At 33.3% G+C, this 72089-nt stretch overlaps 3 protein-coding genes across 5 annotated transcripts; 2 read left to right on the forward strand and 1 right to left on the reverse strand.

Annotated features, from left to right (window-relative positions):
• Positions 1-19881: 19881 nt before the first annotated feature.
• On the reverse strand, positions 19882-44167 carry LOC134267987 (alsin-like). Its single transcript, XM_062750196.1, has 33 exons — positions 44097-44167; positions 40332-40576; positions 34268-35623; positions 33959-34073; positions 33768-33864; positions 33498-33572; positions 33300-33412; positions 33056-33119; positions 32152-32323; positions 31962-32044; positions 31442-31614; positions 31166-31331; positions 30836-30970; positions 30420-30548; positions 29258-29325; positions 29054-29120; positions 28491-28684; positions 28289-28354; positions 28062-28157; positions 26856-27022; positions 26272-26381; positions 25753-25830; positions 25412-25554; positions 25080-25253; positions 24738-24858; positions 24310-24467; positions 24045-24149; positions 23610-23786; positions 22728-22770; positions 22400-22461; positions 21935-21998; positions 21132-21314; positions 19882-20173 (listed from the first exon to the last, which is right to left on the reverse strand). The coding sequence occupies exons 1-33, from the start codon at positions 44123-44125 to the stop codon at positions 20126-20128; spliced, it is 5076 nt and encodes a 1691-aa protein (XP_062606180.1). The 5' UTR covers positions 44126-44167; the 3' UTR covers positions 19882-20125.
• LOC134267986 (uncharacterized) lies at positions 41639-48915 on the forward strand. 3 transcript variants are annotated; one of them, XM_062750194.1, is made up of 3 exons: positions 41639-41838; positions 46554-46850; positions 47199-48915. In XM_062750194.1, the coding sequence occupies exons 2-3, from the start codon at positions 46571-46573 to the stop codon at positions 48845-48847; spliced, it is 1929 nt and encodes a 642-aa protein (XP_062606178.1). In that variant the 5' UTR covers positions 41639-41838; positions 46554-46570; the 3' UTR covers positions 48848-48915. The 3 variants fall into 3 exon arrangements, with proteins under 3 accessions (XP_062606178.1, XP_062606179.1, XP_062606177.1); XM_062750195.1 differs by lacking the exon at positions 41639-41838 and adding an exon at positions 44164-44192; XM_062750193.1 differs by lacking the exon at positions 41639-41838 and adding an exon at positions 45640-45940.
• Positions 48916-71192: 22277 nt separating this feature from the next.
• On the forward strand, positions 71193-72021 carry LOC134267988 (uncharacterized). Its single transcript, XM_062750197.1, has one exon. It carries the CDS (start codon positions 71312-71314, stop codon positions 71636-71638), a length of 327 nt encoding a protein of 108 aa, XP_062606181.1. The 5' UTR covers positions 71193-71311; the 3' UTR covers positions 71639-72021.
• Positions 72022-72089: the final 68 nt, after the last annotated feature.

The raw sequence follows: 72089 nt of genomic DNA on the forward strand, positions 1-72089 counted from the left end.
GAAACCTATGGCATTAATTCATTTTTTTTAAAGTACTGTCAATATCATTTCAATTCCCTTTTCTTTTAAATTGGGGAGTTTCTTTTACTCCATCGGTTTAATTCAAAATGAAAAAGAATATTTTTACTTCCGACGCTTTAAACATCAAGTACATGTTTCCTTTGAAAATATAAGCACACTTCCTAAGTCAATAAATTTAGAGATTGCTAAGGAGTTAGTTTAAAATATTTAGTTGACAGCTTAGTATTCTTACGAGTAATATCTTAAATTTTACCTGCATGTTATTTTGACATTGAGACTATGGTTAAGCTACGATATTTTTTTTTCAAGTCAGGTTTTGTAAACAGTAAAAAAAAAAGAAAGTTTGGATTATATATAAGAGGATATTTTCATTCTGATTAATTGCTCGCTGAAAAGATTACTCTTTCAAACCTCATTTGTGCATGGTAGCTATGCTATGAACTATGGAATTCTCCATTTCTACCAAATTTGTCATAAACCGTTTTCATGTGAAGATGACATGATTTCTTTTCCATTGATAGGTTACAATCTTTTACAAAGATAAAGGATAGAACTTATGTTTTTAAATCAGTAATAAACATGGAAAGAGAAAAAAATATTTACCTAGAAGGCGACACATAAAATCAATTTGAAAGTCGTGTATATGGCGTGTAAAACGTTCCTTTATTCGATAATCTTGTGATATATATTCAATATCTTGTGATGTATATGTATATTCCAAATCTTATGATGTAAATTTATCTTGTGATGTAAATTCAAAATCTTATGATGAACCTGTATGTTCTATAATCTTGTGATGTATATTCAAAATTTTGTGATGTATGTTCTGTAACTTTGCGATGTATATTTCTTATGTAATAGATGGTAAAAAATCCTTTAGTTCTCTTATACTCGCTTGCGAAAAATTGCGAATTTTCGAACTGGTTTAGAAAATTTACAGAGAACTCAGACATTCAAATTAATTCAGAAAAAAATATTCATATTTTCAATTGATTGAGGTAAACATGCTTTTGGAAAAGTTATTAATTGTGAATATTCTGTCATGTTGTCAAAACCAAGGCAGACGTACAATCCTATCAGTTTGATTGAACAAACATAAGATTTTGAATACACGTCACATGATTTTGAACATACATCACAAGATTTTTAATAATACATTACAAGATTATCGAATAAGGCAACGTTTTACACGTCATACTCTAGCATGATACAAAATTAAAATGAAAAAAGAAACTAATGCTGAAAAAATATATTTTATAAAATAGCCCAATTATACTGTGTCAAATCGAAATCTCTATGAAAGGAAAGATATGTATTCATAAGATAGCAATAAATAAAACAACGAGCTATTCCTTTGATGTAAAATAGGTCGATGTAGGGAAGATTGATTACAGTTTTAACGGAGTACAACATGGAACCAGTGCATTATTATTCCTTTGATACCGTGCTACTTTAATTACTCAATGTTTTATTCATCAAACTGATTGGGTTGTATATTTGCCTTGGTTTTAAGAACATGACAAACTATTTACAATTATTTACTATTTCTAAATTCGTGTATTACTAAATCAATTGAAAATATGAATATTTATTTCTGAATTAAAAGAACACCCGAGATCTCTGTAAATTTTCCAAATCAGTTGGAAAAGCAACGCAATTTTTCGGAAGCAAAGATAGCTATTAAGAGAACTTGATGATTATTGACCATCTACTACATATGAAACAAATATTATTAAGATGAATTTGCCGAGACTGTCCAAGATTCAAATAGTTTTGCTGTTTTTCTTTGTGATAGCAAACACTTTTGTCTTTGATCAAGAGAGATGGACAGTGGTAGATACTATGAACGACATATATACAGATGTCTCTCTTGTCTCATACCTATCAAACGCCGTCTGCTCTGAATGCGCACTTAAGACGATGAATGCGGGTGGAGTATCTTTCTCTTATCATTTTGTCAATCAAAGATGTTCGATTTACAATACCTGTCATTCTAAAAAATCTCCGTTATCAAAACCAAGTCAGGGATGGAGACATTTCTGTTCAAGTAAGCAAGTATAACATTTTCTGTCTTATATGAAAAATAATTTCAAAGGGAATTTATTTCAAATAAATATGCCTATATACGAACGCCACTTTTTTTAATTATGTCATATGGAAATTTTAAACTGACTATGTGTTTTTTATTTCAAGAATTTAATTCTTTTGATTTTCTTTTTTTTCAGAAATAAATATTATTTCTAATCAAGGTGAACCTTGGCTTGACTTGGGCACTCTTCTAATTAGGAGAAATTCGATCCGATTTGACGTGAAAGCACGCAATGATGCGTATTTTGGACTCTCCTCTCAAAACACATCAACTGGGCCTGGATATTGGGTTCTTTTAGGAGGTTGGAACAATGATCTGTCTTGTCTTAGAGACGGGTTTGTTCCTGGAATACCTGCTTCTCGGCGTATAAAGCACCTACTATCAGTGCCACACAATACACCCAGTCAGGCTACTGACATATAAGATGATGTTACAAGAATTTCAACAATCTCGTTTAAAATCATCATTTAGTTCACCTTTTCCAGTTAATAATTTTTGAATTTACTATATCTAATTATTGGGCTAGACATGATTCATATATAGTTATATGTAGTTACATGTTGCTTTCTTTGTAATTCTGATCTATTACATTTGACCTTGAATTAAATTTTTAATGTTGTAGCCCTTGTTATCAACAAGGAATTTCTTTTTTTCAAAGAAGAACTAGAAATGCCCCCCCCCCTCTTGTTCAGATACTTACTTATTCCTTATTTTCACAAAAGAAAGAGGTTTGGGGGAGGGGTTCGTATGGCTTTTCATTTTGCTAGAAAGGTTTTCCCCCTTTGGTGGAGAAGGAGCCTTTTCCCTCGTATATTCCCCTGAATGTCTTTCATGTTACATAAGAGGTTGATAGTGAAAGTTTTGCTTTTACTACTAAATTCACTTGAATTAAAAAAGTAATCGATGTGATGTATCACTGATATGGCTTGTGTTTAACGTATATTTAAGGCCACATGCCGTGAAATTCAATGTTCAACTCAATCAAAAAAAGACCTTACTATTTTTAGCTCACCTGAGCCGAAGGCTCAAGTGAGCTTTTCTGATCACATTTTGTCCGGCGTCCGCCTGTCTGTCTGTCCGTCTGTCCTTCTGTCTGTAAACTGTTCACATTTTCGACTTCTTTTCAAGAACCAAGGCCAAGAGGCCAATTTCAACCAAACTTGCCACAAAGTATCCTTGGGTAAAGGGAATTCACGTTTGTTCAAATGAAGGGCCACGCCCTCATTCAAGGGGAGATAATTGAGAATTAATGAAAATTTGGTAGCATGTTTTAAAAATCTTCTTCTCAAGAATCACTGTGCCAGGAAAGATGAAACTTATGGGGAAACATCCTCAGGTAGTGTAGATTCAAATTTGTTCAAATCATGACCCCCAGCGGTAGGGCGGGGCCAAAATGGCCGACCAAAGTTTTACATAGAAATATATAGGAAATTTCTTTCAAAATCTTCTCCTCAAGAACAACAAAGCCATAATTGATCATATTTATATGGAAGCATCCTCAGGTAGTGTAGATTCAAATTTGTTCAAATCATGACCCCCAGGGGTAGGGCGGGGCCAAAATGGCCGACCAAAGTTTTACATAAAAATAGATAGGAAATTTCTTTAAAAATCTTCTCCTCAAGAACAACGAAGCCATAATTGATCATATTTATATGGAAGCATCCTCAGGTAGTGTAGATTCAAGTTCCTTCAAATCATGACCCCCAGGGGTAGGGCGGGGCCAAAATGGCCGACCAAAGTTTTCCATAGAAATATATAGGAAATTTCTTTAAAAATCTTCTTCTCAAGAATAGAAAAGCCATAATTGATCATATTTATATGGAAGCATCCTCAGGTGGTGTAGATTCAAGTTTGTTCAAATCATGACCCCCAGGGGTAGGGCGGGGCCAAAATGGCCGACCAAAGTTTTACATAAAAATAGATAGGAAATTTCTTTAAAAATCTTCTCCTCAAGAATTTTGTAAAGCCATAATTGATCATATTTATATTAAGCATATTGGTAGTGTAGATTCAATTCCTGAAAATTGATAATCAATGCTGAAAGAAACACGTGGCCAAAATGGCCGACAAAAGTTTTCGATAGAAATATAAAAATTTTGGAGGAATTAAAAATCTTCTTCTCAAGAATAGAAAAGCCATAATTGATCATATATATGGAAGCATCCTAAGGTACCGTTAGTTTAGTTTGCAACCAAGTATTTCAGATCAAAACTTTTAACCAAAGATTTACAATAAATACAGGATATTTCATTTAAAAATCGGAACAAGAAGAACAAGCCAAAGCTTTCATATTGATATACGAACATTTTTAGGTAGTGTATCAGCTGTTCGTGGCGTCATTGCAATGCTTTGATATTTTCCAAAACAGATTGACAAATTTATCGAAATATATAAAAATTTCTTGAAAAATTTCTAGTTTATCGTGAAGATTTAGAAAAGCCCCAAAATAATCATAAATTTATATGGTACATCCTGAAAAAAGTGTACATTCAATATTTGTTCAAAGTTACTTCCCAGGGGCCATACTGGAGGCCAAATGCTCAAATTTTCATTGTTAAAAATTTAAAATTTTTAAAAATTTGCTATTTTGAACAAGAAATTCATTATTTATCTGGAAGTATATAAATTTTTGTAGATTCCTTTATTTAAAAAGGGGTATTTGATAAAGATTTTCCACCAAATATTTCAATGAAATATATAGGAAATTTCTTTAAAAACTTTTCTAAGAATAGAAAAGCCATTTTGATGCCATATTTATATTTCGGCATCCTCGGGAGTGTAACTTTCGTTAAATTCAGGCCTAGAAAACTATCTAACTTGGTTAACAAAAGTTTTACATAGCAATATATTATTATTCTTTAAAATATTTTGTTCATTTTTAGAATGAAAAGCAATTAGGCAAGTCATTTTGGATTTTAGCTTTTTATTTTTTAAAACCAATTCTGCTTTTTCCTAGCCAGATTTTGATAAACATTTAACATGTGGCCAGGAAAACTGGCATGTAAAACCTCATTATTGTTTAAAAAAATATATTGAAAAAAACAGATTTTTCCAAAATTATTCTAAGGAAGTATTCACAGAATCAATTGAATAATATAATTAATTATCAATAATGGTATTATGTCCTTTGAATAAAAATTCATAAGAATTGACATATTTGTTCAATCATGTTTATATACTTAGAGAGAACCACTTGTATATAATATCTTTTGAATTTAAGCAGAAAGAGCTTTAAAATTTGATTTGCATAAATGTTAATTTTTAGGACACTGTATTTAATATAACTTGTAGTCACTTATAATGTTTAATTCTGATTAAAGATTGATATTTCTTTATATTTATGGATTTTTTTTCAAGTTTTTTAAATTAAGACATTAATGTTTATATCTAATTCATTATTCATTAAGGTTTTGCCAAAGGTCAAGATGTCCAAAAATTTATTTTTATGATAGCTTCAAAACTTTGACAGGTCTAAAGTTAAAACTTTTACAGTTTATAAATATATCATTGATAAACAGATAAAAGTTTTGTACTAATGCAAGGGAGATAATGAATCCCCAACTCCTCTTTTGGTGTCACGTGCTTGTATATCTTTCAATTCCTATGCATGCGTAACTATGGTTATGATTTCTGTGCATTTGTTTAATTCACAGATGTATTACAATTTAATTATTTAATATTCCTGACTGGTAATTAGAACTGGGAAAATATCTACCTTTTATTTAATATAACGTATGCACGATCAGTTAACAAAAGGGGTACATACATCAAATGTAACGAATTCATATGAAACTAGGCTAGATTTATTGGCAATATAAATTACTGATGAATACAAATGCATTTTCAACATGGAACGAAAATCATAAATTAAATCAACTTAAGATATTATTGTTTTCATTGAACATGATTTATGTATAAAAAAAAAAAGAGAGAGAGAGAGCTAGAAACGTACTTAAGAAATACCGGTAGACGGTAAAGAGATGACTCATGCGTGATGACATCGTACTTAAGATCAAACAGTGATCGATTTAAAATAATAATAATAATAATAAATCTGTAAAGGACATAAACCACACACCCCAGAAAGTTCAGAGGTGGGATCAGGTAGCTAGGAGGAGTAAGCATCCCCGGCCGGTTAACCGGTCTCATCCGCCTTGAGCCATACGTATTTATCAGATAGACGAAGCATTCCGTTGTCTAATTTTACAAAATAAAATAAGGCGAAAGAATAAGTATGAAAATGTCAGCCAAAGTACGATCCAGTGATATGTAATATTTTTACCAAGGTTTTTAAATCAACCATAGAATTATTAAGGAAATGATGACTTTCATCGAAGTCACTGAAAACCCTGAACATTAACTTATTTGACAAAGCTTTTTTTGGTTTATACACAGAGCATGCTCTTGACTATCGAATAAGTTTGGAGACGTTAAACGCCACATGCAGATGATGACGAAGTACATGTATTACTACTTAAATAAGGAAAGTTGACGAGAGAAAAGCTGACGCCATCCCATTTGTCATACAATTTAGGTGTTTCTTGGTCCGTGTTGTCTATAGAAAGTAAAACTTCCAAAAATTAATATGAAATTTCATTAGAATATATTGAGTCGACGTGTGTATCTAAATATCTATGATAAATTGATAAAAACGTTGTTGATAAATCCGAATGTCGAGTTGAAGGCCTCAGCAATGTTTCCCTCTTCTCCAGTAAAAGGTTTTTTTTATAAAATTTTCCCTCATAAAAGTATAAGAACGAATCGGAGCTCTCAATTTCTAATCCATGGAATTCCAACAGTTTGTCTTTTGAGAAGCTGGAAAACTAGGGCTATTCGAGACACTGCGTTAAAAATGAATGGTAAACAATCAGTAAACTAGAGTGAAATTAAACGCGTCTTTAAAGCTGCTGTAAAACTCTTTAAGAATCCCAAAGAAATATTCCCTGAAATATGTGAAATTTACAGGAACCAATGTCTGTTTTATAGACACATGAGCAGGTGGAGATTTCGATGAACAAAATTTATATAATGGGCATCAAAAATAGGTACCGTCTCCTTGGCGACAATGTCTTACAGCAGCCAATATACTGTTTGCCAAAATTCATCAAATTATCACTGATGATGTTTGATTGACTTTAAGACCTCTAACAAAATTGATAGGCATCGTTTTAAGGGTAGTTTACACTGTTTAAAGAAACATTTGACAGTAAGAAAAGATTTGTAATCAATGAATGGTCATCCTATGTTTTGAAAATGAGTGAAAACGACAGCCTGTAAAAATATTTAAGCAATTATTTCAAAAAATCAAACATTGTAGTTATTCATGTTTGTCTAAAATTCAAACAGATAATGAAACTTGAATCCATTGCTTTAAACTCTCAAAATAAATTCACAATAAGATGCACTTGACAAAAACAGCCAAGGTCTGAGAAGAGCAAAGAATTGTAAAAACATAAAAATAGATCTATATGCAATTTTCTTAAATATTACTGGTCTTGTTGTTCAAATTTTCATTCGGGGAGGCAGTTCAATTTCTGCAGAAGTCTAGAAAGAAATCTTTTGCAAAAAATGAAAGGTTTATGAGAGGATGGAACCAGAATCAGGAATCCATTACATTAAATTTCTTCATGACTGCGTCCAAACCAACACGCCAGGAAGAGTAGAGTTTGAGGGATAAATAGATATGGGTAAGTCCAGGAAAGTCCAGGAAATCATAGAATCTGTCATATTCCAGTATACGAAGGGACATGCTCAACGTCGTATTCTAAAAACAATCAGAAACTGGATAAAAATATAACAGACATGTGTTTTGATTAAAAGAGAGCTGTTTTTGTTTCTTTCCGAGCACCGGGGACATTATGCACCCCTCGTATATCAAGTCGATGTAAAGTAATTTAACACATCTAAGTTCAAAGCGTCAAGTAAAAACAAAGTTCGTATAAAATTTGACCATACCTTTAGGGGTGTTTAAAAAGTGTTTTAAAATATATCAAAACATAAACACTTTTTTTAGAAATCCTGTCAAACTGTTAAGATGGAGATCGTCCTTCGGAGAAGACTGTATCTGTATAAACCAATATCCCGTATTGCAGTAGGTGTTGGTACGAAAAAGATCCCTCACTGCTCAGTGGACTTGAGTGCGAGTATAGGACAAAATTTGCAGCAATCCACCGGCAAGTGGTAGCGTCTTCATATGAGTGAGAAATTTTCGAAAGGGATGTTAAACAACAAACAAACAATTTTTAATTGGGTTATAAAATACTTTCCAGTTATGTCCGTAGAGAAGTTCTTCGGAAGATAAATGCAGTTTCTTTACAATTAGAATTCGTTTGTGGACAAATAGTTATTGGTACAGTTTGCTTAATTAATTTTTTGACACATCTCTTGTAATTTCAAGATTAAGTAAATGTATTAATATACTAACTTAGAATAGAATATACGTTTAATTACTACGAATCAATATCAATGACAAAAGTTTTGGATATTATTAAGTTTACTTATTGCAATGAAGTAATCTTCCAAGAAGGCATTACAAAAAATCAATTTTTAAGTCCTATTGATTTGTTAATAGGATAACAGCATAAGATTTAGGAAATGTCATTGTAGAAAATTTATTTTATAATGCAACTGATTTATACTTTGTCAAGCTGAAATTTGAACAGAAGGAAAGATTCGTATAAGATTCATTGTATAAGGTAAGAAATAAAACTGTACGTATTAATGTTTTCCCCTTTGGTTTGGTTTGAACACTGATATTTTATTGTGAAGATGTTAAAACAAAAAGATCGGACACAAGTTCTTAAACTTAGAACGTCTTTTATAACAGTTTATTACTCAAAATAACGTTTTAAAAAAATTAACTACATTGGAACCAAAGGACAATGCTAACATAGAGTATGCAAGTTTCCTCTTTACTTAATAATTGAATCAGGTAACATTAATCCTCTATGAGAATAATTCTAATGCACTACTGTTGTAATGTCAGGTCTATTTTCAACCTTACTGAATTTGTAGCCAGTCTGAATTTTGCAAACTACAAAAACACTTTAAATATCATTAAATATTTCTATACGCATGCGCAATAAAGTAATTTGAAATATATGATTATTTATTTCTGAATTTCAAAATATGAGTTAACGATTTTTAATACCATTGGAAACTCCTCCTTATAAAAACCACACATTTTAAAAGAAGAAATACAACGTTGATAAGGACTAAAAGAGGTATAGCACATTTTGAAAATGAATCTCTTCGACCTACTGAAGATTCAAGCGGGTTTGTTATTTTTGTATGAGAGCGTATTAAATGTTCATGCCTTTGAACAAGAGAAATGGACAGTGATAGATGCAATGGACGACATATATACAGAAGTCTCTCTTCTCTCGTACCAACCAAACGTGGTCTGCACTGAGTGCGCCCTAAAAACGTTGATGGCTGACGGAGCATCTTTCTCTTGTCATCGTGTTAATCGCACGTGTTTGATTTACAATACCTGTCATTTTAGAAATCCTCCGTTATCAAAACCATGCGAGGGTTGGAGACATTTCTGTTCAAGTAAGCCGAAAAAAAATTTCAAAGACAATGATTTCAAAGATTTTGATATCCATTTTTTTTTGTATGATTATAACAATAATATTTACATTACAGTACAGCAGAAAATTTACTCGCGGAATATATTTGCTATATATTCGCGGAAAAAGAAATTCCGCGAATTCAACATTCAGTGAATGATTCTATATAAAATTTAAAGGATGAATTGACACATAAGTGTTATTTGCTATTAGATTCGTTCATTCTCTTTGTGTTTCCGCGCAAACATAAAAACAGCAATATAGTGGAGTTATCGACTGTCTAGTTAATAGTAAGCAATTAAATTTTACTTAAACTCGACATTTCGTACAATACAAAATTATTAGTCTTCCAAATTATGATCGAGGGATCAATCACTAACACGTAGTTTTTTGGTGTTGTTAAGCTTAGTTGTTAAATGAATTTCTATAAATAATGTTTAATTTTGCCATCAAATAGATGCGCGATGTAATTACCTAGTTGTTGTTACTTTCACCCGTGCGTATCAACCAGTAAATATATTCGATCGAGTTACTTACGTATTAGACAGGGTAAAGACAATACGGTTTACATGCATTGATTCAATTAAATGGTTCAACATTTAAACTGCGGTACTGACAAATTTTACTGATTTGAAATAATTAAAAAAAAAAAAAAACGAAATAACGGAAAAAAAACTTTATCTGAATATATACATACAATGAAGCGCATTGAAGTGGTAAAAATTTTCGTTTGGATGAAACGTTCTGAGTCATGTTTTGAATGTCAATTATAACAAAATGACACGCCCATATTTTCAGAAACGAGAAAGAAATATTCGCCGTTTTATTTTAGGACACTGCACTCTTCGCGACAAGCAACATGAGTTGCAATGAAATAGAACTTTAAAAAATTAGAAGAGAGAGCTACAATAGAGACTCTCCGCTTCTGTAAAACACAAATTGCAATGAATATGTACATATTTTTGAATTTATCATGTCTATTGAAGTTACCACAACACATGTTTCGGTCGAACACGTGTTTACTCGGTGTTTATTTAGACCGTCAATTTGATTGGCTATTGTATTTATGGAAAACCTGTTTGACAGGTATTCTGATAAACAAATCGACAGTTTTATCCATTTCTAAGAAATGGGCGTGTCATCATACGACAATCAATGTTCTAAAGATGGCTTAAGGTTTCGTCAAAGTTCAACATGTCCAAAAATTTATTTTTGGCGTGGCCCCAAAACTATGTGAGGTATAAAGTTAAATCTTTTACAGTTTATAAATTCTTCATTGATTAACAGATAGAAAGTATCACTTGATATAAAAAAAAATACTTGGAAAAATATTAATTGAGAAAAATTCTTCTGAAAAATGCATATGTTTTCAAAAAAATACACCTAATTAATTCCGTGCTCTTAGTGAAAACCATCATAACAGAAACTAGTGCTAATTGTAACGGGGACCGTTACAGATGTTCCCCAAACGCTCCCCAACTCCCTTTTGGTGCCATATTCCCTGTAAGCTTCATTAAATAAGACAAACTCGATGCATTTGAGACTTTAACAACGTTTACCCAGAAGTGTACAAAGTTCATTCAAATTTTAGCATTGCACGCGTGTGCATGTGAATGCATGTGCGTAATGACTATATCATCTTGTCTACACAATCTATATATTTAAATATACTAAATATTAAAGTATTTAATCCAAAAGTATTAAAAAGATACGCTCATTCAAGTGTTTTTTTGATTTTGCTCATTTCACATGCACGCACGTGCATACATGAGCATGGTAAACATATCTTCTTGTAGATGTCCGTTACATCTATCTATGTTCTAAATCTCACCCCGTTTGGTTGAAAACGAAGGGAGTTATAGCTGTTAAAGTTTCAGCCAATCAGATTGCAGCGCACGAACATGCACGTGTGTGCATGTGCATGGTGACCATATTTTCTTGTAGTAGTTCAGTATATCTATCTATGTTCCAAATCCCATCCTGTTTGGTTGAAAATCAAGGGAGTTATAGCTATTTAAAGTTTAAGCCAATCAGATTGCAGCGCACGTGCATGCACGTGTTTTCATGATAATTGCTATATATCATATTGTAGGATATACTAATGCATGGCTATTTTCAAAATTTCAAAGGATTTCGTCAAAAAACAAGAAAGATATTGATACTTTAGTTTCAGCCAATCAGAACGAAGCGCACGTGCATGCGCGTGAGATCTTGCTATTTTGACCATGTCATATTGTCTATGCTTCTAATATATCCTTATATTATAAGTTTCAAAGCATTTCATCAAAAATTTTAAAAGTTACGCCTATATCAATTAAATCGGTCATTTCACATGTTGCACGTGCACGCTCTTGCAAGCACGTGCGCGCAAAATGACCTTCGTTCCGCAAATCTACATAACATGTCTACTGACCCTAAAAACATTTCACCTTAGTCGGATGTATAGTTTACGAGATCATTCCCGGACAAAAAAGTACCCAGGAAGAAGAAGAAAAATAATAATAATAATAATAATAATAATAATAAGAAACAGAGTAAAAACAATATGTTCCCCAACTTCGTTTGGGGAACATAACAAAATATGTTTATCAATGAAGGGCAAGTTGGACTTGGATAGCCTCTGGAAAGTTGTTTTCCCTGTTTAATTTGTCCAAATGTTAAGACTTGAAAGTGAAAGTACATTGCAAATGGCGAATTCTAAAGGGGCCTTGTCTTTATACATGTCATGCTTTCAATAACAGCATTTCAGAGACCATTCACGTCCAACTTGCCCTTCAATGATAAACATATATCATTTCTGCAATGATGGTTTTCACAAAAAGGACATAATTAAGCAGGTACATTTTTCTCTAAATATGCACATTTTCTGATACATTTTTTCTCAAAAAATATCTTTTTTTAAAATATTTGTTATCAACTGATACTTTCTATCTATTGATCAATGATATATTTATAAACTGTAAACGTTTTGACTTTATACCACACATAGTTTTGGAGCTATTGTAAAAATAATTTTTTAGACAGATTGATCTTTGACGAAACCTTAAAACGTTCCATTCGAACGGAAAATTTTACCACTTCAATGCGTTTCATTGTATCATTGTTTTGGTTTCTAATCGGGATGAGTCCGGTATTTTGTTATTACTTCATCGGGCTCAGAATCGACACAATACTCATAGAAAATGCTTTGCAGTATTCAAAGTATTACAAAATGTATTTCCTTTCCGCGAATTCAAATGACCGCGATTTCCTGCAAACTGAACGAATCGCGGTCTTTTCCGATCGCGATTTTTACTTGTTATACAGTACTTTTTGGAAAAATATTGATAGAAAGTGAATTTTTTTTTTTTGTAATTTTAAAAAAGTCCATATCTGGTTAATTTTTTTTTAGACATAAATGTAACTACTAAAGATGGTGATGCTTGGCTTGATTTGGGAACTCTTGTGAAGAGAAGAAGCTCACTTCATTTTGATGTGAAATCCAGCCAGGATGCGTATATGGGGCTATCCTCTAAAAATACATCGGCTGGGTCGGGCTATTGGGTTATTTTAGGAGGATGGAGGAACGTAAAGTCTTGTGTTAGAGACGGATTTGTTTATGGAAGTAATTGCTCCATAACTGCCTATGCAGCTCATCTGAATCCTGGTCAACATGTTAGCTTTTGGATCACGTGGTTCTCAGGTCGTGTTCGAGTAGGATTTGGTAAAACACCCGGCCAGGGAATAATAATGGATTATACTTTTCAAAATGTTTATGAAATTAATAACCTGTTACTCAAAAATTCTTATAGTGTAAAGGCAGAATGGATAATTCATTTGTGAGAAAAACTATGTTCTTACTTCCGTTTGAACTTTTTAACATGTTGAAATATTTCTCATATTTTCCAACTGTTTTTTGAAAATACAAGTAATGGAGGGATTTCATATCTACGTTTTTTTTTAAATTCAGAAATACAGTTTTTGTGACTATTCAATTGATCTGACTTTAAAAACGATATTTTATATTAAATAATTCCAGTAAATTAACGAAAATTATATAGAAATATTCCAGAGAAGGCTATATGAGTAGAACTTTTTAAATACATGTACACAATGTCATTGTCCTCTACTTGCCGACTGCTACATGTAGAAGTTAACAAAACAGGAAACGACTGTGATTTCGACCTATAAACGCCATGGAACCCTGAAGCCTTTTTGTTGGGCTTTTCGAAAGGACTTAAAATTAAATTGGTAAATGTTGGTGCCAATTCTTTTTTCCTAATGTCAAAGATCAAGATTTCATAATTACGCACAACAGAAAATTACGAAATATTTCTAGTATACCTTTCAGAAGCAATATTTTGACTTCTGCAATATCATGAATATGACGTTGAGTCAAGAGATGTACATGTATCTTAAATCATTGAAAACAATTAATTTAAAATTAGATCCAGGGAAGCGTTTCAAAGCTTTGGCGTGGGCATAATTCTTATAATTAAAGACTCAATAGACAGGGGCCTGAGTAAGTATAAGGAGATCGATATATAGGTTTATAATACAACCGGAGGTCTCTGTCTACTGGTTTGTACTTATGATCAAGAAAGAGAAAAGTAGCAGTTGGGACATAAAACTATACAAAAGCAATAAATAGAATAATGATCCTTTATTAAGTCTCTTTTGTGGCAAGATTGCAATAAGACTACAACTGTAGGAGTAGCTTTTAATAAAATTTTACAGAATTTTCAATTTTAGCTACCATGGTAACATCGTTCATCAAAAACACAAAACTGAAAATTATGTATCTCAGTGTAGTCTACTTGCATGCAAAATTATAATTATTATAATCAGATCAAAACTGGAGGAGGAGTAGCATTTTGAAAGTATAATCACAGAAATTTTTATTTTTAGTAACAACAACAACGCCGTTCGTCGAAATTAAAAAAAACGATAAACAGAATAATGTATCTGAGTGTAGTTTACTTGTGTGCCAAGTTATATTGAAATCAGACCAAAACTGTAGGGGGTATAGCATTTTAAAGATATTTCAAAGAAAGGATCACTTCATTATAAATAGGAATTTGACCTATAGGACCGTGCTTGGTTTTTTCTCTACAAAAACCTTGTCGATTTCCGTTCTGATTAATGGCATTAGGCTGAATACATATAACAATTTGTTTTTCCTAAATCTTTATTTCAGCGCGTAGAGGTAAGAGGGAACCCTTTCATTGATTTCCTGAGTTTGTTATCTCAAAATGTAATAATTGATATTTGTCTTAACTTCTCAATGTGCATAATGGTAATGTTTACTCCTTTGAAATTCTATTCTTTATGTCTAGGCTATTTAATCCGTGAATATAAGAAAACATGCCATTGATGTGTGCAAATTATATAGGCCTAAATCAAATCCGAGGGAGTACGGTTACTGATATATGTAGCCAAAGTCAATGTTATTAAATTCCAAGGAATATATACAGTTGACATTCATCGCAGCTCAATGCTGCCAAGAATACCTGTATTGAGTAACACAGAGTGAGTTATTCTTGTCCTCGGAGAAAGTGTGCTTATACTAAGGTTTGTTCCGCCTGACTGACAACTGTACATTGGATTTTTACGATTTGATACCTCTTTAGTGTTTCTTATATCAAGAACGGGCATGCATAAAGGATATATAATTGAAGGAAAATACACAAGTCTATAAAAAAATATTAAAATAGTCTTTGAAAAGGCGAAAATTTAAAACTTTAAAAGTGTGGTACAAGGTGGATTCGAACCCTCGACTTAAAAATGTTAGCTTGCACGGTATAAAAAGTCAGCTCATATATCAACTGAGCTAGTCTGGCTGATAAATTTATGGATATAAATTTTAAGCAGATTATCAAAATCAGGTTTCCTTATTTTTTGTAGTTTTTTTTTTAAATTTCGACCCTAGGGCAGGGGTGCTCCTAAAAAATCCTATCGTAAATTATTCCTTACACCCAAACCTATCAAAATATCACAATTTTATTTAGGGGCAGGCCTGCCCTGAAGGACTTCTAGGCCAAAATTCATTCAAAAATCAACGCTTTAACAGACAAAATGGTGTTTCGGCCAACTTTGGAGGTTTATTGTAAAGTTGTGAATAATAAATTTTAGGTAAAAACACACATTTGAAGAATTTAGACATATGTGCGGTAGAAAACAACAAATAAAGATCAATTTTTAAATGTCACTTTTTCCGGGAAATTGTTTTCTCCTATAGGTCAATTCTTTTGTCAAAGTGAATACATCCTTTCTATTTTTAGTAACCACGGCAACATCGCTCATCGAAATCAAAAACCGATACACAGAATTACGTATCTTGGTGTAGTCTCCTAGTGTGCCAAGTTATATTGTAATCAGATCAAAACTGTAGGAAGAGTAGTATGTTTAAAAAATTATTTACAGACAGACGGACGACGGACGCATTACTATCGCATAAGCTCTTCTTAAAAACTCAACAATATCTTAAAGAATGCATATATTTTATTGTACCCCCTAAATTTCATATAATTCAGAGAATTGTAAGTGCATTTTTTCATACCTTGTAGTTGCGCGAACAATAATTGATGTAACGTCGTACACGGGAATTTCGCCGTAAATGACCAATACTGAGTAACGCCTCATCATAGTTAAAATATTTTTAAACTATTTAAAAGAAAATTTTAAGAATTATTTATTTCTTTGGATAACATTAAATAATTTCATTTTTAATTTAAAGTTAGAATGACATCGCGAAACCGCTTTCTTTGCGACATAAAGAGTTAGATATTATAGTACCAACACATTGTGAACTGAATTAAAAAAATTTAAAGCCTTTCTTTTCTGTTTAATACCGGTGTCATTTAGTAAATATCGAGAGATTTCAAAATGACATTTCTGAAATTATTTATTGAATATTTGGAACTCCTTTTTGGTGACAATTTTAAGCTCTACTGGTCAGAAGTGTAGCCATTTTGTTATGCACGCACGAGTCACTGTATTGTTACTTAACATGTCTCAGTAACATATCAGAAATATATAAATTAATGTAAGATATATAGAAATCATTTATATAGCTTGAAAGAACATTTAATGCTCCATTAACTAATTACACAATCTTTACAGTAATGGTCTAATTGAAATAAATGCAAGCATCAATAAAAGTGTAGCCATTTTGTCACAGGTTCGAAAAACGTCATTTTATGCACTGCGACATATGACTTCGGGAGCGTCAAATTATAATCGCCCTAGCTTTTTTCATGCAGGTCCTTAGTACCAGCTCACATGTACTTCTGGACATGCAGGAACCACCCCCACCCCCGATATTCAACCCCGGAGCTTGTTGGATATTTTTTCACAAAATATATTTTATTACACTTAATCATCATGTGTACATGTACCATAGGAAAAAAATTATGAAAACCCCAAAATGATATCGTTCCACGGAAAAATACCCTACTAAACGAAGTATGCATTATAAGACCCCCCCCCCTACTTTCACCAAAATTCGTGATAAACCAGATTTTCAATAATGGTGAAACGTCTCCATCCCTCCTTTTTTCATCCCCTCAATATACTAAATTGATACTTAGCTTGAAGATGGTTTTTTTTCATGTACCATAGTATTCAAGACTAGTCTAAACAGCAGCCTACTACATGTACTTTTAAGCCGACAAAATCAAGAAAATTTCAATTTAATATGACAGCTAAGATTAGATAGCGATTACCTATCATAAAAGAACCGATTCACAAAATCGTATTCAAAAAATCTAGTCATGTACTCAGCATATAATTTTTTATTCAAAATAACACCGGTTCCATTGAAACGTAGGAAGTATATATTTTTTAAACTCTCATTTTTTTTCTCTATACACCCAAGGCGCATGCGGACGCTATATAGAAATAGAAGACTTGTAATGACCTAATTGAAAAAAGAATTGAAGGAGTTTGGAAGGGAATACTACATATATATTTTCTCTTTATAAAACACTAAAACAGACAAGTGAGAAAAATAGAAAAAAGGAATACAGGATATTCACTGAGTGCCTTTGACATTTCAGTAATTAGAATTTTACAATTTATTAATTAATAAGATTTATTAATAAACATCTAAATATTTAAAAAAAAAAAAAAAAAAAAAAAAAAAGAAGGTTCAAACATTGAACATTATGTGCCCTTTTATTTTATGTTTATACTTTTGAAAATTAAAATTTATTTAAAGATCTAAAATATGCATGTATAAGGTAGAAAACGTTATAACAACGTTATGACTTTTTAACGTTATTTTGACGTAACGTCAATGTGTACCAACACCGTGCACAACGTATTCCTATTTTTCTTGAATATGAGCTTTTTTTTTCTTCCGTTTGGAGGGGGTCTCTCTCATTTCTAATGCTTTGAAATGACTATGATATTATTAAGGTACACTGATATTGAATTTTTTTATTTTATCAACAATTCTATTTAAAAAAAAATCATCAACAACGTGAGATGATTTACTAATATACTCGTATATCGATTGTGCATAAAGTCTGTTGTCGTGAAAAATTAATATTGAACTCAATAAAAATAAATCCAGATTAACTTTATCCGGAATATTAAAAATAGTATATGCTCAAATTATTCCAATGAAGCATTCACGCATTGAACAATAATGAAATTTAAAATTCAGATGTGCTTCTAGGAAATAAACATTACTATAGATATTATTTTTCTAATAAAATATTTCTATTAACTGATATAAAAAATATGCTTAATTAACTTTTCATTTCCTTTTTTATAATGCTTCAACGAGAAAATTATATGTGCGCACTGGAACCTCTAAAGGCTAACACGATCATATGCTGTATCTAATAATTTCAAGTGTCACAACACTGCGTGATTTGGAGACACCGGCACAAGTTATCTGTGCAACTTTGTAGTAGTCTGTAGTTCATTTTTGGAAGAATGTTTTGAATTATTTTAGACATTTGCTTCTTTTTTTTTCAATTTGCCCGGTCCACATTGATAGAAACCGTAAAGCCAAAGTTTAACTTGTATACCCAGAACGGAAAAAACTTGAAAACCATTTTTGAACAAGGCATCTTCTTTGGAACAGCAAGATCATATTTGCCTATATTAATAAAATTGAAGCATCCCCATGTTGACATCTTCATCCTTTGAGAAAAGTAATCATTTTTTAAGTGAATATATACAGACAATAAAATCTGCACAACGTGGCCATTGTCTCCAGGTGAGAGTTGTGGTTTTAGGTTTTTTTTTTAAATCCCTTTATATAACCAGAAGTCTCTGTCGAGACTGAAGCTCTACTTGTTTGTACTTATAACAAAGGAAAAGTTGCAGTTGGAACTTGAAACTTTACAACACTGAATTGAACAGCAACAAATAGAATAATGATCATTGATTAAGATTTTTGGTGGCAAGATTGCAATAAGACTACAACAGTAAGAGTAGATTTTAATCATTTTATGTTGTATTTTATCAGTTATATTGTAATCAGACTGAAACTGTAGCAGGAGTAGCATTTTGAAAGTATTTTACAGAAATTTCTATTTTTAGTAACAAAGGCAACACCGTTCACAAAATTCAACAACAGATATATAGAATTATGTATTTTAGTGTGGTCTACTTGTGTATTAAGTTATACTGAAATCAGACAAAAACTGTAGTAGGAGTAGCATTTTGAAAGTATTTCAAAGAAATTTCTATTTTTAGTATCCACGGCAACACCGTTCATCGAAATCAAAAACCGATATATAGAATTATGTATCTGAGTGTAGTCTACTTCTGTGCCAAATTATATTGAAATCGGACCAAAACTGTAGGAGTAGCATTTTGAAAAATTGTTTAAAGACAGACAGACAGACGGACGGACGCCGGATGCATTACTATCGCATAAGCTCTTCTGGTCTCTGACCAGTAGAGCTAAAAATGAACAGCTTCCTAATATAAGTAAAGACTTCAGTTGGCTTTTTTTTCAGATATTACTTGATTGCAGATATCAATTTATTTCCTTATCAAAATCTTCATGTTTTTTCTCCGACAATATGAACTAATATGACTTTAAAAAGTGAACAGATTAAAGGAATAACTGTCTTAATTATTTCTCGATTTCATGATGTGATCAATTGATTGGCTTGCGTGATAATTTTAAGGCGTTTATGCATAAAATTTATGCTAATAAAGTACATTAACTATTTGTAATTTTATCTCGAACAAAGACAATGGAAATGTAAATATTTTTTAATCAAAAACATTTGTATTCATACACTACAAAACTGAAACAAAAAAAAACTAGTGCATAAATATTAACAAATTTTGATATGTTAAACATAATGAAAACTGCAAGAGGACATAATCACATGGCACAAAGTATTTCAAAGGCTTTGGTCCCTGGGTAACCACAATGTTTTACAAGTTTTATATATATATATATACTTGGTTTCCTAGGATATATTAATTAGTGGAATCAACCTTGACCTGGTATCTTCTCATTCTGGATTTGAAAATAACAAGCCTGAAAAAGAAATTTTTTTTAGATCAATATGAATTCAGTTTGCACGTTTACAGTATTTGAGCAGTATTTGAATATAGCTCACAATATTTCAATGACTTTTCCACTGTTTTTTCAAGTACATTGTACTATGTTTGCTCAATATGCAAGTTTCGAGATTATCTCCCTTGGTGCGCTTTTTCGTTGAGGAGGGGGGTTTCGTTACCACGTAAACAGACAGGTGGGACAGTTATTTATAAATTGGATACATTGCATCATCGATATACTGAATTAGCATAACTAAATGATTGTGATATTGTCCTCTACAACTCGAGAATAACCCAATTATGTAAAGGCATCATTATTTAAAGCAAAAAATCGTAACAAAAAAAAATTTTCAGTGGATGTTGTCGACATTTCAGACGAGGAAAGAGATATGGACTTCTAATAAATACAGTACACATGCATCTGATCATTGCATGTTGGCAATCGAAATCACACATTGATTCTTTTCCTTATTATAACTTAAAAAAAAAACCACTAACTTTTTTACAAAATGTTTGTACAATTAAGAAAATCAGTTACTTTTGATAATGACTACGATGTTTCTTTCGTTTTCAAGTACCCTATAATTGAAAGTAGATTTGTAAATATGCATAATTGAGCTTGATAAAATCATAAAATGCATCACTGCTTAACATTATTATATTTCTATAACATTTAATAAATTTTAAAAGCCATAATAAATATCGTTCATTTATTCATGCACATATGTATACAGAAACAACCTGTCCCACCTCCATGCTGAAATGGATACTTTTTGCGCCTCTTTCGTAGGAGAGTTACAATCTCGAAACTCGCGTATTAAAGTATTAATCTTTTAAATTCCAATACTGAGAAATAACAATGACTGTCAATTTTTTTTTATAATTTCAGACAAAAAAATTCTATATTTTTATCTGGATCCACTCCCTAAACTTACATGGAGCATTGTAAACATGATGCCAAGTTCTCCGTTCTCTAGGTGGCGCTCCATTAAATCCTGAATAAGGTGGATTTCTGCCCCTAGGTGGCGTATCTGTGCTCTGATGACAATGTAGTGGAATATTGGGAATAAGTCATCCATACACCACATCTGGACATCTCCCATGCTCTCCTGTACAGTCTTTCAATAGAAAATATATACTGTAAAATCACATATTTTCATGGGGTCAAATTTTCAAGGTTTGAGGAAAAACTCATGGTTCATGGGGATTTGAATTTGTGGTTGAAGAATTTAAAGTAGTTAAGTAAGTAACATTTTACATTTCGTGGTGGACATGAATTCATGGGTCTCTTCATACCTTTAAAACAACGAATATTAACCACCAACCCCCCCCAACCCCAAACGCAAATATTTGTGATTTCACAGTATTTATAAAACACTTATTTTTTTATTTATAGTTTTTCTTTTAAATTCAAAATAGCAAATTATATTTGTGACCCCTCCCCCTTCCATATGGAGGTGATGTGTCATTCATGAAGTCAATTTAATTTCATAACAGAAATTGTTATCTTTAGATCAAACATACTGAACAGTAAGACTCAAGACAAGATACTGTATGGAAAATAAAATAATGTATCCTTCATTCAAGACAAGGAGATTAAGAGCAGAACAAACAAAATAAAACACACTCTAAAATAACAAATATTCTTCATTCAGCCATTCTCTCAAATAAAAATTCCTACATTCAATCCTCTAAAAATCACTGACAGTGTAATGTCTCCCAAATCTTGGATGTTTACCTTGGTGATTTCTGAGAATGTTTTCTGTATAACCTCCAGTTTCTCTTTGGGACTAAAAGCTGTGCTGTAAATCCAAAAATACAGAAATCAGAAAAGAACACACATGCAGCTACATGTATAGAGATACAAATGTAAATATCTGATTATTTAAGCAATTTTAAATGCAGCATTGAAATGAAGCAATGCATTGGCTTGTGGCACAAAATAGTCTCAAGTCAAAATTGACATTTTTAAGTTATATCTCTGAGAACTTTTTAAGTAAAGTCTCTTTGAACTTTCTGAGTATCTTTTTTGGTAGTGTCTTGTTTTCTATATGATTGTAATATTTTTATAAGAATGACTCAAATATTCTGGGGTGATTTTATTGTGGTAGTTTTTGCTGTAGGAATATTTTTGATTTCATTAACCTTTAAGGTGTAACAATCCCATTTTGTGTATTTGGTGTTATTTCCCCTTTTTACTGACCTAATGTGTTGTAAAGTTTCTATACAGGAGAGATAACAGTGATTCCTCAAGGCAGACAGACTCTACAAGTTGTAATAACAAGGGCCAATAAAGATTCAATTAAAAAAATGATATAAATACAATAACATGTACATAAATGGAAATACAAGTAAAAGACAGATTTTAAAAAGGGACTGACAAAACATGATTAAAGTGTTACGTTTACAAGGATAACTTGCTTGAAGATAGTTTAATTTTTTTTTTTTTTGAAAATAATAAAAATCATATGGTAAAGCGGGTTGTGTTATGTATTCTAATCATTTTTTTCAAATATAACAAAATAACCTACTTTTGATTTATCCTGCAGCAATGCATCAAGGAGCCAGAATTTCCTACAAAATATTTGATAAACATGTACATGTAAATTCATAAATTCAAAACTCTTTCTTAATGTTCCACATCATGAGTTTTGAAATTAAAATAACTCTAAAATAATCTGAGATGCAAACATCACACTCCCAATTTGTATTTTTAAAAGGAGCAATAATGGTTTTCAGTATTCATGTGTACTCATGAATTGTTAGTAATATCATCAATCCAGCAACCCCATGCTAATCTTACTGTACTAGACATTATACTGACTGTTCAGTCTCTAAAATTGCAATCAATCCAACATCCTAAATTCTCTAAATGTACCCATTATTCACACTTGGTGATCAATTCCCAAGAATGCCAATACCACATCTTTTTGCTTGTCTAACTTTACCAAGTGTTCATTCTAACTGATCAATCCCTTGCCATCAACTCCACAATCCTGTTTTTCTCACAATATTCAAAATAAGGATGCTGATAAATCTCTCTACTTGTCTAAGTGTACCACAGTTCACTGTTACATGTATTTACCAATTCCAAGAACAGTCAATTTTAAAATCCTGCCTGTCTCTTTGTATTGAGTGTTCCCACTTGTTGACCAATCCCAAGAATATCATCAATCCCACATACCAGATTGTTAAATGTGCCCATCATTCCAAAATACTGATCAATCCTTAGGAATGCCATCAATCCCAGATTCTCTAGCTATGCCTATTATTCATACTTACTGGTCAATCCCTAGGAATATCATCAATCCCACATCCCTGATTGTCTGTGTCCATTATTCCCACTTATTGGTCAATCCCTAGGAATGCCATCAATCCCAGATTGTCTAACTGTGCCTATTATTCCCACTTACTGATCAATCCCTAGGAATGCCATCAATCCCACATCGCCCTGCTTGTTTAACTTCCGTACTCTCTCCCAATACTTCTCATTCTCCTTATCATTGTACAGTGCATACAGATCAAACAGTGGAGGATAAATCTTGGGCAGGAGGATTGGATGAATAAGAGTGCCACAGCTCACAACCATTCTACAATCACAAGGTCTTAATCAGTTATCTGTAAAACTGGTTTGGAAAAAAAAGTTTACTTTTTTAAACCAACATGTATTTATTGTCTTCTGCATTGTTACTTGAATCCAGATACATGTATATATTGACACAACTTTCTTTGCTTAAAGAAAAAAAAATAAATCCATAAGGTTGATTTTTTTCACTCTGTTTAAATACATGTATATGCAAAGTTACAAAGAACATGTATCAGTATCAGTTTCAAGGAATTAAACTTACGACTTGTCTTCCTCAGGAGTCATCTCCCTTTCTGTCCTTTCCTCTGATGTCTCAGGCTCGATAAGAATAGGTCCTCCGTTTTCAGGCAGGTCAGGAAACAGGATCCTTTAGTTAAATCAAAATTTTAGAATTTAACTAGATCTTAGAGATTTTATGAAACATAATTGTTTCACATTAGAGGATTTTAGAATATCAGATATATATAATGAATTAGTCTACTTAGTTTTTACTAAAAACAGGACTATAAAGACTGTAAAATTATTACCTGACACACTTATATAGACGAGACACAAATGAAGTGATCTCATTAACAGCGTGGTCCAGCAGCCTGGGATGTGCCCCCACCCCAATGTAGGCGGCCCTAAAGACATCCACCAGCCCCTCCATAAGTTTACCCAGAGGGTGAAAAGGCAGGTCAAATGCCTAGTGAATCAAAGCATACAGTACACAAAAAATACAAGAATAATTTTTTTTTCACTAATATTCCTTGCTTTCTTTCAATCAATTGTTTAAATAAATTTTTATTTTTAAAAAAATTCTTTGAAGTATAAATCAAAAGAAACATTTAATCTTTATTTTCTTAATCAATGGCCTTTTGGATAGCTGGGTCTACTTTTATCATAGTGTGAATGCATGGTTTCTTAACTAAAGTATCATTTCTTTCTTATTCCTATATCGATTCCCCTGACTTACTTTGTGTAGATACTGCCTAATCTCTCTGTAATACTCCACTGTTAACCTCCCTTTATTATGTGGAGGAATGGTTTCCAACTCCTCAGCCAAGTTTAGGATCCTCTTTATTTTGTTGTTTGGACTATAAAAATCAAACAATTCAATTAAGTACATAAGTTGAAATTGTTTAAAATTTCTGTTTAAATCTGATTATAAATAACTTAAAAAGTAACATTATGAATAACTCTTCTGTTTTAACAAGATAAAATTTAAGGCATGCACTTCACTCAATATATTAAATATATTCTCTGACTCTATATGTACAAACTCTTTTACACTCGATTATACAGACTTGACAGTTACTTTTTATGGATTTCAATGATGCTCTTCTCTCCCTTTGACAATGTAATGGCCACATTTTCCCAGGCTTTCTCTGTATTCAGTTGATCCTGACCTTTGACCCTGAATACAGAGATACACTGCTGGAACATGCCTTCCCATCTCTGGCTGGCAGGAACAGCCATCGTACCAAATATCCTAGTACGTGAAAAGATTTACCTGTTAGTCTGATAATGGTGATAATACAATAAAAAATATGGGCTTGAAAAAAAAATTGTTTTAAATATTCTAAAAAAAAATTTCCTTGTTATGCTGACTGTAACAAAGGGTTTGTTGACAATAACATTTTTACTTACAGGGAGAGGTTATTGTGACCTCTCTTCTTACTGACTTCAGAATAAGCAGCCTTCTTAAATACTCCATTAATTTTGAGCCCCTCATTCCATGATCCACTAAATGTGCCCTCAATGGTGTCATGACTTGGCATTGTCAGCTTACCCTAAAACACAAGATTTATTAAGTCATGTTGACAATTTTTCTGTCCACAGTCAACAGCTGGTTGATATCAAAACAAGAGTATGGCTTATCAAAATTTATTGCGGTTAGCAATTTTTTAATTAAGATTTTTGAATGATAATTTTTTTCAGATGGGAGTCATACTTTTTTGAACTCTGAAAATCAGTTTACATTTTCTTACCTTGCCTTGTAGCTGAGTAATCCCTGCAAACTCCCCCTCATAGCTGCTGTTATCATAGGTAAGCATTAAACCATACCCCTGTTAAAATAAATCATAAATAAAAACAACAAAAATAAAAGTACCGGTAACATTTAACCTTAAATACCATCAAAATACCCAGTAATGATAACCAATACAATCAAGCTTCATTATTTTAAATGTGATGGGGCTATTGAAATATTTTGAGAAACATAAGCATTCAGGATATCGAAGGGTAAAATACTTAAAGAGTATGTAGTTGAGACTTCCATATCACTTCGACATATCCAAGGTTTTCGAGATATCGGAGTTCAAAATACCGAAGTTCAACTGGTTAAGAAAAAAGGTCAGTGACCCTTTCATAATATTTCTATTATTTCTAATGCAAGGTTCAAATATAATCAAAATTGAAGTAGTCTTATAAGGACTACAATAAAACTGATTTGGAGGCATTTGTCTTTCACGCGATTTAACTTTTACTGTCAAGAAAATGTGCCTCACTGTTAACTTGTCCTGGGTGAAGTTTCCTTCAAAGTACATTCCATCAAGTGTGACCACGATACCACTTCCTTGTCTTATGTCTTCCTGCCACAGACCCATGTACTTCTCTCCTGTTAAAAATTAACATTAAAACCTGAAAAAGCAGATCTAAAAGCTACTGATACTTGAGTATCTCTAACCTTAAAGTAAAGTCTGAAAAAATTCTTACATTTAGGCAAAAAAAAATTAATTTCTTCGTTCTCAGGCCCTCCCTCATCTCTTCCAAGGGTGCCTCATTGACCCTTTTTATTGCTATATCAATAAAATATAAACACCAAATCACCTCCCTCATCATTTTTTGAGGTTTTGTACAATGTAAAAAGCTGCCTCATCATGTTTTGGAGGCAATAAAAAAGAAAAAAAATGCCTCCCTCCCTCATCATATTTCTTGAAAAAAGGCCTGAGAACCAAGTAATTAACTTTGCATGGCCTTACTACAATTAATTTTGACATTTACTGAGTATAGTGAAAATCATGGAGTTTGAGATTATGAAATAATGCAACCTCAGCAGAATTTTTTTCTTCAGAAAATGCAGGCAAGATACCTTTCATGACATCATCCATGATCCCGTACCCCTGCTTCTTGTCAGAAACCCACTCTCCAATATAAACACTGGCAGCCATTGATGTGTGTTGTCCATGACGATAGATACCATGCCCGTGGCGCTGACCATCCTTAAAAGCTCCCTCATAGATATCTCCATTAGAATACCTTGAAATTTTGATATAAAGATAAGTATTATCTCTACATGTACATATGTGTTCTTTGTATGTACTATGTATAAAGGTTTAATTTACATACAGTTCTCTTATATTCACTATCATTTCATTTAATAAGAATTAGACAGAAAGTTTATGCAATCTACTTAATACCTGTTCCTGGAATATAGAGTATATACTTGTATGTTGATATTTATCAACAACCTCCCCCCCACCTTTTTTTATACCACTTTCTAAGCCCCTATAAGTGTTACCTAACTTTGGCCAGTCCCTATAAGAGTTACCTGACTTTGGCCAGTCCCTATAAGAGTTGCCTGACTTTGGCCAGTCCCTATAAGAGTTACCTGACTTTGGTCAGTCCCTATAAGAGTTACCTGACTTTAGCCAGTCCCTATAAGAGTTACCTGACTTTAGCCAGTCCCTACAAGAGTTACCTGACTTTGGCCAGTCCCTACAAGAGTTACCTGACTTTGGCCAGTCCCTGTAAGAGTTACCTGACTTTGGCCAGTCCCTATAAGAGTTACCTGACTTTGGCCAGTCCCTAAAGAGTTACCTGACTTTGGCCAGTCCCTACAAGAGTTACCTGACTTTGGCCAGTCCATATAAGAGTCACCTGACTTTGGCCAGTCCCTATAAGAGTTACCTGACTTTGGCCAGTCCCTAAAGAGTTACCTGACTTTGGCCAGTCCCTACAAGAGTTACCTGACTTTGGCCAGTCCATATAAGAGTTACCTGACTTTGGCCAGTCCCTACAAGAGTTACCTGGCTTTGGCCAGTCCCTAAAGAGTTATCTGACTTTGGCCAGTCCCTATAAGAGTTACCTGACTTTGGCCAGTCCCTATAAGAGTTACCTGACTTTGGCCAGTCCCTGTTAGAGTTACCTGACTTTGGCCAGTCCCTGTAAGAGTTACCTGACTTTGGCCAGTCCCCATAAGAGTTACCTGACTTTGGCCAGTCCCCATAAGAGTTACCTGACTTTGGCCAGTCCCCATAAGAGTTACCTGACTTTGGCCAGTCCCCATAAGAGTTACCTGACTTTGGCCAGTCCATGAAGAAGTCCATCTCTCCAGTAGCCTTCCTGTGTTCTCTCACTCCCATCATCCTGCTTCAGAATGAGCTTACCATGTCTAAAAATTAAAAAAAAATCTTTTCTATAAATGTAGGAGATAAGGTATACCTTTTTAGGATTTCTTTGAAATTTCTTAAAGACCAAAAAAGAGTTTTGATTTTAAGGTTTTATTTATTTTTCTCTCCTTACCCATGCTGTAATCCTTCTTTGAAATTCCCTATATATTTTCTTCCATCTGCCCACTTCATTTCTCCACTGAAAAAAAGAAGATGAATTTATTTTGACTTGAAAGTCAACATTCAACAACCATAGTCATTTATATTAAAGTAAACTTAAAAAAAAACTATTGTTTTCACTTTTAAACTACAAAAAACTGGGAAAAAGATTTTACAAGCCATGTATTTTTCCAGTCATCCAGTAACCAGAGTAGGTGGCGCCCTTAAATACAGAATGTCTTATAAACTGATGGTTTGCGAAGCGAATGTCTGGGGGAGTGAGTCGGTCAGAACTTCCTCTCCGTGACACAGATTTCTGACGACTGAGGTTCTTGTTGATGGTTGAGTTTAATGCAACAAGCCACTCTGTCTATAAAACAAACAACACAGAGAGATTAAAATAATTATCTTCTGTGGGTTCTAAATGAAAAAATATTACTGATACTGTAAACTAACTTTTCATGTCCTTCTTTAATTTGCAAAAAAAAAATCTCTCTGAAAACTAGTTATTGAGTTGTGTTTATTCAAGATACTGTAGTTTCTTAGTAAATCATGAATATCATTCATCAAAGCTAGATTTCAAACTGACAAATTTTGAATAAAATTAGTCACAAACTATAGCTGGTTTACAGTAACAAATGTGGCTACTTTATGATACACTGTTTGAAGAGACACTGCATGTATCATCATACTTAACTTTTTTTAAGTGAGTTTGAATCCCACATATTTCATATTTTACCTTTTCATTCCCATCAGAGGCTACCAAGGTCAATTTTTCTTCTGGCATAATCAAGGAGATCAAGTTTCTATAATTCAAAATTTAATTTACATTCAACATTGTAAGGATCACAAAAGTTATCTAATTCATCCATAGTTCATGAATTTCAGATTCTTTACAGAATTCAAAAATTGTTCTTAAAATTTTTAATCCGTTCATTCGTACCTTTGTTTATCATCTTCCACTGTTTCAATCCACAGGGTGTCCAATGGATAGGATCGAAATGTAGAGTACTAAAACACAGGTCAATATAAACATATATCACCTGATTGTCTTGGTTTCCTAACCTATTTTACTTAGTACCTATGTCAGATTTTGTATATGAATCTATCATTTTTAATCAGAGTGACAATTTAAGAGATTGGGCAAAAGGTTTTTAAAAGACTCATGCAAAAATGCATATTTTATACATAATTAATTCTTCTGACTTGTTAATCCTTTTGCAGGGAATAGTTACAGATACTATAGGTCACAATTAATTCTATATACATGAATAGGTACATTTATATCAGCAAAAATATACAGTTCTATTGCTATATCTAAATTAAATTCAGAATTGAATGCAATGAATGTATGTTATTATTAATCATGAAAATGCAACTCTTTGAATATGCTCATACTCTTATTTTCAGGTATCTAAAAAAGTGAAAATAAATAGCAGCAATTCTCTGCTTTAGTTCAATTAAGAATGATAGAAGATTTGAACTGTGAATGTAGCTTTCTTCAGCATGAATGATTTTGTAAAATTCTCTTTTACAGAAAAAGATGCAGAGAATCAAAATATACTACCTTCAAATGACCCAGGGTACGTTTAAGCTATCATATTAAATCAATGCGAGTTAAATATATTATAATATTGTATATAATTTTTTTTCTGTCAAAATAAATCCTTATATTGCATCTGCAATCTAATTGAAATTAGATGTTTTATCTGCTCGCATACTTTCTACACTAACATCTAACAACATCATATATCGGCAGAGGTCTAATTCTATCAGCCAATCGAATTGTTGCCTGCAAAATCATCGTATGTTAAGTCTAAAGCTGTTCCGAGTTTAACCTCCGACGTGATCCTCTATGGGATTTTGTTAAATGTTAGTGTAGCAAGTCTGCAAGCGGATCTAACATCTAATTTTAATTAGATTCGATATTGCATGATACATTTACCCCCATAATTTATTGAAACGAAATCATAATTTGATGTTAAAGAAGTCGTAATGTCAAAATCAAGCTATAAAGTATAATTTCTATCAAGGAAAGAAAATTTCATTCAATATTAAAATTGCTACTTGAGAAACGTTTTTGAGTAAATTAAAAGAAGAATTACTTGAGCATGAACAAAGAGGTCATTGAAGAGAAAGAAATCATTGGTGGACATTCGTCCTGCTCCGTAGAGAGACAGGGGGTGGTCCTTACTGCTACGAATCAGGCGACGAGTCGGGATCTTTACAGCATCCTGGAAAGATGTAGACATTTGAGTTATCTCCCTTAACTTAACACTTTAAAGGCCAGTCCAATATGCTTTAGTTGCTATCTTATCAATTTATATTAACTACAAAAGTTAATATAGCACATACTCCATACAAGAAATTATAATAATTCATTTTTTTTTCCAAACATGATAAAATTTTTAAAATATTACATATTCTTACATATATTTCAATGAGAAAAGTCTATAATTTTTCTGGTAGTAGCTAGAAGACCTTTACAGAAAGAGCACAGGTACACAAAATGCAGGCTTACAATTAACTTATGGAAATTCAGAGATTCCCAGAATGACTTGGTGTTAGATGCAATCTTGTGTTCATTACTGGTTGTTCGTTTCAAGGTTTGCCACTGCAAGGTCACTTTACTCAACAATCGGTTCTCTGGGGCTTCCTATTTCCAAAACATGAATATTCTTATGAAAAATATCCATCCATTTCAAAATCTTTTAAGAACTCACAAAAAAGCACCTGTATTTAATATCATTTCACTTTAATCTTTTAAGACTTGTTATTAGCTCATAGCTAACTTATCTATCATTATTTTGATCTACCATAATTCATATGAACATATTTAAAGAAATCTTACTGCTTCGTAGTTACAGGCCAGCTTATCTGTAAGCCTGCAATACTCTTTCACATGACTAAATGGCCGATCAAACAGAATCTGTAACTTTTCTGCCATATTCTTTTTGCTGTACTTTGACCCATCCAATAATGCCTGCAGCTCTTTATCCAAGGTATCAAAAAATGGCCTTTTAAAAAAATATATTAAGAAATTAATTGCAGAAGGTTTCTCAATCAATTTTTCTCACAAATTACAGTGAAAGCAATTGATTAATATGTGTTGAAATGCAGCACTCACTTTCCAGTTTTACATAAATATTCTAATCCCCCAATAGCTAACATGTCTGCAAAGCTTATGGAGAAGATCTTAAATTCACTGATAATGTCTTCACATTTTGTGAAAAAGTTGGCCTCCAAAAAAATATCCATGGAGCGTATCCTGTTAGTCAGGTCAACTGAATTCTCACCAATCTACAAGTAAACAATGACAAAAACTTAGTTTACCGGTAAATTAAACTGTACATACCAAGAACTATTGCGATACTGGAATTCACTTTTTATTTGTGAGAACTTTATTTGCGAGAACTTTATTTTCAAGAAATTCCGCAAAACAGAGTGCCCGCAAAAATATCATTCTCGCTCATATTAGTATTCTTCAAGAATATATAAAGCAGAACCACAATTCTTGAAAATTTTGTCTCGCTAATGAAGATTAAATGACTTTCTAGTGAAAATAAGGTGTCGCATAAATTAAGTGATTTACAGTACTAAAGGAATTTACAAACTTATATTGGCTTTGTATAAAAAAGGTAACTTACTAAATTAGTGATGTTTTCAAAAGCTGCCAGCAGATTCTGAGTACAAGACTTGTATGGAAAGACATCTAGGGTACTGAAGAAACCTATTAAACAATAAATATTTCCTTTTAAACAACATATTAAAACAAAAGACAACATTTTTTGATCCTTTGAAAAGATTACAATGACTTCTTCACTCTTACTGCCTTACTTGAATCTTTTAGGGGATGAACCACGGATTTAACGATGCGATTGAGATAACTGTAAAATCTCCTTTCTGAGGCTGCTACTTCAAACAGTGAGGCTGTAAATCCTGTAAAACTCCAACAGGAGATACAGGCAGAGTTATCTTCCCCTGTTGATATTGCACGCACCCATCCAGCCTGCAAACACATGCTTAAAATTTAAGAAAACAATCCTGAAATCAAAGTACTCAGAGGTACAGAGAGCCGGGCTCATTTACAGAGTAGAATTGATTTCTTACATGAATCACGTTTATATTCTGATGAAAAAATTATTTTAAAAGTATCAATATAAATGATAAGACACTGACAGTGAGTTTTTCAATCCTAATACCACGGTCCGATTTTGTCAGAATCAGAATTAATCTGGTACCGCAGCTGAATGTAAACAAACAGTCCAGTCTGGTTCCCTCTCCTGCTTTACCTCGTATGTGTAGAGAACTACACTGATTATCAAAAATCCTTACGCTAATGAACTTTGTTCTTTGACTTATGAAGTTTTCAAAGTCATTACTACTAACGTTTATTTTATATACTTAGTAGATAAAACTTCGTTTTATTTTTGTTTCTTTATTTAGCGTTTGTATTATCTCAAAAGCGGTTGAGAGTAAGAACTATATTTTTGCACGTAACTTTAAAATGGCGACTATGGGGTCAACATCCTGCCTTGAACAGGATCACATAAGCCGGCAATTGCTCTTTGAGCAATAAGCCCGGCTAAAAATGAATGTCTTAATCATACAAATCTATTGAAAGTTCATAATACAGTGATCATGCGTACTTATGCAGTACATTATGTTGTAAGTGTGAATTCATTATACACTGTGTGTTCACTATAGACTTGTTTTACTTTACAAGAAAAGGAAGTTTTACCTGCTTTAAGAACTTAAGGTGAGTAAGGCGGTTTGTTTTATACACTGGAACATACAGATCCCGGCTACAATATATAAACAAAATGACATTATTTGAAATAGAATGTACACGTAAAATTATCAACAGACAAACATTTCTGAATATATTCCAGTTCATCTGATTTTTATCAAAACTGTTTCAATAATTTTGCTTTTATTTCAGTTGTAGAGAGTGTCCATATAATTCTGACAATATATTTGGTTACCATGGATGTTTTCCCACAAAGTGTATTTCTGGTTGGAATCCATCCCTGTCCATCAGAAACATGGAAAATTTCTCCCCCGCAGCAACATCCCACACATAGCACCGGTCCATCAGCTACAACAACAAACAGAGGTCATTTCCCCTTTATGAATAAAGAAAATATCATATCTGAAAACGGTTTTCTTAAAACATGTTGTACCTGTATTGTACAAGGTTTGGCTGTATTGTCTGTCCGAGCAAGTTGTCCAGAAGCATTGAATCCCCAGCTGTATACCTGTCATACACAAATGATCTTTATGTACAATGTATCTTTTAATATAGAAAGCATAATATACAGTTTTAATTAATAGTTATACAAAATCATTTGTTCTCTTTAAGTAATTTTTGAAAAAATAAGTGTAAAACTTTAAATGACATGTTAGTAACATCAATGGATGGTTCACCAGTGTTTGTAAGAATATCACCTCACCCTGGAGTCAGCGGTCAGAGCCAGAGAGTGGTACCCCCCTCCACACACCCTCACCACCTTAGCACCATTCAGTGTCCTCACAACCTCAGGCTGATTTCTGTAATGACAGTACAAGTATTAGGGAGGCCCTTACAGGGTATAATATCAATCACATATACATGTAGTTTAAGTCCATACAAATTCAAACTGACCTGTCAATTTCATCCCCATGACCAAGTTGACCTTTGTTGTTTTTTCCCCATGACCACACCTCTGTTTCCAGGGTGATGAATGTATCTGATGTTTCTGAGATGACAGGAAGCTGATCTAGAAAAACAATAGAAATATAGGTTCTATAACCAGTGCCAGTTAGTAAAGACATTCAATTTTTTTTTAACAAATACAGTTTTAAACTTTCATTCAAAAAATGATGTATCAACATCCAATTAATTTCTTACAAAACTCATTGTACTTAGAGGAAAAGAAATTGGATTGATAATATATGTCATCACTAGACATACCACTAGGGACCATTTTACAGAGATTGTCTTGTTTGGCTTGTATGGTCCTCAATGATAGCCTCTCTGTCGAGTCTTCGGCACTGCTGTCACTTATAAAACTGGTCTCCTGAGACCTGCTCCCTTTGTCCTCCACCCCAGGGGAATTTAGATCCTCCTCTGAAGTATCAAATCCTGCCAGAAACAGATTAGATCCTGTCCCACTGCTTTCAGAGGCAGTATCCTTTGGTTTGTTTTCTGTAGTAAAGCCTAGTCTGTCAGTAATACTAGTGAAGGCTTTACTGGTCATGGAGGACATTTGTTGAGGAACGGAGGAAATATGACCCATCACATCAGATGGATACATTTGTACTGAGGAGAAAAAACTTCCCAGTGCTGTGGATGTGGTAGTTTCCTGCTGTGGAGGAGCTTCCTCTTCCTCTTTTTTGTCCTCATACTGCTCTGCAAGGTACTTTCTGGCCTCCTCTTCATTGACAATTGTAACAGAGCTTCCAGCTGCTAACTTATTGGACCCTGGGCACTTGTGCATACCATGACTTTCAGCTGAATTCTCTGATGGAAATACGCCAGTATTAGAACTGTCTTGTTTCACCCACACATCTTCCTCATGAGTTTCCTCAGGATGATCCTCAGTTTGTGAAAGACGATGATCACTATTTTTCCTCTGACTCGTTTCTTCGGGACTTTCAAACACATCATCACAGCTTTCTCTGTTTCTGGATTTCTTTACAACTTCCCCCTCAGATTTTTCACCAGAGGAGGCTGGGGTTTCAGCTGAGTCATCACATTCACACAAGTGTTCTTCACTTATAATACAAGTATCACTGGTTTCAAGATAGGTGTATATCTCAGAATTACATTTGGCACAAGTTTTTGGAAGGTTTTTATGAGTGGTTGTCTCCGAGGCCCTAGATCTTCTAGTTTTCACTGAGGAATAAGAGTCGTCCAGTAAACTCCTCTCCACCACTGCCAGGGTGTGGGTGAACCCACAACTTATACCGAGGACATTTCGCCCCACTAATCTCTCCAGGATGACGGGTGAGGCAGTAGAAGTCTCTTTGGTCCCTAGCCCTTCCCCTGACCCCCAGACCCACACCTCTCCTGCGTCAGACAAGGCCACAGTGTGCGTACTCCCACAGGACACCTTGACAACTATAACGTCCTCATCATCCATGGAGACTCCATGCTGACAATGTTCAGAGGTGACCTTGCTGATGTTAACCAGTTGTGGGATGGTCACTTTCTTTTCTGTAGAGGCACACTGGTACTGCCTTGAATCCCCCCAGCAGTACACCTGACCAGATTTAGTGACTGCTGCACAATGATTGGTGCCACAGGCAACATCTTTTATACAATCACCTGAAATTATTGCAAGAGCATGTATAAAGTTATATAAATTTTTTTCACATAAATATTGTTGATGTAAATTGCTTCATTAACCAGAAGTCTCTGTCGAGACTGAAGCTCTACTGGTTTGTACTTATTATATAGCAAAGGAAGAGAAAAGTACTTAAGCAGTTGGGAATTGAAACTTTACAAGAGCAATAAATAGAATAATGATCCTTGATTAAGTGTCATTATGTTCTTATTGTAGTCTACTTGCATGCCACATTATATTATAATCAGATTAAAACTGTATTTGGAGTAGCATTTTGAGAGTATATAACAGAAATTTCTATTTTTAGTAACTGTGGCAACACCGTTCATTGAAGTAACAAGAGGCCCACGGGCCTTATAGGTCACCTGAGTATTTGTAATAACTTTCAAACACTTAAATTTGGATTAAACCAGAGGCCATGAAATTCACAATTCACAATTTTGAAAGAGGCACCATTGCTTATCATAATTATTAACTTAACATGCTTACTCTATTTACTTAATACCCAGAGGTAGATCAGAGTAACAAAGAGAAAATCCACTTCCACTTTATACCCAGTTGTGCACCATACCCTAAAGGAACCACTGACCCAGGGGCCACATATTTCAAAATTTTGCAAATTTTAAAACAAAATGGTTGATTAATACCAAAGAGCAGATTTAAAAGCATTAATTTATTTTCAGACTATGTAGCCCCCCCCCCCCTCCTCTGACCTAGGGGGCATAAAATTCACAATTTTATAGGAGGCACTCTTGCTCATCATAACTATGTGCTTAGTTAGTTTATTTAATACCCAAAAGCAGAGAAGAAGATTTTCAAAGAAAAAATGCATTTTCACTATATGATCAATAGAGCCCCCCCCCCCCCAACACAAGAACCCTTAACCCTGGGGCCATAAATTCACAAATCTGGAAAAGGCAATCTTGCTCATCATAACTATGTGCTTAGTTAGTTTATTTAATACTCAGAAGCAGAGGAGAAGATTTTCAAAGAATAATTGCATTTTCACTTTGTAATCAATAGAGCCCTGTCCTAACACCAGAACCCCTGACCCTGGGGCCATGAAATTCACAATTTTGGAAAAGGCACTCTTGCTCATTATAACTATGTACTTAGTTAGTTTGTTTAATACCCAGGAGAAGAGAAGAAGATTTTCAAAGAAATAATGCATTTTCACTATATAATTCATAGAGCCCCGCCCTAACACCAGAACCCCTGACCCTGGGGCCATAAAATTCACAAATCTGGAAGAGGCACTCTTGCTCATCATAACTATGTATTTAGTTAGTTTATTTAATACCCAGAAGCAGAGAAGAAGATTTTCAAAGAATAAATGCATTTTCACTATATAATTCATAGAGCCCCGCCCTAACACCAGAACCCCTGACCCTGGGGCCATAAAATTCACAAATCTGGAAGAGGCACTCTTGCTCATCATAACTATGTACTTAGTTAGTTTATTTAATACCCAGGAGCAGAGAAGAAGATTTTCAAAGAATAAATGCATTTTCACTATATAATTCATAGAGCCCCGCCCTAACACCAGAACCCCTGACCCTGGGGCCATAAAATTCACAAATCTGGAAGAGGCACTCTTGCTCATCATAACTATGTACCTAGTTAGTTTATTTAATACCAAGAAGCAGAGAAGAAGATTTTCAAAGAATAAATGCATTTTCACTATATAATTCATAGAGCCCCGCCCTAACACCAGAACCCCTGACCCTGGGGCCATAAAATTCACAATTCTGGAAGAGGCACTCTTGCTCATCATAACTATGTACTTAGTTAGTTTATTTAATACCCAGGAGCAGAGAAGAAGATTTTCAAAGAAATAATGCATTTTCACTATATAATCTATATAGCCCCGCCCTAGCACCAGAACCACTGACCCTGGGGCCATGAATTTCACAATTTTGGTAGAGGACTCAATGCTCATTACATTCATGTCAACAGTTTGCCTGATTGATGTCCAGGAGTAAAGAAGAAGATTTTTAAAGATTGCACTAATTTTAGTGGTTTTGGCCCCACCCCTCAGGCCCCAGGGGGGTGGGGACCATGAAATTCACAATTTTTGTTCCCCTTCACCTATGGATGCTGTATACCAAATTTGGTTGAAATTGGTTCAGTGGTTTCAGAGAAGAAGCTGAAAATGTTCAAATGTTAACACACGACACACGACGGACGACGACGGACGAAAACGGATAGCAATAGGTCACCTGAGTTACTCAGGTGACCTAAAAAACAATTTTCAAATTGCATTTTCAGTACATGACCAATTAAGTTAATTATAATGGCCCACCCTGGAACAATTACCTGAGCTACTCACCCCAGGGCCACAAATTTCACAATTTTTGAAGACACACCCTTGAACATCATAACCATGCACCTAGTTTATCTTCTTTATATACAGGAGGAAAGAAAAAGATTTTTAAAGAAATTATGCATTTTCACTATATTAACAACAGAGTGAGCCCCACCATAACTCCAGAACCCTTTGACCCAGGGGCCATGAAATTCACAATTTTGGTAGAGGCAGCCTTATTTGACATAACTATATACTTATTTAGTTTATTTAATGCCTAGGAGCAGAGAAGAAGATTTTCAAAGAATTTATGCATTTTCACTCCATGATCTATTTAGCCCCGCCCGAGCACTAGAACCCCTGACCCCAGGGCCATGAATTTCACAATTTTGATAGAACACTCAATGTTCATTACAATCATGCAAACAGTTTGACTGCTTGATGTCCAGGAGTAAAGAAGAAGATTTTTAAAGATTGCACTAATTTTGGTGGTTTTGGCCCCACCCCTCAAGCCCCAGGGGGGCAGGGACCATGAAATTCACAATTTTTGTTCCCCTTTACCCATAAATGCTTTGTGCCAAATTTGGTTGAAATTGGTGCAGCGGTTTCAGAGAAGAAGCTGAAAATGTTCAAATGTTAACGCACGACACACGACACACGACGACGGACGAAAACGGATAGCAATAGGTCACCTGAGTTTACTCAGGTGACCTAAAAAACCAATATACAGAATTATGTACCTTATTGTAGTCTACTTGTGTGCCAAGTTATATTGAAATCACACCAAAACTGTAGGAGTAGCATTTTGAAAGAATTTCACAGAAATTTCTATTTTTAGTAACCACAGCAACACCTTTCATCGATATCAAAAACCGATATATAGAATTATGTATCTTAGAGTAGTCTACTTTTGTGCCAAGTTATATTGAAATCAGACCAACACTGTAGGAGGAGTAGCATTTTGAAAAATTTCACAAAAAATTCTATTTTTAGTAACCACGGCAACATCGTTCATCGAAATCAAAAAACCGATACACAGAATTATGTATCTTAGTGTAGTCTACTTGTGTGCCAAGTTATATTAAAATCAAACCAAAACTGTAGGAGGAGTAGCATTTTGAAAGAATTTTACAGAAATTTCTATTTTTAGTAACCACGGCAACACCGTTCATCGAAATCAAAAACCGATAAACAGAATTATTTATCTTAGTGTAGTCTACTTGTGTGCCAAGTTATATTGAAATCAGACCAAAACTGTAGGAGGAGTAGCATTTTAAAAAATTTCACAAAAAATTCTATTTTTAGTAACCACGGCAACACCGTTCATCGAAATCAAAAAACCGATACACAGAATTATGTATCTTAGTGTAGTCTACTTGTGTGCCAAGTTATATTGAAATCAGACCAAAACTGTAGGAGGAGTAGCATTTTAAAAAATTTCACAAAAAATTCTATTTTTAGTAACCACGGCAGCACCGTTCATCGAAATTAAAAACCGATACACAGAATTATGTATCTTAGTGTAGTCTACTTGTGTGCCAAGTTATATTGAAATCAGACCAAAACTGTAGGAGGAGTAGCATTTTGAAAGAATTTTACAGAAATTTCTATTTTTAGTAACCACGGCAACACCGTTCATCGAAATCAAAAACCGATACACAGAATTATGTATCTTAGTGTAGTCTACTTGTGTGCAAAGTTATATTAAAATCAAACCAAAACTGTAGGAGGAGTAGCATTTTGAAAGAATTTTACAGAAATTTCTATTTTTAGTAACCACGGCAACACCGTTCATCGAAATCAAAAACCGATACACAGAATTATGTATCTTAGTGTAGTCTACTTGTGTGCCAAGTTATATTGAAATCAGACCAAAACTGTAGGAGGAGTAGCATTTTGAAAGAATTTTACAGAAATTTCTATTTTTAGTAACCACGGCAACACCGTTCATCGAAATCAAAAACCGATACACAGAATTATGTATCTTAGTGTAGTCTACTTGTGTGCCACGTTATATTGAAATCAGACCAAAACTGTAGGAGGAGTAGCATTTTGAAAAATTTCACAAAAAATTCTATTTTTAGTAACCACGGCAGCACCGTTCATTGAAATCAAAAACCGATACATAGAATTATGTATCTTAGTGTAGTCTACTTGTGTGCCAAGTTATACTGAAATCAGACCAACACTGTAGGAGGAGTAGCATTTTGAAAAATTGTTTACAGACAGACGGACGGACGACGGACGCATTACCATCGCATAAGCTCTTCTGGTCTCTGACCAGTAGAGCTAAAAATTAAAATAAAACATTCCATAATTGTTGTATAGTCTGAATTTTCTCTAAGCTCTTCTGCTTATACCAGAGCCAGACAACAGTGTTGTACCTGCCAAACCAGAAATCAGCACCGGATCATATACATGGCTTTCATTCTCTGCACCTATCCCTAGCTGACCATAGTCATTGCTTCCACAGGCAAACAAACGACCATCATACGCCAGGAAAATGGAGTGATCTGTCCCAATAGCAACTTTTCTGATGGGAATACCAAACAGACTTGGATATTTTACCACCTCCACATCTCCATGGTAACCTTGCCACATATACAGAAGTCCATCTTTTTCTTCTTTCCTGAAATGTAAAACAAGAGTAGAAATCAAAGCATTCACAGATATTATATATCTTTGTCAACGAAAACAGTGATCTACAACAGTTATCTCTAGCATTTTGAATTTTTAGCTCTTTCTGAATTGTAGTAGGAGCTCTGATATACATGTATACATCTATAAATCCTACATCTATCTGAACTATTGTTAGCTCTATATTTACCACCATCTCACTTAGTGGTAATGGTATTTCTTTGTGGTTCCATATTTATGACCATCTCAGTGGTCAATCAGTTACATGCTATTTTCACAAGATATGAAAAAATATATATGTTAAATTTTGATCATCTACACCATTTAAAATTAATGTAATAATAACAGACAAAAAATAAATTAAGAATTTAAATATTAAGCAGTTCAAAAAATTCAATGTGCGGAGAACAATTCAGGGCACATTTTCTCCTAGCTTTACTTGATCTCAAAGTGACTGTCTGGATTTGGTCAAAAGAAAGGAACTACATGAATGACATCCTTTGTAAGCTGAGTAATTCTATGTTGTGAAAGATCTTTTGAGAGTGTGAGGTATCCAGGTTCTTCTGTATCAGTAAAGTGCATTCAGATCATTTACATTAATCACTGGCCCATTTCGGACACCCAGCATACAATGCTAGACATAGGAATGACAGCTTTATGTAAACTCAAATTTACCAACTCTGCAGGTTTTGTATTGCTTATTATGACAAGTGTCAAGTTACCCCATTCAAACAATGCCTTGGTTGACCTGGTATTTAAAAGTCCAAAGAATGCTCTATTTCAATTGTAGTATTTTACAGCTTTTCACATAAATAGTAATAACCAAACTTGACTAAAACAAAAATGCCCATCTCAAGTTTCTTTTATATATACAAAATGTGGTCCCCAAACCTTGCGTTTCTTGGTACTGTACCTTAGGACTTAGTCTTTCAGTCTTGAAATCATTTCAATTCATTAGATTCTCATTGTATCTTACACAATGAAAGCAATGCGATCTGTGCCTCAAGTGTGTTAGTTTTGGTCAAACACAATTAATTTTGTAATTAGAGACAGTACAGAAGAATTACTTTCACCTACACTAAATGTGTCAAGACTTGGAATTCATTGTTTGACGAGTCCAGGCAATTTCATGGTTTTGTACCTTCCGAGAGAAACAGTTCTATAGCTGGGATCTAAACTCATTTCATAGTTTATGAAATCAATCTCTCAACCTCAAAGAAGTCTTCAGGACATTTCATTTTCATATTTGCTTTGGTGAGTACTTATTTTTCTTGCATAAAAGTGTCCTACTCTACATTTGCAAGTTGTTTTGTGTAACATTTTCCATAATGAAAACATTTTAATAAAATGAGTGATTCTATTATTTCATTTTCTTTCTGCACACTTTCAGTGCAGAGTATTTCTATGGTAAAAAAAGAAAATTCTTTCAATTCTAAATTCATGCAGCTAGACTTAAAAATCTGAGCTAGCCAATATATACCGATATTCCTACTGCAACCAGAATTCACTCAGATTTCTCTGCTGAATTTGCAGCATAAGCATTCCAGCACTGTCTCATTCCTTGGACTTAATCTTCATTTAGTGTTTGCCATGTTCACAGGAAATAATTCCATTAGGAACCCCTATTGATTTAAAGCAATATCCAAAGATCTCATTAGCTTTCTGATTAACTTGGGTATTTTCTCTGTCCCACTGACAAAATCTTCTTAACTCTAAATCTACATGTTATGATGCATTTAAAGTATTACTACTGAACAGAATATTTTGAATACTGTATTTTCATTGACTTTCTAAAGTGTTGATAACACTGTAATGGTTCGGGGCCGTGGATATCGGCCTGGATAGCTCAATCGGTAGAGCACCTGACTAGTGATACAGGGGTCCCGGGTTCGATTCCCGGTCCAGCCATGCATTTTCTCCTTTCCTGTTACAGATTTGGTGCCGTTGACCACCCCTGGACTTGCAGGTGAAAGTCCTGCCAGGGGCAATAAGAACTTGGGTTGTGTCTTCGAGGGCGAAGACCATTTAAGGAGGGAGGAATGTAATGGTTAGGGCCGTGGATATCGGCCTGGATAGCTCAGTAGGTAGAGCACCTGACTAGAGATACAGGGGTCCCGGGTTCGATTCCCGGTCCAGCCATGCATTTTCTCCTTTCCTGTTACAGATTTGGTGCCGTTGACCACCCCTGGACTTGCAGGTGAAAGTCCTGCCAGGGGCAATAAGAACTTGGGTTGTGTCTTCGAGGGCGAAGACCATTTAAGGAGGGAGGAATGTAATGGTTCGGGGCCGTGGATATCGGCCTGGATAGCTCAATCGGTAGAGCACCTGACTAGTGATACAGGGGTCCCGGGTTCGATTCCCGGTCCAGCCATGCATTTTCTCATTTCCTGTTACAACACAATAGCAGAATCAATGCCAAAATCCCCAAAAATAAAAGAAAAAGGGAAAAGAATTTTGAAGCATACTTGCTCTACAGACTAAAAAATGTTTAATTAAAGAACTAAATTGTCTGCTATCCAAATAATGGGTATTTAACTTCTCTTAAACAATTAAATTCACATTACAGTCTTTCAAGGTATGAGAATTTATCTTTCTTCCCTGATCCAGAAAAAAACCCTATCAACAGATTCTAGTCATTAAGTCTCCGGCATTCGTCAGCTGGAATTGCTGACCCATCTCTGGTTTATTCCACCCCTACCTGGACCTTTATTACAGTCATGCCTGAGTGAATCTGTAGTCCTCACACCCTGCCATTTCAATTTACTGCCGCTACAAAGAATCCTTCTGTATATATACTTTCAATGAATGAAAAAGCTTTTTTTGGATGGCTGATCAAACTTAAGTGAATTAAGGATTACCGCCTCATTTAAAATAGCTCATTCCACCAGAAGCTTGAGAAAAAGTGAATCACATCTATGTAGGGATTGTTAACACTACCATGAGGTATAGTAAAATAAATTACCTTTTTTAAGGGGAGGGGGTGGGGGGGGGGGGGGGGGTAATGGGAGTTTGAAACTTAAATTAGGTCCAGGTGATGGTCTTCACAATAACTCAGAAACCATGTCTGCTTGATATTTCAGTCCTTTTAATAAACTGTGTATGTGCTGTACATAATATAGTCAAACCTCCTTCTTTGCACTCGATGGGTACCAAGAAAAGACTTTGAAATAACCAATGATTTGAGTTATCAAGGTAAAATACATAAAGAAAAGTTGACTGGCATTTCAAACTCACTCCAAGATATCCATGGTATTAGAGATATTGAAGTTCAACTGTATTTGTTGAATATTCAAGTCTGTTATGGACTTCCATAAGAATCCTTGTTTAATTATACACTGCCAAACCAAACATTCCTGGCTGCTTACTGTAATTGCTATGCACATGTCCTACTCAAGAGGGTGATATGTAAATAGCAATCTATCACGGAATACTGTGTCAATGTAAAATACATAGACAAACCAAATTTATATTGATAAATGACTAACGAATTTTCCAGAGAAACAGAAACTAACCTCTCCTCTTTCTTTTTACTTTCTGCCATCACATCTGCAAATAATACGGAAACTGTTTTCTGGCATAGCTTCTACCTGGAATCCAACAAATTAACAGTAAGTTATTAAATAAATCAGATATACAATACCTGTATTATAGTTCATAGTAGCTAGGTTAAGGTAATATGTGTTTTATTTAATGATATAAAGTATGATAAATCTCTCAGTGCTACCTTGTAAAGAGTACACAATGAAATGTAAGATATTGCCTGAGATCATTGACCTAACTATAACATGTAGATATACAGAGACTTCAGACACCTGGTTTATCAAGTTTCTATGGTTAAATCTCCGGGCAGTCAAAGAATTAAATTAAAAAAGTAACATATAACTTTATCAACTCAGGCAGTCAAAGAATTGAATTAAAAATGTGAAATAACTTAGCAGTTATACCCCAGGAAAACCATTGAAAAGGAGAATTAAAATACCACTGTATGTTTTTGATGATCAATTTTTACCAATTGAAACAGCTAGGATGTAACATAGATGTGACATATATAGTATGTGAATGTCCTGTGTATATGTTTACACTAAATAGGGCTACCATCTGACATATATAATTAACTTGATGAAGATTTCACTATCTCTCCCTTTAATGTACAAAGTGTAATAATTAAACAGAGACATTAAAGACAGACCTCAGTAACTCCGGGGCTGGTAATAAGTTGATGATCCACTCTGATCAATGTGTCTGATCATTAATTCTTACCTGGCGGCTTCTAATCACGTCCCCCCTACCTACATAATGTATGAGGCATGATCATTACTTTTCTTCAACATTGCTGATAGAATAACTTTATATATCTATTGTATATCTACTCCACTTCATTCACATCTCTGGAAGATACATGTATTGATATTTAATTTGAAACATAGAATTATATTATGTATTTATTATATCATCTAAACATTCAATTATATTATGTATATTTATTGTATCTTTACTCTTATTTATCTAAACATTCAATTGTGTCATTTTCCCAAGTTATTTAAATCCTTATAATTATATGCTATTATGAAACACTAAAGCATGCAGCCAGCAAATGGGGGAATTTTCTGCGTGGTTCAAATAATAAAAATATTTACCTACACTTAACTCAGTACTGTTAAAAAAGAAATAAAAATTCTGTAAACTAACATAGAAATAGATAATTCAACGTTCTCAAGCTTGAAAATTTTGTCTTATTGGTTTTAAATACTTTTTATGGGTTTCTTTTTCCATCTCTGAGTAAACCAATTATTTCTAGATCATTTACCAATTTCATAAGTTTATAAACCATTAAGGGTTTGAGCTAAATAAAATCATTAAAATGCTTAGCACACACTTTCATTTTAGCAGCCAAATATTATATTAGGTCAAAAACACAATGTGTAAGAATTTTAAAACCAAATTTAAAACATTTCAACGAATTGTCGAGGATATTGATAAATATTCTTGATAAGTAGATTTAAATGATTATGCAAACAAGTTATTTGTCCCATTGTCATGCTCAGTTCAATAACAAAAACCTAACCAGGCATGATAGCAATGTAAAAGGCAGCTTATATCCTGAAAAACAAGTTTTCAAGCACTCATACAAATTTTTCACAGTGCACCCACTTAGAATTCTGTGCCTTTGCGTTAATAATAGCGGTATACACCCTGACTATTCTACACGCTAGGGTCTCTGGAAGGTTTACATCACACCTGCACCTAGAATTTATTTTCCTTCCGAACTAATCAATACTGCTGGTCTGCCAAGCATGGCCAGGGCTCCTTCATTTGGAAATATTCACACGGACATATAAATGTTTTAACAATTCAGGTAGGAATGCTTTCTTTTCTGCTAAAGAAGGTCAGATTTTTAAGTCCAATGGTAGCAAAATTTATATCGTCATTTAGAAATAACAAAACTGAATATTAATGTCTCATACACATAAACAAGTTTATAAAACCATTTCTTATCTGTGGAATCTGAAACATTACCTACAGTACATATCGATAACTAATATACATGTGTATATATTGACACAAACAATTTTCAACATATCTTGTATATACCAATATTTTCGCTAGTATAAATTTAAGTTACATTTTCTTCATGTTGTTATGCCAACCTTTTGTTTTTCTGCGGACTTAGTTTCCATTATTTTCCTTAGACTCATTTGAATTTTTATGATGATTCTTCATTTAATTCTTTTTTTTTTTAATATTACAACTTGCAATCCAATAATATAGAAAAAAGCATAAAACCCAATATATATTCCCCAACAATTAAAATTTTAACTACCTATTAAACTACGAGCAGTTCCAAGAAAACGGATGTTGCATAATTCTTTCAAATTCAAAATTTATGTTAATTTCAAATCGAACCATGCAAAAAATAAATCACAGGCTAGATTCTTTGGTCTTAAACAAGTTCTTTTATTCCTTATCAGAATGAGGGACCTCACATATGAACCAACATCCTCTGAAGGGCCAAGTGGAAGGCCTTCTGTACAAGAAAAATTATGAGCCTTATCCCACAGGAACCAACATGGCGTCTACAGAAGGTCAAGGACAGGTCAAGGTCACTATTCATGGCCAGGATAATATTGGAATAAAGAAGCAGTCTCAGCTGACGCCCAGGGAATCAGGAGAAAATAACACAATGCAGGGGCACATAAATCTGGCACTAGAGGAGGATGAGATTCTCTCCCCTCATAAAATAGAACTAGGGGAGCTCAATGTTGAAAGTAAGTTGGTTTCATATTCTAAATGTTTCTTTTACTGTACAGTGTTTACCTTTTTTCTGATTTCTTTCTATTTGTAGCTTAATTTTGAAATATTTTATTATAAATTATAAATAGCAAAAATGTTTCAGTAATAACATTAAATTATTATAATCAATAGACTTACTTTAATGTATAGCCTATTTTGTCATCCTCACACAAATGACCTTTCATGTCTATGACCCAAGTCCAGACATTTATGTAATGAATTAACGAATTTTAATAATAAATGGTCATTCTTCTATGATCTATCTTTAGTACTGAGACATGATGTACAATGGATAATTATATATACAAATATTGATTTTTCAGATGATGAAATTAAGACAATAAATGCCACGATTGACCCTAGTCCTCATAACTCTGAAAACTTTGAAGGAAGACAACACTATAAACAAAACGCAGGTTTTAACAGCATCAGTCCCAGAGCTGCTAAATATCGGGAGGGGACCAAAGCCAAACTCAATAAAATGATCACAGTCCCTGGAGGCTCCACATGGGGGCCACAAAGCTCTCGGTCTAAGCCCTCGAGACCTACCTCTCAAATGGGGTCACTGAGGGGGCTACCTAATAACTTAGGAACCAAAAACTTGAGTGGTACCGTCAGGAGCCACCATTCTTTAGGTGGTGCCACTGTCCACAGCCAACAAAGTGTACACAGTAGCATTCCTTTACATGTAAGGCGACCTATTAGTGGAACTCTTAAAGGATATCCAAGTGGGACTGTGTCTAAAGGCTCTGTGGTTTTCCGGAGAAGTTATCAACCCAAAGAACATCTAGTGAAGCGATTCGACATAGAGCTGGATCAGCATGAGAGGCATCGATATCATCCTGGTGAAGAAATCTCTGGTAAAATTATCTTTGACATTCAAGGGAAGTTAGAAATCCGATTCATTGAGTTTCTTGTCACTGGACACTCTGCCATTACGTTGTTTAGAAATACAAACTCAGGAAAAAGCAAAACATTTCGGGACGTGTTTCTGAACAAACGTAATTATATAGTGGGGACACCAGAGGGCAAGTGGACATCAATGGTCACTCCTGGTCACTATGTATCCAAATTTAAATTCCTCCTCCCTAGTAGCATTCCATCCTCAATGAAATACAAAGATGAAAGCAATGGTTTTGGTGCTGAGATTGTTTACACAGTGAAAGCAAGAATATGTGATGACATTGGATCATCTTCTGCTAGAAGTACCCATTCATTGAACAACTTGGTAAAAATCATACTCTCTCGTAAGAATTCCTTCACAGTGCGGCGGAGATTTGACATTCACTCCATTCCCAATGCACTTCTTCCTGTGATTCACCAAGAGGACATCACGCTTTCGTCGTGTTCGTTTTTCTCCAGTGATATTGCCAGCGTGAACTTGTGTATAGATCGTTCCTGCTTCCTAGCAGGGGATGACATACAAGTCAGACTGGAAATAGAGAATCAGTATGCAAAACGTATTAAAATGATCGATGGTTGTCTACAACAAAACATAACCCTGGTGAAGCCGAAATCCCATTTTATATTCAATTTGTCAACATTTGGAGTGAAAGAACCCAAAGGAACTGTGATAACCAACAAACTACAGCAAACTCTGGCTTGCTTTGACATCACATTGCCGACCCAAATGAATATTTTACCCAGCATAAATCCAGGATGTAGACTTATCAAGGTTACCTACAACCTCCGAATTGTGGTCCATTTCTCCACCTGTGGAGGTCAGTTATTATTAGAAATGCCCATCAACATTGGACCATGCTCTGACCCTGTCAACCTTGAGAAGAGAAATTCTGTCCCCCTTTTCAACCGTCCTAAACGTTTCCCTCACTTCTCCCCTCATCCAAATGGTCACATACAAAATGGACAAGCGGGTGTCCATCTGGAGCCGAGGTCTCCTGTTCAAGTCCACACAAAATTCTCTCACAGTGCTCCCTCTCTGCTGTGTTGTTCTGCAGATGCTGCTTTATGATTCAAAACCAGAGACAGAAGTTTACCATTAAATTCTATTAATTGCTTATCATTAATTTAGTTGGTCAAAATCATGCAGACAGTGGTACATGAATGATGAAGAAATCCTGAACATTTGCATTGTCCATATATGGGACTGCAAATAATTTTCCCTTACAGTGGACTGAAAATTATGACATATAGTAGAAAATGCATTGTCATGTTAAAAAATGCATCATTGCATATTTCTCTACAAGAAATGGAAAGTGTAATTTAAAATACATGTGCAAGTGCAGTATTTTTTTCTGAACATCACATTAGTTTCATATAGAAATCTGTGAGTGAGTCAGCTTAAGACCATTGCAAACTTGCATCTAGTACTTTAAGAAGTTCTTAAGAATTTTATGTGATATCTTTTTATAAACCTTTGAGTTTATAAAGTTTGAAAAAACAGGTGCTTTAATTGTAGCATATACATGTACTAGATTGTTTATCCTATGAATAATAGTCTGCATGTGACATATAGCATCACAAAATCAGAATATGGAAATATATAAGATGCATATATCTTTATTAAAATTTTGATATACATTTTTTAAATTTATGTGTAAGATATCAAATCTTTACCCCAAGCAATACTTATAATAATCTGATATCAAATATGATAAGGCCTTTGAGTTATGTAATCAATAGGTTTATATATTTTATATATACATTGAATCAGAAAATGTACATCAGCTGATTTTGTATTGTACCATAAACAATTGTATTTTTCTGATAAGCTGGGTTTTGCACACCCCACACAAATTACATTTTGTGAGAACGTCCATTTACTGATATTGATTCCAAGAAATTTTCTTTGCCTCTCCTGTTGAATACGTAAGTTAAATACAAAAGAATTGGAGCTTTCAGGTAGGGAACTGCTGCATTATTGATGAGGAATCATGCAATATTTATCTTAAATAGGGATGTAAATATGCTAGTAAATCTATTTCTAAGTATCATTCTTTTATTAATTTTATATTAAAATATGGTCATTAAAATGTAAAAATATTGCAGTTCTCTCCACAACTGATCTTACAAGTATATAAAGAGGAACAAAACTTTACATTCTCTGTAAAAACAGATCGGTTTCTTTGACATTGGGGGGGGGGGGGGGTGGGGTGGGGGTTAAAGGTTTAGAAAGTAGAGAAGAAATCCTGAGAATTCCATATCATAAAATGCATCCTATCTCTTATATAATGTGTCCACAATGCATTTTAAAAAAACCTGTAAAATTTAACAACTTTTCGCTCACCTGATTTAAAATAATTCAGTACCAGTACATGGGGTTGAATGTAAATGGCAATTATGTCCTTGTAATACAATATATTATGTACACCCAAACCCCACCCAATTGATTCATATATTAAACTGACATTTTGAATTTTTCATTCTTTCAATTTTCCATTCAAATGTAAGTGTGACTGTATAAAAACTGGCCCAGTGGTTCGGTGTGTAGAAGAAGATTTTCAAAGATTTTTCCTATATATTTTAAATGTAAAACTATTATCCCCCCATTGTGGCTACACAAACAAGATTCCCCTGGGGTTCATTGTATTTGAACAATTTAAATTCTACATTACCCAAGCTATAATGCTTCCACAAAATGCTTAATTTATATCTGGCCAGGTGTATGTATTTTTGCAATAAGAAGATAATCATAATTTTGTGTTTTTCACAATATATATTCATGTATAAACTAAAATTGCAAACAAATAGCTTTTAAATCATTGTAGCCAAAAGAATGAGCTTTTCTGATCAAAATTTGTCTGCAATTGTCTGTCTTTGTAATTGTTTCCATATAAGTTTTCAACTAAAATTCAGTGACCCCAGTAGTTATTGGCCAGATCGAGATTTCGTATTGCGATATATAGCGATAATTTTAACTAATATTGTGATATGTATTGTAATATTTTCAATGAAAATTACAATGGCATTTTCTTATTATACACATGCAGAGTGTACATAACTATGAAAAGTATCCAAAAGGAGAAAAATCTTGATGATTTTATTAAAGTTATGCTTGAAATACATAAAATGATATAATTTGAAAAGCATCATACATGTAATATGGTATTATAAAGACACCTTAGTTTTTGAGGGACATTGTTATCCTATATATGAGCAACTAGATTTGATAAGCAAAATTTGAAATTACGACCAAGATTTAAAAAAAATAAGACAAGAGAGAGAGAGAGAGTGAGAGAGAGCACATTGGGCTCAAAATGTAACGGTCTTATCGAGATCATAATTGCAAAATTATATCATAAACTATTACTGGTATCATTTAACTAACAATGTACAAAGACTTGTATGAAATTTACCTTGTTATATTGTTTCATAATAGTACAAAGTGAAATATGCTGTAATATGAAATACTGCTTTCAAATAAGTTTCCTTTGTCATCTCAGCTATAGACCAAGAAAACAAATACTATCTGTTATCAAGTTAAATTATATTTGTAAATAGTAAGACATCATAAATAAAAATGATGAAATTTTTAATGTCTCAAAATAAAAAAAATGAAAAATTATGAAAAGATACACAGAAAAAAAAGATCAAAAGAATTTCAATTGACAAAATAGCAAGAGTTATTCTTCTTGTTGTCTTTTTATTGAAACTTAGGTACTGCTCTTTTGCAGGGCAAAACAATATATTTGGGTAAAATATAAGATATGACATAAAAGCAATTGCTTACTATACACTTATTGATGATTCACAAGAAAATATCAATGTTTACCGGGGCAATTAAATTAATGACTCTAGATTTAATTGAAGGCTGGCTTTTGAATACTATATCTTGCAGAAAGATAAAACATGTCCAAATTACAAGTTATAACACATGGAGCAAGAAGTGCAAAGTGATGCTTGTACTGCAACTTTTAAAATAATGCCATTGGTGAAAAGTAAACTCAGACTTTGAACATTAATCCAAACAATTTTTTTTCCACAGATACCTGTAGTCCCATAATCCTTAGCAAAATGCACCTTGCCATAAATTATGTTCTCATGGTAATATACATTCCAAGAAATAAAAACTTTTGATTTTAATGCATATATGGCAGATAAAAAGTAGAGTAAATGATTTTCATTTAATGCGCAATGTTCACTTTGATTTGGTATTCAACATACTATGTCATGTCAGATTCTATACATACAGTGTATATGATAGCAAATTTCATATGCCCTTGCACTTGCCCTTATGGCTGTACTGTCAACATATAACTTTTATGTTTTCCTTTTATAGAGTGTAAATAAAGTAATCATGTATTAGTCATCATAGCCCATTGGAATTTTTGGCTGAAAATCAGGCAAGAGGTTTGCCTGAATTTTCGCTATTCAGAAAATCAGCTGGCTCCGGTCATAGCAAAAATTCATTAAAATATGTTATCCTATATATTTGTAATATCACAAACTATGAAGATCAACAAGGATTAAATTGTCAAAACCCAGATAAACTTCTAGTTCCCAACTAGGAACCTGGTTTGCAAAGAAATGTTAGAAAATGCATGATTGCGACAAATATACTGCAATTAAGATTCAATCTGATTTGATTTTATTTCAATAAATGACTGAACGACTTTACTTTACCGGTCCCCCCAAAAATGTGCTAAAATGTAGTGTCATCAAAATATACAATGATATATGAGATTATGTCAGCAATCAACAAAAAATAAAAATACGAAGTTTTTGGCCCTTTTGACCCCACTTTTAACTCTAGAAGACGTTTAGCTGAAATCTCCTCGATAGATGCAACACCAACCCTAATCAGTCAAATAGTAAGCGAGGACTTATGAACCCTAATTTCTAGTATGGATGCAAGATCAACCCTAATCAAAAGAATACTAAATGCAAAAACTAACCCTAATCTCTCAGGTGGGTGCAAGACTAACCCTAACCAGTCGAATAGTGTGAAAGACTAACCCTAATCAGTTGAGTGATGTAAATGTTAGGTCATTGTCCGAAAAGCTCACGAGGATGTTGTGGATGTGGGGACCGGTATAGTAATTCTGTAAAATGACAGCTTCCTATGTGTGAAAAAAGCCTGACTTGGACAAGAAATTTCCCTAATAGTTAGAAAATGACCCTATTAAGCAGAATCAAACATGGAGGATAGATTCATGCCTTGTTTATAGTAGATGCAGTGGCAGACCCAGGGGGGGGGGGGGGGGTTTTACGTTAGGACCCCCCCCCCCCACTCATTGAATTTTTTTTTTTTTTAAAGTGTCAATTTATCATTTTGTTGCATTGATAAGACTCTAATAAACATGAATCCATTGTTCTGTACAGTTGTGAAATATACAACTACGTAACAGGAAATCACTTTCAGATTCTGGTGAATGCACACAATACACAGGGGTAATCAACAGAGAGATTTGGGTAGTCTGTGCATCTTATCACAAGGTCATATACATGTACAGTACATGTAGTCAGGTGCCAACAACATAGAACTGCATAGTTATGGTGCTGCTCAGTAATATTCTAATCTTTTGCTGATAAAATGCATGTTGTTTTTTTTTTTAACTATTTAATTAACTATTATTCAGTACTATAATTTACCATTTAAAAAAATAAATTGATACCCTTTTTTTTTTTTTACAAAATCAGATGGGCTTAGCAAAACCCTGTAGTTTTGACAGATTCTTCAGTTTATGTATTTTTTCTTCAGTTTGAAACATCATTAATAGTACACATGTGTTTATATTCCAAATCATATTGACAGTATACTCAAGTAAATTGAAAAGCACTATTTAGGGATTCTAAAAAGAATTCATTTTTTAAATTTTGATAGTGTTTAAAAATTGCACATCAGTTGTATCTTTTTTTTTAAAGAGTTTATTTGTACTTTCAAACAAATTACCCAAATACACATCAACTGTATTTTAGAAGTCAGCTTGACATATGACAAAATTAACTGAAGGTGCATTTAAAGTGAAGACAACTTGAAGTCAACTGCTTGTATTCCTAAAATTATCAGATTTAACAATTTTTTTAAAGCAAAGACTAAAGTCTTGTGTTAAAGTTAAATTAAATTGAAACATTTTATTTTTCTAAATTTTTAAAAATTTGTGATGATCGTTCAGAAAAAAGCAACAAAAAGTACCAAAAATGCTGGAAAATGCACCATTTAGAACCATTTAAAACAAAATTTTCCTGAACACTCACCTATGGGAGGGGGACACCCCATGATCGGCCCTTTGGGAAACCCCCCTCCCCCACATGAACTTCTGGATCCGCCACTGAGATGTATAATTTTTTTAACAATTATCGTCTCGTATCCTATTTTCGACCGTATTGTATTTTCGACCTATTTTTAAAATCTGCTTCCCGTAAAAAAAATCCGCAAGAGAGAGAGAGAGAGAGAGAGAGAGAGAAAAAATAGAGAAGCACGATTGTACTTAAAATACCCTAAATAATTAATTCAATGTAATTTCCTCGATGATTTTAGTCCGATGTCAGAAATTCTAGTCTTTTTACTAATGCACATTTTATCTGTTTATTAAGCAAAGCCGTAATCGGTTAATTGCAAAGATTTTTTGATGACATTTTTCCGAAAGAAAATTAAGATCTTTGTCAAAGAGACGTTTGAATATTGAAATGAAGGGGTGGATCAAACAATTGTTTTTCTTCCTTAAATATGAGCACTTTCTTACATATTTTTACTGAAAAATGCAACGTAATTTCATTGATTTTTTGGGGGAAATGCAAAGATACTAACAGATATGTTCAACAAAAGAAAATATGTATTTGCAACCAAAATATGCAACTTGTTCAATGTTTTTTTGAAAGACAGACAATCGTATTTTTATTGTTTGGAATATCCAATGGATATTTATAGCCAATACTGATTAGGCGTTGATACTATATTTAGGTCGAAAACACAAGACGCTAATATTTTTGTAAGGAAAACTGTACCCTCCATATTATGGCATATAAATAAGATAAACACAAAACTGCAATTTGGGTTATATCATTTTATTTATAGACACATATGCTAACATTTTAAGCCCATATTTTTTCAGGTTCTATAAAGTTTGTGATAAATTAATAAATAACATCTAAATAGGTCGAAAATACAATACGCCAGGATAAGATGGGGAGTGTCTATGGTTTTCTCAAAGAAATGTCATTTCTGTTATAATCAATTCGACCCATAGGTTAATATAAATTATTATGTAAAAAAGAAAAAAACAAAGAAACAATCAGAGGCAGCTGTATAAAATCGTATCAAACTCGAAGACGGAACCTGGGTGGGGACCTTTTCAAAGTGAAAGTCTTTCGACACTCTCCCAAGGTGTGAGGAGCATTCATGTATGAGGTATCGTTACGTTTTTACGAAGTTCTAGTAAATACTTTACCTACCACTTACATCTTGGAATTCTTTTCTGTACAGTAAGTCAGTTTGACCTGTCACTTCAAGATGAAGTTGAAAACAAAATTTTCTGTCAGATGTGGTGTAAGTTTTTAAGGAACTTCGATCTCGACAAACCGTTACATTTTGAGCCCGATGTGCTCTCTCTCTCTCTCTCTCTCTCTCTCTCTCTCTCTCTCTTGTTGTCTTATTTTTTTTAAATCTTGGTCGTAATTTCATCCATTTGTCATACCGGTATCCATACTTATCAAATCTAGTTGCTCACTCAGAGTAGGATAACAATGTCCCTCAAAAACTAAAATAAACTATAATATCATATTACATCAGGGACCTATATGGAACGCCATGGCTGCCTTATGTTAGATGATTATATTATATGCTGTGGGTTTATAATTATATGCTGTGGGTTTATAATTATATGCTGTGGGTTTATAATTATATGCTGTGGGTCTATAATTATATGCTGTGGGTTTATAATTATATGCTGTGGGTCTATAATTATATGCTGTGTGTTTGTTATTATATGCTGTGGTTCTTATATTATATGCTGTGGTTCTATAATTATATGCTGTGGGTCTATTATTATATGCTATGGGTTTGTAATTATATGCTGTGGTTCTTTTATTATATGCTGTGGGTCTATAATTATATGCTGTGGTTCCATAATTATATGCTGTGGGTCTATTATTATATGCTGTGGATCTATTATTATATGCTGTGGGTCCAATATTATATGCTGTGGTTTTATAATTATATGCTGTGGTTTTATAATTATATGCTGTGGGTTTATAATTATATGCTGTGGGTCTATAATTATATGCTGTGGATCTATTATTATATGCTGTGGTTTCGTTATTATATGCTGTGGGTTCATAATTATATTCTGTGGTTGTATTGTTACAGAATAGAATAGAATAGAATAGATTTATTCCAGATCAGGGCCCTTGTGGGCATATTACATACATGATTATTAAACAGAGCATATAATAGTTATTAATAAGATGTGATGTGTTCTTAGTACATGTATATACTTAATAATTTACACATGGTTCATAAGTTGAAATAATTGCTAACATGTGAACTTTAAATACATATTGTAATTAAAAATAGAAGTACCATCGTGTATATATGCAAAAAAGCCAGAGATATACATACACAGAAATGAAAAATATATACATTTTTTTTTACATACCAACACATACATACATACACATATATATACATGTCCACACACATACATACTGAGTAGCTATATTCCACTAAATTGCAAAAGATACCACGGGACAGTGCATTGGTACTTTATAATTCACCATGTTTTGTTTGCATATCTTATGAACAAGTAATATTTATTAAGTGTTTGAAGTATACAAATTTTTTTTAATTTCTTAATACATGTAGAAGACACACTTTATTGCACCCTTGATCAATTCACAAGAACTTCACTATAGATTCTTTTTTTTTTTTTTTTTTAAATTTAGTACATACAGTGTTTACATGCACCTATTATTATTATAAAGAGAAATACCACATTATATGCATCAGTATTTTATATGGCTTGTCTAACCAGTTCACAAACAGCTGAAAGTACTTCAATATTTTCACAATTTAGAACCCACAACAACTTATTTTCATTATTTAAATGAGAAAAATTGATACAGTGTCTTTGTATAACATTAATCATATTCTCTCGTTCTGTAACAAAACTCAAACATTCAAAAAGTGTGTGTTTTTCATCTTCAATAACATTCATTGAGCATTTAGTACAAAGTCTCTGATCTCTAGGAATGCCAAAGTACCGGCCTCTTTCAATTTGTAAATTGTGAGAAGATGTACGCAACCTACATATTAATTTTCTTTGTTCAAATGGCAGGCATAGTAAGTATTTTAAAAATCCAAAATTTGTTTTAATCTTAACATAAATCCAGTTTACCTTCTTGTAACAATCTAATCAAGTTCCACTCATTCATGTAGTATGAAATTAAATGTTTTTTGCATTTTATCTTGAAAGTTTGCAATTTGTTAGACAAAATATCCTTATTAACGTTTATCATTTCTGCAATTTTACTATATGTTCCATACCAAGATGGTATACTGTTACTCCAATTAATCTTACTTTGAGAATATGCTGCTCTCAATAATTGGAATGACATATCTAGACATTCTAATCTATGGACATAATTCAAAATACTTTTTATAATATCAAAATGAAGGGGAGCCTACCAAAAGATAATGAGGAGAAGTTTGCACTTTTCCTATGCAGTCCCAATATATTCTTACAAAATTTTAAGTGTAGATTCTCGCACTTCAACTTACTAAAAATATCATATACAGAGAGTTTGGAGGTTTTACGAAAAATACTTGGTCGATTAATGTTCCCCCATATTTCACATCCATAAAGCAAGATGGGTTTTATTGCATATTCTGTCGGTGTATTAGAAACTAGCTATTCAAATCTGGACTTCTATTTTTATTAGTTTACTTGCTCAAAAAATGGCGGCTAACCGTAATAGGAATGAGAGAGTGGAGTGCTGAATAGGAAGGCATTACCTGATTGGTTTAAATGAGGAACATGTATGTAATGTTTTTTTTTTTAGATTTTTTTAAAGTAAAAATATTAATGTTTGAAATAAACGAGGGAATGTATGAATATTACAGAAATATAGAAATACCAGGGGGATCACAAGCGGGGGTTGATTTTTTTTTTATGGAATGTAGGAATATAACAGAAATATAGAAATACCAGGGGAGATTGTAGGAGTGGGGGTTGATTTTTTGGGGGGGGCAGAGTGTTATTTACTGCCGATACCTATAACTTAATTTTTATCAACTGCAATTTTGACCTATAAACGCCATGGACCCTATATTTTGGGGGGATTTTTTTTTTATAAGCGCTTGGATTAAAGTTTCGAACGATGCCATAAACTACAAATATTTATCATATTAAGAGCAATCTGATGCACATTGTTAACTTACTTACTTCCTTGGACATTATCAAATGCATCACGCTATACTAATCATTGGCGTGGAAGCAAATTGAAAGTGGGGACCTAAGTGATAAAAATATATATATTCCATCAAAAAACCTGACAAGCAAAAAAAAAAAAAAAAAAGGAAGGAAAATGCCCTAATAACGAAAATTCTATTTCGTGTCGTGAGGGGGGGGGGGGGGTTGTTTTAGGTTAGAACTTCTGTAGTACCTAATTTTTTTCTAAACACCACCAATTTCCCCATTTTTAACCTATACTGCGACGTATCTGTGGAAAGTTGGAGGGGGGATAAAAAGAAACAATGTTCAATGTCTAGTTAAGTATATGTTGGAAAAAAAGTTAACCACTGTACCCATTGTACCCCCCGGTTCCGATGCCTATGCGAATATCTACATTCTTTCACTAAATTTTAACAAAGGACATAACTCCTCTCAAATCTCAACACACCAAAAACAAATCCTTTTTCTTTTTTATATATACATGTATATTTCCTCTCGGTGTCTCGTCAAATAAAGAGCAAAATATCATTTTTCTTGACCTTAAATTCACTTAACATTTTAAAGATTAAGATCTCTATAAGGAAAAGAGTACCAATTATTTTCCCACAGAACTCTACACAAACCTTTTGTCCTCTCACTACTATACTAATTTAATTTCAAACAATTCCTTGGAATCGTTTGAAACTTTATTCCAGGCGCTTATACCCCATTGTACCCCCCCCCCCAAAAAAAAAATATATATATATAGGGTCCCATGGCGGTTATAGGTCAAAACTGCAGTTGTTTAAAAAATTAAAAATTAACTTTAGTAACCGCCAGTAAATAACACTCTGCCAAAAAAAAAAAATCAACCTCCGCTCCTATAGTCTCCCCTGGTATTTCTATATTTCTGTAATATTCATACATTCACTCATTTATTTCAAACATTAATATTTTTACTTTTAAAAAAAACAGTTCATACATGTACCTCATTTAAACCAATCAGGTAATGCCTTCCTATTCAGCACTCCACTCTCTCATTCCTATTACGGTTAGCCGCCATTTTTTGAGCAAGTAAACTAAAAAAACTAGAAGTCCAGATTTGAATAGCTAGTTTCTAATAAACCGACAGAATATGTAACAATACAACCACAGAATATAATTATGAACCCACAGCATATAATAATGAAACCACAGCATATAATAATAGATCCACAGCATATAATTATGAAACAACAGCATATAATTATGAACCCACATAATTATGAACCCACAGCATATAATAATGAAACCACAGCATATAATAATGAAACCACAGCATATAATAATAGATCCACATCATATAATAATGGACCCACAGCATATAATTATCTCTCTCTCTCTATAAACTCTCTCTCTCTCTCTCTCTCTCTCTCTCTCTCCACAGCATATAATAATAGATCCACAGCATATAATTACAAAACCACAGCATATAATTATAGACCCACAGCATATAATAATAGATCCACAGCATATAATTATAAACCCACAGCATATAATAAAAGAACCACAGCATATAATTACAAATCCACAGCATATAATATAATCATCTAACATAAGGCAGCCACGGCGTTCCATAGACCTATATACTAAGTTATATAGTATACAGGTCCCTGATTACATGTATGATGCTTTCCAAATTATATCATTTTAAGAGCGATTTTTAAAAAGATATATACGTCAGAAAAAAGATGAGGTTTATTATGAGTATATGGTATTAGCATTTTTATCTTGAAATACTGTAAAGAAACCATATTACAAAAACAAGGCATTAATTTTGATTCTAGATTAACTATGTCATAAAATCAGTTGATCTTGTGCAAGAAAGCAATTTCGGAAGGGGGGAGCTCAACCAAACAGAAATTCCTTGATATAAGTATTAATATAGGTCATAGGCGTCATTACTGAGGAAGCTCTACTGTATATTGCTTGATGTTTGCAGTTTATTGGGGCCCCCCCCCCCCCCCCCCCCACCAACAACAACAACAACATCAGTTTTACAGATCGAACTAATCCGAAATATCTAACGTTTTCCAAACTTTTTTTTTATTATTTTGATTTTTGGAAAAGGTCGGATTTTTCGGACTAATCGAACATTAGCCGTCCAAGAGCTCTCTTTAAATGTGTCAGTCGAAAACTATATTTTTAAAACGGCTTATAGAGACAAAAGGGTTACATTATCGATACTAAGTAGTGCATATTAGACTTCCAAAATAGGAAGAAAAAGTGTGTCGACCCCAGATTTAAAAGAAAGAAAAAATGAAAAACAGGGGGCCCAACCCTCCAAGTGCCTGTATCGATTGTAAAAAAAGACACACAAAAAAATCAAATGTACAGGCATACCTTTCATAGAGTAAAATATAATAACAGATAGTGCTTGGTATTTTACCAGAAGCAAAAGTTATGTTACTGTACTTTTTAGTTATATATCTAGTATAAACACATTTGCCAAAAAATGTTACCCAGGACCCTATCAAAAGTTTGATTTTTTTTTTTTTTTATCGTATTTATGTGAAGCCCCAACATCAGTCCATTCGCTTCAAAAAAGCTATTAATATTGATATGCAGGGAAATATGGAAACCAAATACACGTATTTCATTTTAAAAAGAAATACCCCTCTTTCCAATTTACTTTTTCCTCCCTTTACAGTTTAAAAGTATCCAAAGTCGCTTTTTTGTTATTATAGCAAGAACTATACTCTCTATCCCATCTACATACTGTAATTCAATATATACGTAAACAATTTAAATGACGATTCGGACATTAAAACTTGTATCAATGCAAAACTAGAGGTATTGAGCAATAGAATAATAATGTTAAAACTGTGTCAAAATGTGTTTATATAAATTTTCTTATGTTAATATAAACTCCTATGAAATGCATGTTATCCATAAGCTTTTCCAAATAAACATATAATGGCAATGTCCATGTTTTTTGGGAAACATTAATATCGAATAAAAAAGTATAATAGGAGGTTGCACAATGGCAATATGTAATAAAGATTCTGTGAAAGTTTCATTAAATTTCACTCAGTAGTATAAGAGTAGTTGCGGATAAGAGATAAAGCGTAACAGACGGGCGGACGGAATTAACGGACGGGGAAAGGGATCACTATTTACCCTCCAACTTTTCAATATGATCGTTTGCAGTACTTAGTAATAGAATAATAATGTCAAAACTGTGTCAAAAAGTTTTAATTTTTTCTTATTTACTTAACTCCCACAGTATGTATATAACTTCTCAGATATTTACAATAATATCTATTTATACAAATATGAAAAAATTGACCAAATATGTTAGACTTTTGAAAATTAACTTGGGGGTAAGGGACAGAACAATATTATCGTTTGCAGTTTTTTCTTGCTACCCTTAAGATTGATTTAAGTATGCGTAACAGTTGATATAATAATAATAATACATGTAATCATACTTTATTTTAAGAGGGTAACCACACTGCTCAACGCGTTATCGGCTACTCGGTTGTTATCGGACACTCGGTTGATAAAAATTTCTGACAGGTTAGTAAATTACTTTAAATAAATTTTAAAATAGAAACAGAGAATATTCATTGTTATTTTTGTAAACAGAAACGAATACGGATACAAAATAAAGCCCCGATACGTATTACTATAGCATTTGTTAGCCTTTGGAAGGCTTTAAAAGTCAAATTTGTTATATTTTGCGAGTTTTTCTCCGATTGGCATTGTTGTAAATAGCTGTTTTCTTCAAAATCCTTATATTTACCTCGCGTTAATGATTGTCCACAAGAAGACTTCCACAGAATCTTGCGAATACATGTATGTAATATACAAAAAAATTTTAAGTATGTTATCGGAAATACGGTTGAATAATGCACTTTGTTATCGGATAACTCGGTTTTGGTTATCGGAAACAAAGGTTGTCATGATGAGGGGAAAACGCAAAAAATCAGAAATATGAAACCTAAATATTTTACACACTGAAATTCTAATTTTTGGCCATAATTTGCCTCTTTTAAGAATATGTAACTTTTAAAAAATAGTGCTTCATGATTAACTGAAATCTCAAATGACTTGTTCTAAAATATGATAAGTTTTAAATTCATTTCAAGGTACCGATCGCCCGCTCGGCGCAGTGGGATTATCCAAGTAAGGAGGGTTTATGTAACGTACGTATCCCACAGTGGGACGTTATTGTTACAAAAAAGTCACTGCTCAATGACCCTAAGTGCTGAGTATATGACAAATTTTGAAGCTCTCCGCTGGCAAGTGATGGCGTCTCCATATGACTGGAAAATTCTCAATAGGGCGTTAAACAACATACAATCAAGGTGCTGGCGAAGGAACAGTTGCTACTCGTTTTTATCGACTTAGGTCAGTCGCCGCTGAGATTCAAACTCACAACCTTTCGAATAAAAATACATTTATAAGTTTGGTGTATACATGTAAAGCAATTAAAGAATTCAACCTCAAAATTAATTTCCAAATAGGATTGACCAAAATATAAATAAAATTCAAAATTTTGAGGAAAAGTTACTTTAAAATATTACAAAATCGTAAACATCACTAAAACATCGGAGGTTGTTCAACGTACCAAGAAGGAATAAGAACCCCCTGATGAACGGTCACATCCCGCAGTGTGCTCAAATTCAATGTGTAGATAGATATGCTCGATGAAGGGGGGGGGGGGGGGGCCATTTTTGATTGCTATTGGATGTGACAAAAAATTTTGCTTGTTTGAAAACGCAAATAAATGTTTGTAGAAAAAGTTAAACATACCAGGAACTGAAGTAAATCAACCAGCACCCCTTCCACACAAATATTAGTAGATATTTTAACGGTTGGAAAATGAATTATATATATATATATATTTAAATTAAAGTGTTTCTAACACAATAAAATTCTAGTAGGCTCCCTTAATTTTATTATTATTTATTTAAATTTTTTTTCTGGACCATGCTTTTTGTTAAAGGATATTAGTCTCTTTAATTTATTACATATCCAAATTACATTGTATTAAAAAATAATTAAGAATTATTATTTTTCTTTAATGTTGACATAGCTGTCTGATTGACACAAGATCACATGATCAAGTATTTAAAAAAAAGTCATATAAACTGGGTGATTCTATTTTAAGCTTCTAAAAATATGTTAACGTTCTTCTGCAGAGCAACATAAGTCATGACGTCACAATCACAGGCACTTGTTTCATATACGGGCACCCCTAAAGTCCACTCCTGCTATATGTGTAAAAAATATTGACATTACTGGACAAGAAATTAGTTCCCCGGGGATCATGGGGGAAATTGAACTTTAAAAAAAAAAAGAAAAAGATAACGTAATACATGTATATCGGAAGTCTAAAGCAAAATTGTTATGATTAATTAAACATAATATGTTTACGTCTGAAACCGCCTGAAGCGATTTCCAAGAGGATATGTTGAATGGAAAACAAGAAAAATGATTGAACAGATGAGTGGTTTTATTATAAATTTATAATTATTAACTTTGTTTATATACATTCATATCAAAACAAACTTTTACGTTTGCTATTTTCAAGGATTGGCAGATTTTAATGGACTTTTTCCAATTTATTTATGAAGCTAAAGGAAACTTTTTAACCTGAGTTTCCGATAACATACACCCATCTAAAACCGAAGTATCCGGCAACATCAACCGTGTTGACGATAACATGTTTTCAACTAACGAGACATTTTAAAAGACTGATTACTAACCCTTAATTCGGATTTTTAATCTCAGTTTGCTGATCTAAAGGTATCTGATTGTCCATAGAATAAATAGACCAGTTTGTTTGATAGAACAAACTAATTTTGAATTCTACAGAAGTTAAAATGTGATGACATAGCCCGAATTTTTTGTAAAATATCATTTGAAAGAGCTGTAGATCTTTTGAAAAAGAGTAATTTGGTTTGTGCTTTCTGCTGCTGAAAGTATAATCAATTATCTGTCATAGATCACAACTTTTATTTGCTGAAATACAAATTTATCGTTGAAATATGAAATTTAAAATTACCCACATTTTCTAAACATTGCTTTTCTTGCACCGAGTGTCCGATAACAACCGAGTAGCCGATAACGCGTTGAGCAGTGTGTCTAAGCATGTTCACAATAATACAATTATAAAACATCGCACAATAATAAATAATACAACATGACGTAAAAATACATATAGATTTTAGGATATTTTAATTGCGACACGTTATAATAAATGTTTCTACATTTTTACGAAATGTGTGTAAATTTTGTGAAAAACGTTTATACAAAGGTAATTTGTTCCATAAATGAATACCGGAATAATGAAAAGAATTTTTAAATTGATTAGTTCGATATTTCGGAAGTTGAAAGTCATAGTTTGTTTCAGATCGTAGAACATAATTAAAAGAAATAAATTGAAAACACCTTAAAATGTACTATGAAGTGTTTTGTACAGTAGTACATATTTATGAAAATCGATCAACTCGTTATGGTCAGCCATCCAAGTTTTTCAAATAATGGTAGTGAAGGGGCATCATAAATATTTATAATCCGGGATGCCCTTTTTTGCAATTTAAAAACTCTATCTATGCCAGCACCTGGCGCATTACCCCCAAATCTTAGGCAATATTTTGTGTTGCATTATAGAATAGTTTTCTTGTGTGTAAGGGAAGAAATTTTTTTTCATTTTGCATAAGGTATATGATTTATATGTCAAAGATTTACAAACTAGGTCAAAATGGTGATTATAGCGCAATCAACATGATCAACATACACTCCAAGAAGTTTTTCAGATTCGACATTTTCAATTAATTTGTTTGAAGCATATAAATTTAGTTCAGGGGAATTTATTCTTGATTTTCTTTGTTAATTTTAAGCATACATTTTGTCCTTTTTTGAAAAGTGAATTAACAGATGTTTTAGGGATATGTGGCTTTTGTTTGTCTGTAACGCTTTCGTTTCCACACGATATCTCGAGAATCCTTTGAGCTTTTGCAATGAAATTTACCATATGGACTAAAGACCCCTATTGATATTCAGGTCAAAAGGTCAAAGGTCAAGGTCATATATAAGCAAATTATTTCTGTTATAACACTTTTGATTTCCACACTGGCATATAATAAAAATATATGCAATGAAATTTTATATAACAACTCCCTGTGGCCTAATGAAATTACTGATTTTGAGGTCAAAAGGTCAAAGTTCAAGGTCGTAAATTTATTTCTGTCTGTGTGTAATACTTCATTTCCGGGCATATTTCAAGAAGATTTTGAGCTTATGCAATGTAATTTTACAAAATTATGACGTCTCTTGCCCCTCTCAAAGTGCCCCGCACCGTTTTTGTCCCCCGCTTGAAAAGTGGGGGATAACTGTGCATCCAGTCAGGAACACGTCCGTCCGTCTTTCTTTCTGTCTGTAACGCTTTCGTTTCCACACGATATCTCGAGAACCCTTTGAGCTTTTTCAATGAAATTTAGCATAGCAACTCCCTATGGACTAAAGAAGACCCCTATTGATTTTGAGGTCAAAAGGTCAAAGGTCAAGGTCATAAATAAGCAAATTCTGTCTGTTAAAACACTTTCGTTTCCACACGATATCTCTAGAACCATTTGAGCTATTGCAATGAAATTTTACATAACAACTCCCTGTGGATTACAAAGCACTTTTGATTTTGAGGTCAAAAGGTCAAACTTCAAGGTCGTAAATTTATACATTCTCTCTGTGTGTAACACTATCATTTCCGGGCGATATTTCAAGAAGATTTTGAGCTGATGCAATGTAATTTTATACCAAAACTCCCTAGGACGTCTCTCGCCCCTCTCAAAGAGCCCCGCCCCGTTTGTTTTATTAGTATTTATAGTATTACATGTCGCTATTTTTAGCGCAGGGGCATGAGGAGAGTTATGCGTATAAAACAGGTTCTCGGCGGACTTTATGTTCTTATTACATCAATAAGAACTGATTAAGAAAGGCTAAATAAATCAAACACCATGGATTGTGTAAAATTTTGGAATAACATGAAAACATGAATATATATATACATGTATGTGACTTCAGTTCTGCATATACTTCCAAAATATAAAGCACGTGGTCTAATGGTTATGCTTCCACTGTAGGTTTATTTCCCGATCCTCTCTTTTTTTTTTTTTTTTTTAAAATACTTTTTTTTTTTACTAAATGATAGTATTCAGCACGTGAAATGAAAAATTTATGAGGTTATAAAATCATCATTACAGTGTGATAAATATTCCATATAAAAAATCTTCTATACACATAATAAAGAATAAGCAATCAAATCTTTATATTTTGACATACATGTATTGTGTGTGTGTGTGTGTGTATACATTTAATAATTCTACAAATTCAGAAGGGGGACAACATTTTTCCCTAAAACGAATTCTCTGAATTAGCTTGTTGGTATTTAACACCATTTGATTTTTGGAACACCAATTTTCAATCTCACACAAATCAAAGTTTAGGGCATTCTCAATGCCTTCTATATTTTTATGATATGTCTGTAAGGTTGCATCATAGGCAAACATATCAATATCTGTTCTATTTGCATGTAAAGGGAGACCATTTTTATACAATAAAAATAATAGGGGACCTAAGATAGATCCCTGGGGCACTCCTGCTGTGACGGACAAAAAATCAGAGGAATATGTTCCTATTTTTACACACTGGGACCTTGAGGTTAAAAAAGAATAAAACCATTTAATAGCCATTTGATCAAAGTGATGAGATTGAAGTTTACTTATAAGTATATCATGATTAACCAAATCAAATGCCTTGATAAAATCAATGAAAGTTATGCCTATAAAAATAGCTTGTAGCCAATTATCTGTAAGTTTTGTAAGAGCCGTTTGACATGAATGAAATTCTCAAAATCCAGATTGTGATTTAAATAAAAGATCAAAGTAAGAGGCAAAGTTACGTATTTGATTGGCCATGTGTTTTTCAACTAATTTTGATAATGTTGGAAGAATGGATGTCTGTCTGTAGTTCCCTGGATCTGCGTGGTCGCCGTTTTTGAAAATAGGAGTGACTTTTGCTTGTTTTAATTAAACGGGATGGAAATACTCCATTAGTGATGCTAGCATTTATAAGATGTGTAATAGATTTGCATATAACATTTGCCGAAAGTTTTAGAAGACGAGGTCCGATAAAGTCTATACCGGCTGACTTGTTTACATCAAGTGTATTCAACATATCTAATACTTCAAATTCACCTATTTTATTAATACTGAAAACATTTTCTTTCCCTAGTTTAGTTTCTGTATATCGATTTAATAATTCTGAATCAAAACTATCTGCTAATAATTTACACTGACAGACGTCGATAATGCATATACTTCGTAGCGTAGTGGTTAAAGCGGTCGGTCTTGGACAAAACCCTGTCCTATGGAGAAACGTGAAGCTTTTTCTTGTTTTTTTATTTCAAATATATTAAAACAGTGAAACACAGAATTAAATGTGTAAAAGATGATATAAACCATATATAATTTTAAAAAATATAACTTTTAGAATTGAGAAATGTCTTTTTTCAGAGCGGGGGATTGTCCTCGCCTTGGACGCCTCCATTCTTAAATTTAATCGTCATAAAGTATGTTGCATGTCGGTTGAAAAAAATCAACACTATTCAATTTGACACAGAAATAATCAAAAGAGTTGCATTTTTTGGGGGGGGGGGGGGTGGGGTGGGGGGGGGCGGGTTAGTTTAGGTGGGGATATTAAAGTAAATCACTTTTTTCAAGAAAACTTAATTTTTGCGTAATTACGCGAGTTTTCTCGCAGAGATATTCTTGCAGTTATTGATATTCCTTCAGAATTTCGTGAAAATTTTGTCTCGCTAATAAAGAAATAATGACTATTTTGCGAAAATAAGGTTTCGCGAAATTAAAGTGAACTACAGCAATGACATCAGTTTTTGAATATGGAATTTCTCCTCGAGTAAATGACCAACGATCTTTGTGGTACTCTGTAGGACAATGAAGACAAGAGCAAATTAAGGGTTACGTCTTGTATTTTGAGCAACTCGCAATAGAATGTACAAAAAATGTCTTGCGAGCGCGTCACAAAAAATTGGCTTTCCTACAGTCAACCAATGAGAATTCATAAAATCTGATCACATGATTAACAAAACTTTCTTTGTCCGAAAACCTGTTCTTAAGGTTCATAAACCCTCTGCTCACTCATATAAAATTTTTCTTTAACTTTTATGATTTTCCAAAGGAAATGTATATGATGTATATGCTGAATAAAAAACAAACATTTATAGCATGGCTTGCGGGGCAAAATTTGACAAAAAATGCACTTCAACTTGACAAATTTATAAGGGAATAATAGACATTTGTGTCATTAAGAGTTATCTCTCTTATCAGAGTATCAATGTACCTTAATTTAATTTACTCAGATGCTTACGGCAAGAGTCGCACTAATAAAGAGTTAATGACTTTTTTTTTAATGGAAAAAAAAATAAAGTGTTAATACCTCGAAAATATAAAAGTCAAACACATTATGTCGTTATTTGCAGCAGATTGAACGTATAAAGAATGGCCCTATTCGGTATGATAAATATACACAAGGCGAATAGGGCCATTCTTTAAACGTGAGAAAAAGTACAATCTGCTTAGAAAAATAAAGACAAGAGCAAATTCAGGTTTACGTCTTGTATTTTGAGCAACTTGCAATAGAATGTACAAAAAATGTCTTTCGAGCGCGTCACAAAAAAATTGGCTTTTCTACAGTCAACCAATGAGAATTCATAAAATCTTATCACATGATTAAAAAAACTTTCTTTGTCCGAAAACCTATTCTTAATTTAATTTACTCAGATGCTTACGGCAAGAGTCGGTCTCATTGATGGTTTACAGGTTAATTTTCGTTAATCGCTTGTATAAACAATTACCCAGTTAAAAAGTGTCATGACATCTTTTCTTACATCTACCTTGACAGGAAATTAGACATACGTGTTATTTGCTTATTTACCAAGTAAAGCTTAATTGATAAGAATGTGAAGTGAAATGACAAAATATCTAGTAATAAGGCATTTTTCTTCATAAGAGATTTGTTTACAAAAGTCAAAAGAAATAAAACTAGTAAATTTATAAATAATTATTCTAAATTGTAGAATTTAAGAGTATATAATTGATTAATTTAATATCCACATATTTAACATCAAAATTTAATAAAAAATGGTTTTGAATTTACCGGGTGGGAGTAAATACAAAATTTAGAACATGACACTATGAAAAAGAATATTACAATGTTATATCTTGTTCCACAAAGAGAAGAACCTTTTTATCGCAATAGATCCAGGTAAACAGATGATTGCAACAGTATTTTTTTTTTCATTCTTAGGCCCTACCAATCATGTATCGATGAAAAATATGTCGACCTTGGCATAATCTTGCTTCGAAAGAGTGGGGTTGGGGCAGAATCACATCCACCCTTGGAATTTTCAGAGTTTTAAATTTTCTATACATGTAAAAGTAACGAGAAAATAACCTTGGACAACTCTTGGAAATCCGGACCCTCTATGATGGTTAGGAGGGTATGTCTAAACCCATCCACCCCCTTGAATTAAATAGCTTTTGAATTGCAAGGTTTGGGCGAAAGATGATTTCTATTATCGGTCAATAATTTCTTGGTCTAAAATTTCAGATGATCCAACCCGGTGGTTCTTGGATCCGCCCTTAAATTAACCTGTCAAAATTATTTCTAGTGATACTGTCTTATTGAATCTATGAAAATTTCATTAGTTTTTACATAAAATAAATACTAGATTACTCTCTTCTTTAAAAAAAAGTAGATTGGTGTTACACTCACTAATATACATATACATATGCATGTATTAATTATCTATGCGTAAATATATTTGAATGAACAGCAAGGGAAAATGCAAACATGTCAAAACAGTTAGTGATTAATGGAATGTATGTGTTACGAAATACTGTTTTGGATTCTCCAAAAAATAATTACGTAGGCGGCAATTGAAATAATTTTTTGATAGAACATTTGCAATTTCATCATATTTTAAATTATTATTTTTATGCGGGAACAACCATCAACAATGAAGAACATCGGCGAATAAGAAGAGAAAATGCCCATGTTCGACAAAAATATGAGAGTAAAAAATTTAACCCCGATTATGAATGAGTAGAAATTAAATTTCATCTCAGTCATGTATAATTGACACAACTGAATCTTTTTTTGTTTTGTTTTTTATCCCCCCCCCCTTTGTTCAATGAATAGATCCAACGAGACCGCAAATTTACTTTTCTTTCTCCAAAACTAATTTTTAAACATTTTTCTGCAGGAAAGTATTTTCTAGTATCAGTTATATATCTAAACAAAATATATGTCTATCAAAATTATATGTGTATTAAAATGATTATTAAAATGCCCTGTTACATATGTACATGCCTTGATGAGCTTTGTTTTTCAATGTGTAGAAAAGAACCTATGATATTTCGCGTGAAAATACGCGCCAAAATATTGTGTTGCTATGTTTGTTTTGAACATATTTTGCATTATAAATGCCCGATTTTCCCATTTTTCTTAAACAAGATAATTGACATATAATAAACAAAATTATCATAGAATGCCATGGTTTTAGACCAATCGATAGGTCACTGCACGTGTTTGTCCACCAGCACACTTTTGATAGTGTATCCTGTTCAGATCTTGTTTGGCACAAATAGACATCTGTTACAGATTACACACGGATTAGTAAGAGGCTTTAGGAAGGGAAATCTAGAAATATGCCACAAATTAATTATATTTTTTATTGTTCAAAACAATTTATGTAAATTGCCTCACCATGCAAGAGGCATGTCGGAATGTTGTTTGACGACGCGGTCGCTTTGCCCGTAGACATCCATCACTTACAATTTAATGCGCTATTGTTGGATGACGTATTATCCCCAGGGGGGATCTCGCATCTTTTTCCAATCTCTCTCTCTGACTTCCGTGCGCATGCGTTCATTTTCCCGGGGCGTTGGCTGTACAAGTAGACAAAACTTTTATTACAGACAATCGCATCTAATTTGCAAAGTTTGTAAGTGGTTGCAGAAAAACCAACATCAATCAAAATGTCCGGAGAATGGCAGCACGGATTGTTTGGATGCTTTGACAACTTTGGTCTGTGTTTAATGTCCTATTTTGTACCGTGTTATCAATTCGGAAAGAATGCAGAGTCGGTGGGAGAATCGTGCCTACTGTGTGGTGTAGCTCTCCTAGTACCTCTAGTAGATATCTGGGCCGCTATCAGCATCCGAGGAAAAATCAGGGAATCTAAGGGAATTCAAGGGAGCTTAATGGGAGACTTGTTGACTTGGTGCTTCTGTCCCTTGTGTGCTCTAGTCCAGGAAGCTCAGGAAATCCAGGGCATGAGCCCCCAGTCCATCGCCCGGGAGTAGGGGGGACGCGCGCCTGTGACAGTGAATGAATGATATTTCTTAAAAAGTTCTAGTTTGTGAACAAATGGAGGATTATTCACATTTATCGATCAGATTGTAGTGAAAGTTTTCTGTAGCGTTGCTTGAGGTTGACAGTAATATTCTTGCCATGTGCAGAGATGGATGTGTGGCCTGCAAATTAGGGTCAGGGGCACCCACGGGATGATAAGATGTGAAATAACGAGTAGAAAGATTATAATGTATTGAAATTGCATGCCTTAACTTTGCTTTTATCAATTTATAAATAACTTTAATATCTTTGTCAGTAGTTCATGTATATGTGTTCCTTTTATATACGTATATTTGTAAGATTATCATCAGTAATAAATACTATCGTTACTTTATATCTTATTCTTAATTATTAATCAAAATGAAGGGCTAATTATTCTGATTTTCGTACGTTTTTTATCTT

Source organism: Saccostrea cucullata, unplaced genomic scaffold (assembly GCF_032062105.1).
Source record: "Saccostrea cucullata isolate Sc308-1 unplaced genomic scaffold, CSIRO_AGI_Scuc_v1 ctg1325, whole genome shotgun sequence".
Classification (NCBI taxonomy): Eukaryota; Metazoa; Mollusca; class Bivalvia; order Ostreida; family Ostreidae; genus Saccostrea; species Saccostrea cuccullata.

Excerpts from the sequence above, each read along its gene's own strand:
- LOC134267986 (XM_062750194.1), top strand. The coding sequence starts at position 46,571 with ATGAACCAACATCCTCTGAAGGGCCAAGTGGAAGGCCTTCTGTACAAG. Across the intron at positions 46,851-47,198 it reads AGGGGAGCTCAATGTTGAAA|ATGATGAAATTAAGACAATA; the intron begins GTAAGTTGGTTT and ends TTGATTTTTCAG.
- LOC134267988 (XM_062750197.1), top strand. The coding sequence starts at position 71,312 with ATGTCCGGAGAATGGCAGCACGGATTGTTTGGATGCTTTGACAACTTT.
- LOC134267987 (XM_062750196.1), bottom strand. The coding sequence starts at position 44,125 with ATGGCAGAAAGTAAAAAGAAAGAGGAGAG. Across the intron at positions 33,413-33,497 it reads CCAAACCTTGTACAATACAG|CTGATGGACCGGTGCTATGT; the intron begins GTACAACATGTT and ends TTGTTGTTGTAG. Across the intron at positions 28,685-29,053 it reads CCTCTGATGGGAATGAAAAG|ACAGAGTGGCTTGTTGCATT; the intron begins GTAAAATATGAA and ends TTTGTTTTATAG.